This window comes from Lepisosteus oculatus, chromosome 16 (genome assembly GCF_040954835.1).
Source record: "Lepisosteus oculatus isolate fLepOcu1 chromosome 16, fLepOcu1.hap2, whole genome shotgun sequence".
NCBI classification, from domain to species: Eukaryota; Metazoa; Chordata; class Actinopteri; order Semionotiformes; family Lepisosteidae; genus Lepisosteus; species Lepisosteus oculatus.
Genome location: NC_090711.1, coordinates 46,818 through 118,906, shown reverse-complemented (window position 1 = coordinate 118,906; position 72,089 = coordinate 46,818). Strand labels below are relative to the sequence as shown.

At 38.8% G+C, this 72,089-nt stretch overlaps 2 protein-coding genes and 1 long non-coding RNA gene across 3 annotated transcripts; 2 read left to right on the top strand and 1 right to left on the bottom strand.

Moving 5' to 3' along the window:
- Window positions 1–14,546: 14,546 nt before the first annotated feature.
- On the top strand, window positions 14,547–46,913 carry mmp24 (matrix metallopeptidase 24). The gene is made up of 9 exons (XM_006639676.3): window positions 14,547–15,059; window positions 30,403–30,551; window positions 31,038–31,154; window positions 32,290–32,594; window positions 33,135–33,296; window positions 34,282–34,499; window positions 37,156–37,294; window positions 39,324–39,590; window positions 40,524–46,913. The coding sequence occupies exons 1-9, from the start codon at window positions 14,934–14,936 to the stop codon at window positions 40,859–40,861; spliced, it is 1,821 nt and encodes a 606-aa protein (XP_006639739.2). The 5' UTR covers window positions 14,547–14,933; the 3' UTR covers window positions 40,862–46,913.
- Window positions 46,914–48,300: 1,387 nt separating this feature from the next.
- Window positions 48,301–50,674, bottom strand: LOC107079620 (uncharacterized). Its single transcript, XR_001480572.2, has 3 exons — window positions 50,372–50,674; window positions 49,710–50,057; window positions 48,301–48,642 (listed from the first exon to the last, which is right to left on the bottom strand). It is a non-coding gene; the product is annotated as an uncharacterized lncRNA (long non-coding RNA).
- A 65-nt stretch (window positions 50,675–50,739) lies between these two features.
- Window positions 50,740–58,689, top strand: eif6 (eukaryotic translation initiation factor 6). Its single transcript, XM_006639767.3, has 7 exons — window positions 50,740–50,843; window positions 51,262–51,402; window positions 52,303–52,388; window positions 53,857–54,032; window positions 56,289–56,465; window positions 57,170–57,351; window positions 58,294–58,689. The coding sequence occupies exons 2-7, from the start codon at window positions 51,296–51,298 to the stop codon at window positions 58,301–58,303; spliced, it is 738 nt and encodes a 245-aa protein (XP_006639830.2). The 5' UTR covers window positions 50,740–50,843; window positions 51,262–51,295; the 3' UTR covers window positions 58,304–58,689.
- The last annotated feature ends 13,400 nt before the right edge of the window (window positions 58,690–72,089 follow it).

Genomic DNA, 72,089 nt, shown 5'->3' with positions numbered 1-72,089 from the left:
TTAATCATGTTAATCCCAGCCTCAGAAGTGTAATGTTTTAGAATTTTAATTCCCATGATTACAAAAGAGTCATCTTAAACTGTTGTGCTATTAAATGCACCTAGTAATGCTGGTTAAATGCTACCTCTAATATTCCAATTAAATTTATAAGGTTGTCTGACACCAGGTCTGTTTTGGGTTTTTGACACCAGTTCATTTGGCCAAAGGCAGCATTGATTGGGATAGGATTGTGAAATGGTTGAATGAAGATTTATTTTAATTTATTTTTAATAATTCTGCATAATTAACTATCCTCCCACATACAGGTGGTTTCTCATACTCAGAAAATATTGCAGAATGTGGTACAAATTGTCATTATGAACACATTTTTCCAAATAATCAAAAGGTTTATCTAGAAATACGAAATGCACAATGAGTCTTGAGTCTTTACAATGTAAAATGCATAGTTTTACAGTCTGGAGTTTTAAGATTAAAATATTTTTTAAAACAATTCAGGAATATAATTATAGTAGAAAAATTAGACATTGTAAATTACAGTTAAGAGCTTTTTTTCCCACTCAATATCATCATACCTTCAGAATGGGATTTTTGTACAACACCGCATTCCTGAAGTATTATTTTATTGATGAATAATGTCTATGAAACTACAGTGTTGTCATTGTACTATTGCATTTGTAGGAGGAAATGCCAATTATTGCGATGATGCCACCTAATGATTTTTTATTTTTGCATCAAGATTCAACTTTAATTAATTGAATCATGAAAATTCTCTCTGTGCAAAATGAGATCATACTGTTGTATGTCATCTCTCAGGGGACTTGAAATCAGAACTAGCGGTTTTAATGACTATACTCAATTAATATTAACGTACTGTGTACTTCAGCATAATTGTTGATGTTCCCTCCAGAAAATAAGGAGATGCTCTACACCGAAAGAAAGCGTGGGATAATAATAATATATTTTTATAAGGAAGTTTCACACGTCTGCCATTTACTTAGTAATTGCGTAGCAATGCAGCAACGATATAAAATTAACAATTATTCTAGATTTTGTTGTAGGAGTTTCTGACTTTACTAAGAGGGATTACAACCAAAGTATAGTATGATGAGTCTGGGCTTTCCTCAGTCTGTGGGAGACTGGACTGTGGACAAGTGTCCATTAATTAACAATTCCAAATTATGAACAAAAAGCTGTCCCTTATATTTTCAACCACAGAGCTATTGAAAATAATTTTGAATGTATGTTAAATGATTAAAATTAATATCAGTCTCTTAGAACCGGTTACTGTAGCTTCATATATAACCGTTTGATCCATATTCAAAAGACCTCTTTACACTCTTCTTGCATGACTTGAAGGATTTTGGTACCTTTTGTAGCTGTTTTGGAAGCAAAGTTTATTCAGTTCACTGTAACGTCTACGTAGAAATATTTCTATTTGATCCATTATAAATGCAGTAATATAGTTCAGTAGAATGAATATTTCACCTGAGTAGACTTATGAACTGTTCTTTAAAACCCCATAAACCACCAATGGCCTTCATTGATTCAAGTAATTTCAAATAGAAATGGCATAGGAGAGCTGTTCAGCTTATTTACTGCAGTGTCCTAACAGAGGGAATTATGGGTTGAAGGCCAGGATGAGGTGAGTCCTTCCTGGTTGAATATTCATGGATGGGCCTGGTGACATGGTACAGCTGTCAGCTCCTTGTTATTGCAGTCTGTCTGGGGTACAGTTTGTGAGAAGTCTCTCTGTGTTTTTAGACACAGTGTTTACCTGTTTAAACTATGTGTGTGCATAAGAAAAGGTATATTGAATTTTTAAAATGGAAAAAACAGACGTCTCATTGGAAAGCAGCATTGTATGTAGTTGTCAGAAACCTGTCTTTTTCCAGGTTTCAGGCAGAAGTCACAGTCACATTTACCAGTAGTTTAATGTCTGAACTAGATTGTTTAAAAGTAAAACAGCTTTTTTTAGCACACACAAAAAAGGTTTAATTTTTTATATGTTCTTAAAAGTGTACTTTTTGCACCAAATGCTGATTATGCTTTTATCACTACAGACTTCTATGGCTTTGCATTTATCTGAACAAATTACATTAAAAAAATTAACAATACGTTGTGCAAATGTGAATGACAGATCATTATGTTTCCAGTTTTATTAAATTGCTTGCATTTGTATAGAGCTTTCATCCCAAAGTATCCCAAAGTGCTTAACGAATGCTTACAACATATTTTTTTCTGCTTCCTACATGCTACTTGAGCCAGAAAACTGCATATGCAGTTTAATATGATTATCTCCGCCCACACATTCCACCACCATCCCACAGCCCAAAAGAGAAGTGCAGACAGAACATCACAGAGAAGCAGGAGAACAGATCACTCTTCGAAAGAACCAAGACAGACAATGTCCGGCTGTATTAACAGTATTCAGGCTTCATCAGCATCACAACATGATGACTCACCACACTGTAGGTAGATGGAAATAAAAGAAACATGTGGGAAAGTGTGAAATAGAATAGAAATACTTTTTATATACACAATGTTTTGCAACAACAGTTGTGCACATTGTGCTGCAGAGGTCTTTACCTAAAAAAATAGAGAAGTGCAAAAATAAGAGAAGTTTCTACAATTAAATGTGTACATCAGATGTGCAGTTTTCCTCTGCATTAATTTCAGCTTTTATGTACTGGTCTGTAATACTCAAACAGTATTCAAAAGACTATATGCAGTAGTTCTAGTATATGCTGCAGATATTGCTTCTGGAACTTGCTTCAGACTACACTCATTTCTGTGTTTTTCAATTTCATTTTTGTGAAGCTTTGTCACATTATTTAAGCATCTCTGCCATTGACCATGGTCTTCCAGTGCTGGGGGCCATGGCAGTGTCAGCTCATCATTAGTGAGAAATGAATCAGAAACATGCCACTGCATATTAAAATACATAGGATTTTGCAATAAGAGATATTGTCTTAGGTTACTTTAGTGAGTGTATATTAAGTGATTGCCAGGTAAAACCATGGACAAATCTGTACACATCTCACTAGGGAAAAGGTTTTAACTCACCTGTAAAGCACCATTCAAGGAATTTAATATGTACTACAGTATATACAGTACATGAGAGGTATTCTCACCGACTGAAGTTTTGAACTGAAGACCTCTGAGCCAAGGACTTACAGACATTTTAACACAGAGACAAATATTGTTACCTTGCTTGTATATATCTATTAAACCTCTGCATTGTCAATGGATTGGAGTGCTAATTAGATATATTTGAGCTACAGTAATATACCTAGATGTGAAATAGAGGAGTAACATGAAGGCCAGAGGAATACGCATGCAGCAGACAGTGTTCAGAGTAAATTGATGACTCACTCCCACTGATTGCCTTTCAAGTTCAGGGGATTTGCTTCTGCTTAGAAAGGGCTTTGGGTTCTTAACGCAGAGAGACATTTTTCTTCATCATACTTCAGGCCAGTGACCTTTCTTCAAATAAAAGACAAAAAGAATATGAAATTGGCTTTTCATTTTGATTAAAGACAACATTTAATTAGTGTAAATCTGTGTGTTGTTCTTATAGAAAAGATGACTCACATTGTTTGACAAGCTTGACGTTTAATGAACCAGATCGCTGACCCCCACTTTTGAGTCCCCAGCCTACACCAGATCAGATGTTTTCTAAATCAATTCATCAGCCCTTTTCATTTCATTTCATTCATTTTTTCCCTTATTCAGACCAGTCCAATTTTGAACTTACTACTATATTGTGCATATCTTGTGTATTTTTATTTTGGTTCTTGTTCTGTAAAGTGCTTTGAGAAGCCACCTTTAAAGGTTCTATATAAAATAATGTTTATTATTGTTATTACAACTCCATTCAAATGTACAGACCTCCAGACGTTACAATCTATATTTCAACAGTATTTTAGCAGAAAGAAGAAAGCATCACTGAAACAGTACCAGACATATTAAAAGCTCATATTAAGAAGTCTAGATTCCACTTAATTGATAAGCTAAACCACTAACACTAATGTTTTATAGATCTCAAGGTTTCTTCCAGCCAGCCGGATGATCTCTGTGAGCGAGGCAGTTCTCGGATTATTTGTATGATTATGTAGTGTATTTAAATTTGTTCTCATGTTATTTTCTGTGAGCAGTAGGCAAAGCCACTTCATTTAGCTGTAATGAGCTCATTTGAGGTAGCATGATACCTTCTCTTCAGCACGATAGCTCATTAATTGTTGTGGCATTTGAATCTTCATAGTTTAAGGATATTGTTGATTCTTGCCTGTTTGAGTATGATAACTTATAAATGACTTTAATAAGGAGATCTTTGAGCCTGCTGAACATAATAATAATAATAATAATAATAATAATAATAATAATAATAATAATAATAATAATAATAATAATAATAATAATAATAATAATAATAATAATAATAATAATAATTGTTTACACTTATATGGTGCTTTTCTGGACACTCCACTCAAAGTGCTTTACAGGTAATGGGGATCCCTTTCACCACCACCAATGTGCAGCCCCACGTGGATGATGTGACGGCAGCCATAGTGCGCCAGAACGCTCACCACACATCAGCCATCAGTGGGGAGGAGAGCAGAGTGACGAAGCCAATTCATAGAGGGAGATTATTAGGAGGCCATGATTGGTAAGGGCCAATGGGAAATTTGGCCAGGAAGCCGGTGTTACACCCCTACTCTTTTCGAGAAACACCCTGGGATTTTTAATGACCACAGAGAGTCAGGACCTCGGTTTTATGTCTCATCCGAAGGACGGCGCCTGTTTACAGTATAGTGTCCCCGTCACTATACTGGGGCATTAGGACCCACACAGACCGCAGGGTGAGTGCCCCCTGCTGGCCCCACTAACACCTCTTCCAGCAGCAACCTTAGTTTTTCCCAGAAGGTCTCCCAACTTCGAACACAATGCTGGGAGGTGAAAATGAAAAAGTTTAAACACAGATAGTTTGAACATTGGAATTTCTGATGGAATCACACTATCACGATTACATGTGCACTTTGTAAATTGACTGCAATACACTGAAAGTTGCACACCAGTGAAATTATTTTAATTAGTCTGTATAATGTGGCTTCAGAACATATTACACACAAAAAAAGCTGAATTTAAAAATGTGCTTTGAATTTTTAGAAATGTTCTGCAGGGAATGTAGAAAACCTATATCCAGAAAGAAGAAGGATTGTTCCATTCTTTTTCACCACTGAAAACATGGATAAAGTGATCTATAAGGCAAAAAGATTAGAAACTGGGACATGACCTAAAACTGGAAGCAGGATGGGCTAGACTGAAAGAGAGACAAGTGAACACAAGAATAGACAGAAGGAGGGTGACTGGCCTTTTCTTCTCAGATGCTGTTTTCTAACACAGATTGAGTGTCTGCTGTGTGGGTTTTCTGTGCAATAGCACCTCTGAGTCTCAGCCAAGCAATATGTGCAGAACATTGTGTTTCTAAAAAGGTAGTACAGACAGAGATTCAGCTTAGGAACAGACATACTGGGAGAGCTCTGTGTGCTGTGCCATCCATGGACAGAAAGGGGACCTGATCCATGGTGTCTCACACCTTTGATGCTTTTAGCCAAGATAAAGTACAGGACATGGATAATTAATTTTGCTTAGTTATATTAGATTGTTATTATTTTTATAGCCCTTTACAGAAGATTTCATCATTTGAAATCTATTAAAAGCAAGAAGCAGTAATTGGGAATAACTTGTTCAATGGATCCTTGAATTTGTTTATTTACTGTAATTATAACTATAATCACCAAACATATGAATCTTTATACAAAACACAACCTGAGTATGAACTTTCTGGACCATCTAATGGCTCATAGTCTGTTCCTGTTGTATTTGATTAAGGTTTACACTTTGGTGAAGAACAAAATCCAACTGTGAATAGCTTAGAGCAATTCTGGCATTATTCTGAAAGCTCAGTTGTGAGAAGGAGATGACATTTTCTCTGAGGGAGAGACATCTGAATGATTTTATTTTCCTTCTGGTCTATGTCATGCTTTTCAGTTGTAAAAGTCCTTGAAAACTTAACTATGGTCTTCTGAGACACCAGAGGTTTCTGAGATATCTCCTGTGAGCTTGTTAACTGGGCCATGTTCAGAGTATAGGAGAAGGCTCTCCCATGGTAGGCTGGCTGACTTGAAGGGACCGAATAACAAGATACTTTACTGACTAATGCTCTCACTGAGATGTAGGGTTTTTAGTAATACTCAAGATACAGAGAAGAGCATCAGAGCATGTGTTGTGACATAGAAAACGAACATACATGAAACATAAGTAAGCATAAGTAAGTCACTTAAAGTGAACAATGTCTTCCCTTGTAAGACAACATTCTCTTTTAAAGCTGTCTCTACAGCCGTAGCCTGGAAAAGACCTATAGCAATTGCATGAACTAGAAGAATCTAAATGTAAATCTAAAATGTACAGCTGTTGCTCCATCAAACCTAAAGAAGAATCCACCAGGTCACAGAGATACAAAAATAGCACCATTCTCCATCTTGCAAGTTCTAGCCATATTCTTCTATATCTTCATTCATTTTGAGTGTTATATGAAAGTTGTTTGACGTTGCAATACATACTGGATTTTAGCACTGGACTGTAAAGAACTAAAGTCTTCCTATATGTCAGGTATTTGGTATTGCCGTTAGTCATATTGCACATGAAGAGAACCTTATTTTAATTTGAGATGAGGTAAAGAAATATAAATTACAGGTAGACCAAATCTGCTGCAAAATCACCTTCAGTGCCTGTAAATTGATATATAAGTTAGGGATATATATTTTGAAAGTCATACTTGTTTTATTAACCTTTGTAGATACGTTTCACTTGACTATTAACATGATTCTGCAGTATCACAATGCGGTGAACTGGTAACCTGCTGTGTTAATACTGTGGTATTTAAAGACTCATGTCTTCGCTATTTGAGCATTGTAGTGAAAATTTTGCATGAGCTGAAAGTCTGTATTTCTTACTGTTTTACATTACTTCAGAGAATAGTTTTTTATTTATGAATGTGATATTTGTTAGTGTTGGACTAGTGTTGATGGATCATCAGTTTGAATTCCATTCTCGTACTGAATAATTCTACTCTGAAGCTTTTAAAGACAAGTCAACAGGCTTGGTCTTCTCATTGCTCATTGGCCCTTTTTATAGGCCTCCTCATTAAGAACACCGTCTGCATCCTCTACCCAGCTGGGTCTTACATGAACAGGAACCTAACACAGACTCCTTGAATAACTCTGCTTTCAAGGTTAGGTTTGCTGAATCAGTTCATTATTCTTCTCCCCTTTACAGACAGTAAATAAAGTTTTTGGTCTGAAGAACAGCTCACCCCTTTTCAGCATAGCTGAATGCAGCACCAAAAGAAACAATTTGTAAAACACAATCCTCTGTTTGTAAGGGGGGTTTGCAAAAATCTCTAGTCCTGCCAGCTTTCAGTTTAAACACATGAAAGACTTTCTTTCTTTGTGTTTCTATAGCGGCTAACCTAAAGGAACTGCGGTACGCACACCACATTCTATGTCTCCCAGCTTATAAAGGATCAAATGAAAGCATTCTGTTCCTAATTAAAAAATTATTGAATGTTATTGAAAAACTGAGAACTTACCTTTGATTAAAGAGTGCCTAAACTCTGATTCTGTTTATTTTTTACTAGAATGAAAGACCTCTGACAGTCAACTTTGTGAATTACAGTCTAATACATAACTGTCATACTTTCTATCACTGCTGAGTAAAAAAGAGAAAAAAATATAGATGGGTAATTGGCTAGATTGAATCTGAAAGCATCAAGCAGAGATGGTCCATACTGTCCATCAGCAAGGGTCTACAGGTTATTGGAACATTTCAATTGATAACTATAAATACCTACAGTTTAAGTTACCATCTGCTTCTGCATGACCTGAGGCCCAAGGTTCCATGCCACTGCCTTACAGGCAAGGAGGGGGAATAGGGAGAGCAAGACCCAGGCTGTGGCTCCAGATGGAGGGGTGTGATTTAATTTATTCCCTGCTGCTCTCCTGGAAGTGATCAAAAATTCCCGCAGCCACCACAGTGTGCAGTAGAATTATGTACCTCCCACTGAGGAGAATGGTGCAGATTGTGACCCAGATACACAAGCTTCCCCGCATGTGGCTGGGGCTCAGTCTCTCCACCTTCACCATTTCCAGTCCTTTCACTTCATCTCTCTTGATTGCTGGAAATAAGATTTTATAGCTGTGTATGCTATTAATAGCAACAAGATATACAGTATGATAACATGATTTTTAATTTCTCAGACGTTTTCATGTATAATGATACTTTTACAGCTTTATTAAGTATTAAGGGGAAAATCATTTAAATTTTGGGACTGTCTGTAAGGCTGGGTCTGGTCATGGTCAGTTTCTTGTCTCTTGCTTGAGAAGGGAAACTACAAATATTTTGCAGTTTTGAAACACTAATAAAAGCATTTGTGTGAATGTACCCATGCTCACTGTGAAAAACTTCTAAGTAAGAAGCCAGAGAAGCTGTGCCATCTGTGTGCAGAGATAAAGACTGTGGGATCCCTGTACCTGTGAGACACCCCACTGAATTCCCAGCTGCCACTTTCCTCCAAGATGAGAGTTTGCTGACTGAACACAGCCTGTCAGGGAGTGTGTTGAAGAACAGTGTGCCAGTGAGTGCCTGTACAGTGCCAGCAGTGCAGGGCATAGCTGCCAAACAGAGTCAGGTGGAGGACTGGACAGAGGCAGGCGGAACAGTGGCCTTGTCTCCTCTGGTTTTTAGACTGCAGTGACAGTCTGAAACAGATGGAATAAAGCTCTTTCCCATGTAGCGTAACACACAGCTGTAAAGTTTCTGAATGCACTGTGCATCAAATCATGCTTTTTACTAAATTAAAAACAGATTTGCTACAGCTTATTTTGCATGCTTACATTATGTTTATTTACTTAAACTACATCAATACAATGGTTCAAACACTAAAAATAAAAATGACTGACACACCCTACTATCCATTTTTTTAATTGAACAGGTATGTCAATTGATAAATTCTTATTTACAGTAATTATCTAGAGACCCATGTGTACAACTGGACATATACTAGACAAGCTACACCACTGCCCTATCTCTGCATCTGTGAGAAAAACAAGGACCTGAATGAGATTCTGATGTTTAAGAATACATTTAGTGTAAATTAACACAGAATAGTTAAAGACAGTAGTGTCTGCTTCTACTGAGAATTAATTTTAAACTTTTCACAGCTCTACTGAAATATGTCAGTGCATAAATTAGATAACACTCTTGTTCAGAAATTAGAGATTTCATTGTTGAATTCATTGTAAATATAATGTGTAATAAATATGATGACATTCTATTCATAATTTAAGATTACACACATGTGCATCTTACATTAGCTAATATCTGTAATCTGAAATTACATTTCTTCATTTTATTCTCATAAAGCAAACATTTGAAAACAGGTTAAGCAGATATTTTGACAACAGCTTATTTTTTCTGATTTTTGCCTTAAGAAGGTGAATATATCTTAACCGGTTCTAAGATAGAAGTGAAGGGAAGAGTCCAGTCCTGTCAAAATGCATTACTGAATTACCTTGCAGTCCCTTACAACATCTTTCAGCTGCTTTCAAGATTAATTTGAGTTAACCAGCTGTACGGAGATTCTGGCGTGTTTGCTTCTGGTACTCATGCTTAATGATAGCTGTTGCTTGGTCTGTCTCTGTACATTAATTTCTCACTTGCAGGCTAGATGGTCTGTCATTATGGATTCATAGCACACTCCCCTGGGCTGCAATGGAAACTTCTCTGTAACTTTGCTGTCCAGTGGTAATCCATAGTTTCCCGTGTGTGCACTGTACTTAAATAGCTTAATTAACCTTAAAGCCTTTCATATTTATTCAAATTTCTATTTTATATTTCTTGGTATGATGGTGTGATTCTGTTACACACATCTATTTATGGTTATTATACATTGTCTCTAAAGGTATTTATACCACCAATACAAAATAACTGAATTGGTTTCAGCAAAAAAAAAATATTGCATATTTATTGCATTATTGCATAAAAAATGATGAAACGATCAATGCTGAATGAAACAAAAACAATCTGTGTAAAATATTTGCGGATTTAATTCTATACATGTATACAAATAAGTATATGCAATATGTACTGTAACTGTATACTAATTGGTATGTGTTGATCATTTTTATTTTTCTAGCAGTCTTAATTTTGTTGATCTTCCTCTGGCTTTGATAACATAGAGGAGGCTACTGATGCCTTTTAATATTCTCATTTAGGGTTATGTGACCAGTCTTCCATTTAGAATGTATCCAGCTCCTGAAGACTAACTGGTCTGTGATGGAGAGCTGCTGCTGGACTGAGGTCTGGAGATTGTGGTGGCCAATCAAGAATGCAGATGTCACGCTGCCTGGGCAATTAGATTTAGAAGTATAACTTGTATTGTTATTCTGCTGCAAAGTTCATTTGCATCCAGGATTACGTTTCGTGGCAGATAAACCATTTATTTGAATAAAAGATCCTGACTTGCTCTGGAATCCATCAGTAACGGAATTCTAACAAAGACATCAAGACCAAAAGATGCAGAGCATAGCAGAAGCAGATCCATTTATTTTCCTTACAAAAGAAATGATGGTCATTTTTCAATGTAAGCTTCACGTTTCGGTGCTAGTAATATTCCTGGGACTATTGTCCTTAATCTGACTTTGTGTTTCAGCCAGCATCATCATTCAATTGCATTTTAGTGAGTCAGTTAGTTTCTGTCTGGCATCTTTCTTATTTTATCTTCCTGGTGGAATAGCTATTCTGTCTTATTAGCCTTGAACGTATTGGCAATGCATAGTCAAAACTGGGTTTTCTTATGGATTTTACGGATTATGCTTTTTCTAAAGTCATCATTAACTTCTTGATGCTCATTCGTGATTTTTAACTCTAGCTTTTCCTAAAATGAAGTAGTATGGTATTTTCCATCTGTGTTCAGCCTTCTTTAACAACCTGTGACAGTCAATTATTTTGAATCATCTATAAAAATTCTAATGCTTGTAAACTACCAGCTCACTTAAAAGTATTAGAGGATAATACTGTTTAATGTTTTCAATTTCAGGGAATTAATAAATTTGAAAATGGCATATATAGAAAATTATGTTTTTATTATAATATTTTGTTTCATCCCATACTGTTAGTCCTGCCATTGCTAATGTTTTCATGTATTTAAGCAACAAATATTGAATGTACACTCACTATTGTTTCTGCTAAAACAAGCTTTGCTGCTGTGCCTTGTAAAAGTGTTCAGCTCTCCCCATAAAAAACCAACATCCAGCCATCCATGTTTATTTACATCTGCACTGTCTGAGGCTGCAATAATGACACATTTCTGATCTATTATTTAATATTCTCTTTTCGTATAAAGTGCCTTGCAAAAGTATTCTTTCCCCTACAGTTTCGGAATTTTGTGGTCGTCTAAGTTTGCATTCATAAAACTTTCAAACGGGACTTTATATATTTACAATCTACAGTCTACTCCACAGTAATAAAGTAAAAAAATGCTGGTAGCTAGATTTTTAAATGAAAATGAGGAGATTCTAAAGTGCGTAAGTATTCAATGCATATGATCTGTTTCTAAATCAGTTAGGGTGCAACACAATAGTTTGAAAGGTCAGACAATTAGTTTGATAGTGTAATATAAATGCCTTTTGATGTCAGATTAATGCATCTATCTCTGTAAGTTCACAGCTCACATAGTGATACAACAAATCAACAATGAAGACCAAGAAGTTTTCTGATCTAGTCAGTGGTAGTAGCAGAGAGGAATATATCAGGAAAAGGTTACTTTTCCCTTTCAGTTTGGTGAACTCCATGTATTAAGAAGCGTAATGATCATAATAACACCCACACACTCAAAGATCAGGTCAGCCTTCCCACCTGGGCAGCTGTGCAAGCAGGAGACTGCTTAGAGATGCCGCTGTGAAGCCAGCAGTGAAATGTTCTCTGTGTGAGAAGGGAGTCACTGCTCCTACATCAAGAGTTCAGCTCCTTACACACAGTTGGTCTTTATTTGTGAGGCTAGAAGCTACTGTAGTTTGGCTAAACCTGATGTAAATAACTGTGCTTTGTGCAGTTCTCTGATTTGTTTTTTGAGTATAACAAAGGTAACTTCCCAGGATATAAACAAATTAAGGATCACTGTGCAACATTATATGACATTGTACTAGTAGATAATTTCTCTGTAAGTACAGAAAGTGTAATTTAATTTAGAGAAACAGTATGGTAGGGAAAATTGACATTTTTATTTTGTGATGATTAGTTAAATATTTCCCACTCAAAACAGCTAAGGCAATTGTGTGAGGTTTGTATTAGTTCAGAGCTTCAAGCTCACAATCCCCTGGCACGCTAAACATTCTGTCACCTGGCTGTGTGATGTCAAAGTGGAAGTGAAGGGCCTTTTTGTTGAGATATTAAGTAATATGAGCTTATCATTAATTCAGGAATCTGACTGTAACTGAGTGAATATAATACAACAAGATACAAATGTAACAATTTAAAACAGAGACAGAATATTTATCAATTCTAAACTGATACAATTATAAAATGGATAAAGGTAGATAATCTAACAGGGTCAGGTTGAATTGAGTTCCCACATGCAGAATAAAGGACCATGCTAAACAATATGATAAACTCTTATTAGAAGTATAGCTGAAAATCAGAAACTGAAAGTGGGGTGAAAGGTGAGCAGGATGAACTGTACTCACGCCAATCAACCTTACAGTTAAAGAACAGAAATGGGGAAGGTTTAGTGGGTGGGTACAGCGTGAGGTTGACGAAGCAAGAGCAAGTGTATTGAATGCATATTTCTCACAGGCTTTCAGTAGGGCAGCTGGTCCTAGACCTGGCCCTGTCAGTATGTTGTCTGCTGCTTTTTCCAGCTGAGTTCTTAATAGGTTTCAGAGATTTTTTATTTGGGGTTAATTTGTAATTTTGGTGTAATCTTTTAAAAGGTCAAATGAGAACTGTAATTGGTATCAGTGCTGTACCTGATTCTGAGTTTCAACACTGTACTCATTCATTTGTGCTGACTGAAATGTAACCTCATTCTGGGAGAGTCTGTCACACACATGGCAAACTAGTTGAATAGAGGCTGCATAAAGTTCTAGGTGCTGGAATTCTTGGAAACAGTATTCATGAATATTTTTGACATTTTTAAGATAAATATACATTAAAATACAAAAAGGGTGGTACTCAGCTTGAGAAAGCAACAGTGAAAAAAGTTGGGTGTTTCTGTGGACTTCTCAAAGACAATGTGGTGACACTATAAAAAGACCAATAAAATGCTACATTGAACTGTGAAGTGTAGAATTAAATTTAAGGGAATTTTTTTAAATTAAACTAAGCAAGATCTTGACACATTTCAAAAGGGACTTTGCCTTTATAGTATCCAATAAACGTTAGGTAACAAGGTTGATTAATATCCAGTGGTAACTAAAGGGAATGCTTGTAAGACTGAGAATAGGAGACCATCTTTAAACAAAGGGCTGTGAGAGTCAGAATGAAGCAACCAAGCCTTATTGTTGAAATCAATACCATGGGTGCCTTCAAGAAGCAGCAGGATGATTTCCTTACATTGAGATCTCCATACTGTGAGCAGTAGATTGTGGAAGAGTATCACTGGGATCGTCCTGTGATTCACTGGTTTATCTGTTGTTCCTGTGCAGATGTTTTATGAATTACAGTGAGCACCTAGCCTTTTCCCCAATTTACATAACAAATAACTTCAATTAACCCTGAGGTGATATTATTGTTTCTGCACTTTCAAATATAAACTTTTTTATACACAGTCATAAACTGCTGAAGTACAGAAAGTATTATCTCAAAATATTTGACAAAGACTTGTTATTGTACTTGAATTGAGAAAAGGAGATGCATAAACTTCTTTATTTTCTCTCAATTTCATCCATTATTTTTAATGACGACGATGAGAGGAGCATACATTTATTGTGTACTTGTATTTTTAACATATTAAATATTTTTACCAAGTGTTCTAAATACATCTTTTTAATGTTTTCTAGCATAAAACACATATTTAATTATTGCTGTAACTGTTCACCCCAAACTACCTTGTGCAAACAACAGGCAAACAGGCAAAGTGACTCCAAACTTTATATATTTATTTTTGTCCATTTAACACTGGGATATTGATGTTTAGATACAGACTTTCTGAATAAACATTTATGTAAAATAAAGATAGAATAAGTGTTTAATGCATCTGGAGATTTTGGGTATATTGACCTCTATATTTTGTATCACCAGTAAAAAAAAAAAACAGCATTAAAACAATAAGTTCTGCACCAGAATAAACCCTCAATTATCCTCGATATGCAATATCACCCTTGGACACCACTAACTGTGAGCATCAGCCATAGAGATTGTTTTTTTTTCTTCTCTGCAACAAAAGGCAAACAAAAAACAGGAAATTAGGATTGGCTTTAACGGCGCGATAGACAGTATGCACTCCGAAAGCGGTTACTCATAAAGCAATGCAATCTCATTCTATAATTAAGTATTTAGCTGTGGAGCTTAATGTTTGCCTGTGGCGAGGCAACTGATGTGGCATCTCGGAGATGCGCGTCCCCAGTCAGGCTGCCAAAGCTTACGCTGCAGAAGAGCTCAGTCAAGAAAGCTTTGCCAGTTCAGTACTGTACTTCAGCAAGGCGTTCGGCTTTAAGAATAGAGTCTGCGCAATGGGGGCCCGAGTTTAGTGCCTGGTCTGCGGTGAAAATAAACCTGAAAAGGGAATAAAGGAGCTTCAGTCCACTAAGGAATAAAGCCGGGATCTAAGACTGGAAACCCAAAAAACAGACCGAGGGGGATATCAGGGGTTAGCCATGACGGGAATGGGAGTAAAGCGGAGGAAAGCTGGGCTTCCCGGTTTCTGTTGGAAAACCTGCTATTTTCATATTTTATTCTGGGTAGTCTCAGTCTGTGGAGAAGAGAAGACCTTCATCGTAGAGGTAGGTCAGAAGAACCGAAACGACGAGTGGAATTTCTTTCAAAGCATCGCTTTGCATGTACAAGCATTTTATTCTCCGTTTGAACCAATTCGATACTACCACTGTTGGCTAGAAATCGCACTGAAACGTGTAATTTGTGAAATAGGTTATTTACACGCAGATTTTACAGGAATCGAATACAGATTTAGCTATGAGGATATCAATGTTACAGCAAAGCAGTATTTGAGTGGAATAACAGTCGTCACATTAGTTACCATGGCTATAATTGTTAGAAGACGGAAATATATAACAATAAAAGACTGAGGTACATCATAAAATCTGTATGTGGCTGTATTTCTACAGATACAATTAAAAATGTATAGATGTACCTTTATATATTGTAAACCAGCTTATAGAACAATGGGGAACATAGGGTGTTGATTTTACTGCCGATTGTTTTTATTCAAAGATGCGTTTGTCTTGATGTATTGCTGAAAACGTTTGCCATGTCAATTGATTTGTAGTAATGAACGAAATAATGGGTCTAAATAAGTTCTTTTCACTTGATACACATTTAGTTTCGCGCATTATTCACTGTATTATTTTGATTGCATACAGTAATATTCACTTCTAAAATAAAGGATATTAATAACATCAAGATTCGGCTCTGGCGTTTGGCTCTGAAGTCTGTCTTGATGTGGTTGAATAATATACAAAAACTATACTGGCCTGGCCTTTTATTTCCTTAGAAATAGTAAAACGCGTGCTACGATTTGTGTTACTGTTTAGAATTCACCCACCTATACGAAACACGATTCACAATAACCTCCATCATTCGAGATAAATTTAACATCTCTCACCCGCCCTTCTCCCTGTGCTGTTGAATTAATTATATACATAATATTCTGAATCGTTTTTATTTTTGCAATGACAGAACACAAAATAGACAATGCCAGTGAAACACGACGACACCTGCGCCTGCTTTCATGTGTGCAGCGCAAAAATCAGAATTCTCCTGGATTCCAAATATAGCTTCTTTCATAATTTATCAAAACAGCAAAGAGACGCATGAGAGCAGAAGGGGGCACTGGTGACATGTAGCGTTAAAAGCAGAATGTACCGTATATATTGTATTAAATAGGATTACTAATTATGTTCGATTGAACTCTTCATATGTAATGTGTTAAGAGAGTCAGTTGTTTAAAATGGCACCGAAAGGACGTTTCAACAAGATAGAAAGAAACAGGAATACACTATTATTCTTGTGGAAATATGCACTTCTTTTATCCTGAAAATTCCTTACAAAAGATAAAACAAACAAAGTATGCAGTTATTACATGCATATCTTTATCACATTTGAAATTGGAGTCCATGTCTGCATTGTTCTTCATGTTAACACAGATGATTAAACGCGGGAACTGTAGGGATTACTTTGAAGTCATTGTAGAAACGATGGCTTGTGGTTGGGGGTGAGAGGTATAAACTGTGGCTTTTCAGTTTCGTATTTACTGTATGTCTGTAATTGGCTGCCACGATTAATAGATTTTTTGCTGTAGAATAAAAAGTACTATGAAGTTACAAAAATGCTGACTGATCAATTTCGTGTAAAAAAATAGTCCTAATTACGTACAGTAATTACGTCCAGGATTTTCTCCAGTGAGGTAAGAAAGCAGTTTTAGATTTTAGAATTCGTTCCACCATAGCATTCCAGCTCGTCTCGGGCAGAAACGAAGCGTGGTAGCCCTGATCATTTTAGGGAAGTCTAAGAAGTACGAGTCATTTCAAAGGATGCATGCACTGTATGCACTGTAAAAAATAACAACACTTCCTCTGATAGTGAATGATTACTTTGCTTTAAAGCTAACCAGTGCAGTAGGCTGAAACAGAAAGATCTAAATATTCTAAATCTTCCATTCCTGATTATTTTAACCTCACCCCTCTACAATGAACCATGAAGAAAGTGGCTTTTTCCTATTTGTCTTTAATCCTGCATCTCTTGGTAGAGGCGAACTGCAAAGCAATGTATGGTCTCCTAGGGTGTCCAGTCTGTTGAAATATTCAACCTTAGGAAGCTGAGTTTAGCAGGACTGCTGTGTCCCAGACCTCATTGGGAATTGTTTACAAGGGTCACGGTGGTAGGGGAAATACTGTTTTACTGCTGCTAGTTCAATTTGTTGCTGAAGTGGGAAGAGAAGGTTAAAGTGCTCAAGGTGTACTTCATACAGATGTATTTACTCAGTCAACACTTTTTTAATTTACCACATTCATGTGTAGAATTTTAATAACTAGGTGTCAGAGTGATATCCCTATTTCTTTAATTGTATTATTAAAAAAATAAATGTGTATATTTTTGTTCAAACTTTGCTTCACTTGTAAGGCAAATTTGTATATCACTGCAAGAAAACTCTGCACACTCCATTAACTTTAGTAATAATCTTGATAAGTGGATTTCTTCCAGAAACATTTGTAGAACATCATAAATTATAGATGAGACATTTTTTGTTTAGAAAGGTAATCCACAGTTCTTTTCAATTGGCAAAGCATTCAGATGATTAAAACATAAATTACTGAACTCTGAAGTGGTATTAAAACCACATGAAAAATTAGATTTTAGTCCTTTTTGTCTTTTCCTCGATATTCAAATAATGATTGATTGTATTTTGAATGCCTACAGTATGTATTTCTGTTCCATTATTTAATTTTGTTTCTTCGTATAGAGTGCCTTGCATTCAGTATTCTCTCCTCTGCATGGCTTCTAAACTTTTTACTGTCAGCTTTGCAAACTTGACACATTCAAACAGGGCTTTATATTTATCAATGAAGACTAGATCATGCTGATTTTAAAATTAGAAAAACATTTTAACATATATTACATTAAATTGTAAAGGAAGATTCTGAGTTACATAAGTATTCTACACATTTGGTGCTGCAACCCTAAATCAGTTCAGGTGCACAAAAATAGTTTGAAAGGTCACAACATTGGTTTAATGGTGTCTGTCTGTGTGTAACCAAATTGGTATAACTTAACTTCAGAATAAATATGTTTGTCTCTGTAATTTCCCTATGATAGATATTACATTTCAAGCCACAGCCCACACTCATGACAAATTGAAAGTGGAGACAAAGACTAAGGAGCTTTTGAAACAAATTAGAGATAAAGTTGTAGAAGGACATATCAGGATCACATTCCTATTAGAGTGCTGTGATGTCTATCATTAAGAAGTGGAATGTGCATCAGAACTCCCAGACACTTCACAGATAAGGCCACCCTTCCAAAATGAGCAACTGGCCAAACAGGAGACCGGTTAGGGATGCCACTGTGAAGCCATCTGTTACTTTGAAAGATTTGCAGAGTTCTGTGTGTGAGTTGGAAGTCATTGAATCTAGAGTGTAATGACTGTTGCAAGCCCCAACACAGCGCATCACCCAGTCATCACCATGCCAACCGTCAGGCAATGGCGATGGCAGCTTCGTGGGATAGGGTGCTTGTCAATAGGGACTGGAAAGCCTGTCAGGGAAAAATGGAACGTGCAAAGTACAGTATAAATACATTTACACAAGAATCAAAAGCTGTGGTGCTTTAAGTACTCAGTGAGTTTAAATGTGACCACAACTGCTTATACTTATTATGAAACCTTGAACCCTTTGCAAATGAAAAGATACTTATCAAGTTTACCAATCTTCTTTCAAAAACAATTAGCAAGAGTACAGAGTGATGAGTGAGCAGCAGTTTGAAATAATTGTTGCAGCTCTCAATACGTAACGGGGGGATTGCATGTTCAAAAGGTAGGGACATGGCTCCAATAGCCTTAAGCAAGTTTAAGCAATTTATCCAGATTTTTCCAACATATTCAGCTGTATACATGGTCACAAAATGAGTGTATTGAAGATACAATTAACCTCTAAATCTGAAGAAATGCATTGCATATATCATTAGCTTTTTAAGCTGGAACCCTTTTACATTAAGGCAAGTAATAGGATTGTGCTACTGTACCTCCTGTATTTGGCTGAGATTAAATTAATACAGTTGTTCCCATTTGTATGTATCCAACAAAGATAATCATTGTAACCTGTCTGTATAAGAACAGTAGTGCCTGATGCTCTCTGGGGAGTGAGAATTTTTTTTAGCCCTTTTCAATTGTGAAAGAGTACCTTCCTATGAGGACGGACAGTTCACTTTTAAACAATTGCCTGTATAATCAACATGTAAATCTGTCTAAACAGTATTCACACCCTTCCTATAGTGTCCCATTTTGTTAAATCCCAAAATGATTAATATATATTTTTACTATACATACAGCTTAATATTTTACTCAAAACCTGAATGTTCAACATGAAGATTTCTAGGTTTCAGACAAATTACATTAATGTCTGTGAAAACTAAAGAGAAAAAAATAAAATATGTTAATTGCATAAGAATTCAGATATTGGAATTCAGTGTTTACTGAAGCACCTTTGGCAGCAATTAAAGTCTCTGGATAAGTCTCTACAAAGTTTTCACACCAGTTTGATACAGTTTTCACCCATTCTTCTCTGCAGATTCTTTCATCAAGCTCTCTGAAGTTGCCAGGGGCTTGCTTAAAAACAGCAGTTTCCATGTCTTTCACTTTCTTTTTCTTAAGCAACTACAGTGTATCTTTTGCCTTATGCTTTGGATCATTACCATACTGAAAAATGATTTTTCACTGTAGCCCTAAGTCCTTAGCAGACTGATACAGGTTTTCTTCTAATATTCTGCTGCAACAATACTGGACTGTATGGATGGTGCTGACTGGATGATTTGCTGTGTTGGTTTTACGCCAGATAAAATGTTTGTATTGACATAAAAAAGTTATTTTCACTCTGTATTTGTGCTTCTCCTTAGGAAGATGTTACTTCAAAGAGAATACTGTGTCTCTTGCAAAATGCTTGCATGAGGTTAAATTTATTCATGTTCAAAACATGGATTATAAAAGCATCCTATCCCATGCAGACTTCTATCTTGTTCAAGGAGCTCTTGTGTAAGAAACTGTTTTGACTGGTTTATCTCCTTAGGCATATATTGTGAATAAGACAGATAATTCTATTACATTTAGGTTCAATGATAATGGACTGTGTCATTTAGTGAAGTTACTATATTCTTTTTCAAAGTTTGCCTTTACTCTTCCACATAAAGGTTCGTGAGGTTTGTGTGTTGAGTCAATTGACAGCTTTTAATTCATTTGCAGTTTTCTATTTCCAGGGATGATTGATTGGCTGCCTTGCATGAAACCTTTTTATGTTGATAATGAGGCTCCAAAGCAGAATAATTAAAGATTAGCAGTCAGCCATTTTAAGTCAGACTTACAAATGTTTGCTTAGTTCACAGATCACAGGAGCTTGGAGAAGTAATACAATATTTCTGTAGGGCTCAAAGTGTTTTTGGTCTTGTTTTGAGTTGCAAGACTGAGTAGTGGATAGCCCAAGAAAGTATCACAGTAACTTATGACCCAAATCTAAAGTTACAAACAGAAGATATTTTTTTCATGTTTTGAGTGTTATTCACGTGTATTATTAGTTTGAGAAACTGTATTTTTGCCCAGTATGGTTTGGGTGATGTAGCCTCATACTGTATACCCTGGGAAACAGGACATTTGGCTTATGTAGACAAATCAGACACTCAGATAAAGTAGTTTTTTCAGGTAAACTATGTTGTTGTAGGATTTCTGCGACTGCTGAGGAATTAATGTAAAATACAAGCTTTAGCATGGATTCTTAAAGGGCAATTTGGTGACAAATTGCATGAATGCATATTTTTCTGAGTGGCAGATAGAATTATGAACTAAAAATTTAGAATAGATCCAATGTGACATGTTTTGCACTGCATTAGCTTAAAAGAAATACTGAGAATAAGATTACAACATAACAGAGATCTAAATGTCAGAATGTGCTAAGATTGGTATGATTCAGAATTTACATTCTACAATTAAATATATTACTAAACATAAGACTTTTTTTAAATAATCATATTGATTCCAAGCTGAAAAGTGAAGAGTAAAACAAACTAATGTTTCAGCTACAGCATCCTCCTTATCTGTATCAATATTGTTTTTTTAAATTAAATGCTTTAAATGGGTAACTAAATAATTAAGAATACATTTGTATATACAATGAGGACCTGGACCTTTATCTATAAAACAAGGTATTTACTGAAGTAATCTGAGTGAATACCTTTTTAAACAGTGTAACAGCTACAAATTCCCTCCTGGGATTTGAACACATTACCCTCTAGGGTGGAATCGTGTGATTTAATGTAAAATGTTGATTATTCCATTTCTGGAATTTTCTTTCTCACAAATGCAAGTATAACAAAGCATGCATCATATTTTTTTATCAGTAGTGTTTCATTATGTTGTGATCACGTATTGGCTCAGGTGAACTGATCTAAGGGTCTTCTAAAGTTTAAGACATCAGTGAGCTGAGGTTAATGGTTCAATGTCATTTCAACTGAACAAAAGACTGTCTGAGGACAAGTCAGACAATTCTTACCACCAAAATGGAGCATCTGTATCACTGAGAGCTGGTGTGTGGTGAGCGTTCTGGTGCACTATGGCTGCCATCGCATCATCCAGGTGGATGCTGCACATTGGTGGTGGCGGAGGAGATCCCCATTACCTGTAAAGTGCTTTGAGTGGAGTGTCCAGAAAAGCGCTATATAAGTGTAAGCAATAATAATTATTATTATTATTATATATTTTCACATTCCATCCCTGCCTCTTAGTTCCCTCAGCCCTCTGTGAGTTATGGAAAATCTCAGGTGGATTATTACTTAACTCAGACACGACCCAGTAAAGATCCTGGTTCAGTCACCTGGAGGTCCTGATATTTGTATACTTAAAGAAAAATATAAGTCTTTTAATAAAATATGATTTCAAGATCTTTAACACACAGGATTATTATTTTATTGATGTGATTTGTAAAAATAATCATTATTAAATGAATGAAAATTTAATACAGTATTACAGTTTTATCGTTTTATAGTGTACAAATGTTCACATTTGTTATCTTATAGGACAGCACAGTTGCTTTGTGGTTACAGCTGTTGGCACATAGCCTGGCTGGAAAGCTTTTCCATACTCCCACAACCCTTTGAATTAAGAAGTACCTACAGTTATCAGATTTAAATGCACTTCTATGAAGTTACTACTTGTAACCTCTGGTTTGTGTTTCACTATTCATCCTGAGGTCCTGGGAATGTTGAATTATTATATTAGGTCCCATATAAGTCTTCAGCATAATTTGTTGTCTCTCCTGGCATCTAATCTTTTATGAAAGATTATATGACAATTCTGCATTTATTATTAAGATTTCAGTACTACTTGGATCTGGAAGAGTCAGGTTTAATTTCATGTTTCATCAGAGGAAGCATAAAATCAAGGATAATGGCAATTGAAGCCTTCACTGGTCTTGTACAACCAGTTTAAATATTAGCTCAAAAGCCTTGGTAGTTTGTTGCCTCAGTCATGCACATTCATTACTGATTCAACTGCATTATTCAGTCTTATCCTCAGAGAAGAACAGTTTTGGTTTGTTACTGCTGAACTGCATTCCTCCCTTATCCCCAGATGACTCTTAACCTCCCCTCCCCCCTTCCTCTTCTCTCCCTCTCTCTTTCTCTGTCCTCCTTTTCCTTGAGCATCTTACTGTATTCCTTGTCGTTCATGGGTAAGTCCACTATGTTGAGAAGTGAGTCTTCGGTGTCATTGCCAGCATGTCAGTGCTTATCTCAACCATATCCTGCAATGTTTTACTCCGATTGTGTTTGAATACACTGTGTAATCTTATTTAGTGTGAAATAAAAGATGCTTGACATAACATCATGGAGTAATGGAGATCAATTTGGGTAATTCTGTGTTTTACTCTATTTGCCCCAATCTAGGTCACAATGTATTATGAACAAAAATAACTTTTCTCAGACCCTGTGTAGTGTCAGAATGGTCTTGGTCTATGTAATGTTTTTGTTAATGAATTAGTTTAATTCAGTGTTTAAATTAAACACTGGAATTTGGGTAAAAAGTGTCCATTAATTCCATATTTTTAGTTCAGAGTTCTTCTGTTTCAAAACCTTTCTGTCTGATTTGGAATTAAGTAATTACATTATCTGGAAAGTCTGTATGAGACAGCTGGATATGCTGTCACAACATTACAGCCAAAAGGATAGTCCAAGATTTGCAGGGAATATAATTCCAAACACATGTAAAGTTTTGGCTAGAACAGGTTGAGGAGACAGGTGTCAGCAGAGAGAGGAAGGTGTCCTACACACCGTCCGACTCAGCACTAGAGGGCTGTAGATGGAGCAGTGGAGTCATACTGTACTAACACTGTATTGCATGTTCCTTAATTCCAGCAGAGTTTTTTAACCAGATTACTGAAAGGTTCAACCATGTTATACTTCACGATTGAATAAAAACACAGTAATGCAATGCAGACCACCACAGTCTACTTTAAAACCTTGTTTTAGCTTAAGATCTGTTAAGCTTCTAGAGCAGATGTGAATTCATTGGTCAAGCCTTGATACAATTCACAACAGAGTCTAACAGATTTTAAATCGTCAGGCATTTTCTTAACGGCCATGGCCTCGCAGTGGATGCTGCAGTTATTATCTGGAGCAACTTCTCTAATTAGTGAAACACCACTGTTTCGGGTTGTCGTCGCTCTAGCACCGTCTGTACAAACTGCGACGCATTGTATCCAGTCGATGCCATTCTCTTCGATAAATTCATTCAGAAGCTGAAATATGTGCTCTCCTGTAGTTCCTGTTGGTAGCGGCTTACAAAACAGAAAGTCCTCATGGAACATGCCCTCAAACTCGTATCAAATGTAAACGTGCAAATTGGCCAAATCAACGACATTTATAAACTCATCTAATTGCAGTGAAAAGCAACTGCTCATCTTAACGTGCTCTATCAGTGTACTTTTGACATCATCTGCCATATCAATAATCCTGTGAGTGACTGTCTTTTGGAGGGGGCAACAGGTTGAGCTGTTCAGCAGCTTTTTCTCCACACATAATACGTGTCAGCTCTTTTGCCAACGGTAAACAAAGTTCTTCACAAGTAGTGTGCGGCTTACCTGCTTTAGCAATCCGCAAGCTTGCATTTTTCCCCTTCACCATTTCAGGAGTTTGTCTCAGAAGTTTAAATAAGTTTTTATTTCATGCGCATGGGAGCGAAACGCAGAGACGCTCAGTGTATTTTTCCTCAAATTAACCTAGAACAGTTCTTAAATATATTTATATCTATCACGCTTTCCTGTGCTCATAAGACTGCCAGCGTTCGTAGTACGCATTTCTATGCTTTCCTGTGCTCACAACATTGGCGGTGTTCCAAAATCATGCACATTCTCATACCTCCCTATTTGCTGGAGATAACTTTTTTAGATACAGTTGGTCACTTGCGTTCGTAGGCTATGACATAGAATTATACAGTAGCTGTTGTGTCCACTCAAGTATTAGCGCGCGTAGTATGTTGGCTGCGTATTCGACACAAACTAATTTTATTAAAATAGAAAATATGAAAACCCGTCCCAATTTTTCAGTGTACACAACAAAGTTCTGGGGTCATATGGCATGGCGGCGGTACGCGTACCACAGTTTGAGAACCACTGATTCAAGGAATGAAGGGACATTCTAATGGGGCCAAATGCCCAAGCAAGAGAAGCAAAGGATTAGTTAAAATATAACATAATATAACACGTGATCTCTAGAAGCACCAGAGGTGTACCTATTGGTGTTGTGCTGGTTAATTATAGTGTTACTGTTTATATGGAAATAAAAAAATATATCAGGTATTAACTGATGCTGTTTAGAAGAAATAGATTTTAATTTCTCTCTCACTGTTATTTTTGCTTATTAGATAAGATCACTTTATTAGCCATATACAATTTCTTGCATTAGAAACTTGTCTTTTCACATACCCCAGCTTGCTCTCCATGAGACATAGACAGGGAGAGATGCTTGGGGTCAGAGCACAGGGTCACCCATTGTATAGTATGCCTGGAGCAGTTAGGGTTAAGGGCCTTGCTTAGGGTCCCAGCAGAAGTAGGATTCCTTTGCCAGCTGTGGGATTTGAACTAGCAACCTTACAGCCACAGGCCCTTAGCCACAGTGCCACTGCTCCAGCCTTTTAAGTAAAGTTATTATTAAGTAAAGAAACAGAAAGGAGCAGTAATATGTGCCCCAGAGTATTTTAACAGGTTGGAGGTCTGGTTCTGGTAAATAGTATGGTATATAGTTTTTTTGTGACAGCTGTGATGGGATACTAGAATACATACTGCTAAGATTGCTAACGAAGGGGGTATTTTCATGAGAATCTGACAGTACAGTCTAAAGTCAATTCCAGACGTGCCTATTCATGTTGCTTTTTTGGTGTTGAATTGTGTATTTCAACAGGGATCTGTATGGCAACCACAGCTCTTAATAATGAGACTTTCCTCAGATACAATAGACTAGGAAAAGCCTACAAGCACATGAGCAGCAGGAACTGAAACCATACACATGGTTAATGGTTACTTAGTTCATCAGAGATACAAGAGGGAATGCCGGTATTGAACTACATCTATTGAGCAAAAATGTCAAACACCCAAGACACAGTCAGGAAAACAGAGAAGAGATAATATTTAGGTTCTGGGATCCCAAGCTGTGATCACAATATGGTAGGAAACTGTACAGGTAGTGTCTAAAACATCCATCCATTTTCTAGACAGTTCTTTTAATTCAGGGTCACAGAGGAGCCGGAGCCTATCCTGGCAAGCAAGAGGCACAATGCAGGATTCCCCTAGGACAGAAGCCCAGTTCATCACAGGGCACAGACACAAACATCCTTACACTGGGGCCAGTGTCCCCAGAAGCCAGTCAACTTACCAGTGTTGTCTTTGGACTACAAGGGAAACCAGAGCACCCAGAGGAAAAAAACACAACACATACCTGGGTAAACTCCACACCCAGGTATGGAATTGAACCTATGGCCCAAGAACTGTACAATTGTTCATCCTGTCACCTGAATCTAAGTCTAAGGTTTACAATTTTAGGAAAGTAGACCATGAAGGCACAGCTTAAGGAAGTTGAATGAGATAGAATAAATAGTCTAGTATATTGTCACTGAGAAACCATGGTAAATATCATATGTTGATTTTAACCCAGGTCAGTTCCATTTCCTTATTTAGTCTCATCAGAATACAACATAAAAGAAATGGCAGAGAAGAATGTCGTATGGAATCATAGAGCTTCATGTTAAAGAGAAAACCGAGTACCTCTTCAGTGCCGATACCATCTGGTTTTCCTAAACTCCAAATATGGCTTTCATTAGTTGGGTTTGTGGTGGTTTTATGAATGCAAATCCACTCTTGTTTGGTGCTTTAATGATGTTCTAGTAATTGTAATATAAAAGCATTAGTGAATTATTTAATTTTAATTATTTCCCCTGAGCTGTGAGATGCAGCTTCAGTTGGCACGACTACATTAGCTTGTTCTACTAATCTTAAGCAACAATTGTTTATTGTCAGGTATTACAATCTGGGTCTTGTACTTATGTTAATGTTGTTCTGCCTATGAGATTATGATATAAAATTCAGCTTAGTAGCTGTTTCAAACTCATTTAATGGAGTCTGGAGGTGGTCAGTGTGCTGAAGTCACAGGCTCCTGTATGTCAACCATGCCCTTGTTCTTCACCATGCTGTTGCTTTGTACCTCTGCATTACACTTGAGATGTACAGTATAGTTCTGATCTGGTGTGTTTTGAATGGGCCTGAGGAGAGGTTTGAGTAACAATTAAAAATATTTATTTTCACTGATAAAACAGGAATTTTAGCTGTATATTTATGTTTTACAAAAATACCATCAAGCAAAGTGCATCTGTATACAAATGTGTAGAAATGTACCCTTTTCTTAACTCTTTGGTGAATCAGCCATAAAATAAAATTAATATAAACGGGTCATTTATCAAATTGTCTCTCATTTAGGAACAAGTAAAGGTCAAGTGCATTCTGAAAAGTAGAAAGAAGAAACAACATTTTGGCTGTTGAGCCTTTTTCAGATATCAATGTTGTGTTTGTTCTTTCTACTTTCAGCTTGGAATTAACCTCTACTTGTTCCTTTGCAGTGAGACTTTACTGTTTCATTTGTTTCTGGAATTGCACTATAATTACATTCAACCTTTTATAGTATATTATAAAATTTTTAACATTAAAACTGAAGCCTTTTGTTCACTGGAAAATGTAAAAAATACTCTGATGCAGCTCCTCACTCATCTTTCATTTATGTTCTCCTGAAGAGGGGTAAAACTGCTGGAAAAGAGGTTTGATGGAGTTGGCAAATTGCATGAAGACTCCTGCATGGACTGACATGATTTCTCACACCGAAAAAAGACACTGTGGGTTATATGTACAAAACAAACTCTTGATTCAAATGTGTACAGTTTGTACAGATTGTAAAAACCAATCCTCCAAACTTTTTTGATTACAAAATGTTGCTCTATCTAAATGAAAAAATTATGGTCATGCTTCCAAGCAGTGGACACCTGTAGTGATTGGAGGGATTATTAACTGCTCATGTTCAAAGAGCATGAAGTAATTTCATGCTAGACAGGTGTACTGGGACAGATAAGACATTACATTTGCAACAAAAAACTGTGGTTTGGCATCAACCAAGATGCCCTGACCCACATATTCAAAATATATTTAATTGACAGTAAATGGAACAAATTTCATTACAAGGCAAAACGTTTTCAAGTTCATTTCACAATCTTTTTTATGTCCACAATGGGTTTTGAGGCAATATTTTTTTTCTGCAATGCACTTTCATTTTAGATTTATGGTAAAATTATTTACGAAATTATTTAAATTAATTAAATTTTGTGATATTTCTTCCTTACATTCTTTGTCCAAATTTATGTTCAGTGTTGATGTCTATGTGTTATCCCACAGTTCTGTTTATTGAAAGGAGTGTTCTCTAATCACTCTAATTCAAACCTCACTTTAAACTGAGCCATCTTACATGACTAGAGTAAGCTTATACTGTTCTTCGTTGCAGATTACTATTATTTCTGTAATGTTCTGTTTGAAAAGAAAGTAGCAACAATAGACCTACAAGTAAGTTTAGGCTGCTCTAACTGATCCCTATTGAATAAACCACAGGTTTTAAAAATTCATTTTCTTATTAAAATATTTATAAAGAAAATCGACCCACTGAAGCAGCTCACTTATGGAGGGGTCTTTTGTCTGAGTTTGTGTTGAATATAAAGTTGAATATCTTCTACTTCTTTGTGCGGTAGGGCTATAAATTGTAAGGTGGTGATACCTTGTGTGAAGGAGGTTTTATGATAAGCACAGCCTAAGATAACCAAGCAATCTTGTGAGGAGGTGCCTTTTTACCAAATGCAATAGATGTGCCAGATTGCCTACTCTCATTTCTTATCATTATTATGAGATGGTCTACAGAGTAATTTTTAAAGTTTTTTTCTCCATAACAAAATTTGCTTCCCATTTATTTCACTGTATCTTGTCTAATACAATTCATCTCGGGCATCCAGTGTTTATACCCACAAGAAGAAATGTGGTAATTTAATCTGTTGTAAGATGGCACACTTCATTATAATTATCATCTGCTTCATGCAGACACACCTAGACACAACAGCAGTGATGATTTCTACAATCATCTGCGTTGTTATTGTTGACAATTCCATATAACAGGCTTTTAGTTCAATACATTTATTTTGATCCCATTTACAATTCAATGTGCAATTTACAGACATTCTAATAGCTACTAGTGTCTGCTGATTATGATGAACTATTTCAGTTTTGCAAACACAAAAGTGCAAAGTCAGTACTACATTCATAGGCACAACCACACCACAAATGTCACAAACAGTAGATCAATGAGCAGTTAGCAGCAGTTATCAGGTACTGTACATGCATGCACTGAAGCAACTGAAAATGTTCACAATTGTATCTAATGTTAAAATCTGAATTTAAACCACATTTTTAAAAAAATAGCTACATATCATAATTGGTTTTGAGGCACCAAGGGCTTTCTGCAGTGCTATTTAAACTTTCAAACATGTGGACAAAAAGCTTTTAAGTATTTCCTGCCTGTCAGGGTTTTCATAACTTCTTTTCCTAGATGATGTCAGCATGCTCAGCAAAGTCTTATCTATCTGAAATGTTACAGTATGGTGGGCTGACATTCCAAATAGCATAATAGAGAGACTCAATAGTGTTAAAAAGTAGGAACAAAGTATAAAAGGTACAAATATTTTTCTAAATTTGGTGACTTGTATTTGGAGTCAGAGTTTATTTTTTCTCTCCAGTTCTGGGATCTTTAACTGCATGCTAAAATGAAAAAAGCTCATGGATTATTATTTAACATAGCAGAATGTTGTATAAAACAAAAATATTTGGTTGATTTGTTTTTTAAAATGTTTTCCTCATTTTATTTATATGGTCAATTAGATCATTTAGAGGTCTTGTTTCAGGAATACTGTAAGGTTTTTCTTCATCATAGCTATTTCTTATAATCTGTTTATTAATCCTTATCTAAAGCAAATGACCAAATTTCAGTTGTAATAATACAGTAGAACGTTTTACTGAATCATTAGCATTCTTGCTTGAGATTACAATAGAAGTATTGAATCTAGAATGTGTTCACACAGTCTTCTGGATGTACGTCCATATTTCTTGTGATAGTGTAACAGTAAATAACAAAAAGGGCTGTGATTAAAATTGGTAATACACAACTTTACAAATGAGATACTAGGATTATACTTTTTTTGTATTTTTACTATTTTCTGTAATAATCATGGCTCTCTGTTATGAATATATAAAACCTTGGAAACCAAGGTGTAAGCATGTACTGTATACCAAGGTGGGGTATATCTTTGGAGTGAAAAGACTGATAGCAATTAGACCCTTGATGTGTTTTACAGAACAACCTCTTTTGAAGAATTGCATATACAGTGTATCAGTAAGCCCATTTTACTTTAATCTTTTGGAGTATTGGGAGTATTATGTATCCTTTATTTACAAACAAAGGAAAGCAGAAACACTCCTTTTAAGATGAACTATTTGAAATGACATGCATGTGCTTAACATGCATGTTTTAAACTCAGTAATGTGCTGAAATACAGGATATCACCATGCACATTTTCTTCTGTCCTCTTTGCCTCAGGCTCAGACATGATCACATTATGGTGCCTCTCACAAATGAAATGATCTATTTGTCAGCAGTTTTGCTTTTTATGCTTTTTTATGAATTCTTCTCATAAGTGTTCTCTAAAAGTAATGTATTTATTTGACACTTCTGAAATGCCATGTATGTATACCAGCATCTTCACTCTGCTGCTTTGATTTTCAGACATGGCTGAAAAACTATGGTTATCTTCTGCCCCATGACATTCGGACATCAGACCTCAGGTCGGAGAAAGCCATGCAGTCGGCTGTCGCTGCCATGCAGCGGTTTTATGGCATACCTGTGACAGGAGTGCTGGACCAGACCACAATAGAGTGAGTGATGACAAGCTTTTCTAAGCCTTTCACTAGAGGGGACAGGCTTATCAACTTATTTTCAATCATTGTTAAGGAACAAAGTTTTAAAGTAGCTTAAATAAGTGAAGACTGTAGCCAAAAGAAAACTATAGCATGCTGTAATAACAAATGCAGTACTGTGAAGAATAACAAAGTTTTAAGTCACGTATTTGTACACACGCTCAGGTAAGAAAATGCCTGGCTATTAATGAGTTTTTTTTTTCCATTGTGTATTTTTACCCACTTTATGCCATGAGGAAAATCACACCTCCATCCTGGTATCCTTTTTTTCTTCATATTTCATATTTTTCTCTGACAAAATATGATAAACAACTAGGATAATGAATGGTGTTGAACATCTGAGTATTTTGTAATTCTCAGCAGTTCCCCTGTTCAGGGGACTTCAGATCCCTAGAAGAGCATCTTCAGTCCTGTCTCAGCTCAGACCTCTGTTGTTGTGTGCAGGTGGATGAGGAAGCCTCGTTGTGGGGTCCCTGATCACCCACGGATCAGCCGCAGGAGGCGAAATAAACGCTACGCGCTGACAGGCCAGAAGTGGAGGCAGAAACACATCACCTATAGGTAGGACAGCTCCTTCTTTCTGAAAGAACCATAACGCCTTAGGTATAAAAATATCAAAATCTTAATGGACATAAAGTTGATTCCTTCATGTTTTCGTAATTTGTCCATGCATCTGATTGGTGTAGAACTTATCAAAGCTGAAGTTAGTTTTAGGAACTTTCATGCTGTACCCACTTCAGAATGTAAGAAGATGAGGAATTTAAACAGCCCTGTGAACTCCTTCTGTAAATTACTTGCTTTCCTAGAACACATTTTTCCCCTTTTTGCCTTCCTTTAGCACAATTGTGGTATTTTCAATGGTCTCAATTATTAATGCTTTGCATCACTCTTTTTATCATGGGATGCCATTGCAAGCTGATCCTAGGGTCAGTGGCCCAGAGCTAGAATTCCCGCAATAGAGCTCTTAGCTCCATCACATTACAGCTGGTATTGATTCTCCAGAGCTCTCCATCTACTTTCTGTTTGGCTCATTTCCAGGATTTTGTTTTGATGTTTTTTCACATACAAGTGTGTGAATTTTTACACAGTATAGAATTTTTTTCTGCCTTAGTTTGATCATTCAGCTATCACAGTTTCAGTAGTGCGCAGGCACATATTGTACAGTTTTGACAATGAGGAGAAAACAAAAATTGTTTTCCTAAGATAAAATCACTTAGAATTGCACTATGTTTAGAACAGTCTTAAAGAATGAGCATTGCCTTCTCTTTAAGTGCTGTCAAAATGCATAATTGTCAGAACTACAAAGAAGCCAGAATGTTTTAGGTGTCCTTACAGCAGTGCTTGTTTCTGGGGAGAAATACATTTGTAAAATTTGCAGTTTTCAGAGCCCTTTTAATTTTGTGGATTCCTTTAAACAGTTTGCTGTTTATAATTACGGTGTGAGGGATTGCTGTTTAGTGTTTTCAACATAGTGTATACTTCCTTACATACAATAAGTAAAAATGAAAAAAAAAAAAGGGAATTAATAAAAATGTCAGATGAGTGCCTATTCGAATGAAGCTATATTATCTGGAGGAGTGAGTTTATCATTCCATAGACAATAGTTTTTGCTGTACATTTAATATGCTTGTCGTCTTCTGACAGGGTAGTGATATTGACAACACCTGTGACCAGTTGTTTTGTATCTTTTTTTCAGCATACACAACTTTACACCAAAAGTGGGGGAAAAAGACACGCAAAAGGCTATCCGACAGGCCTTTGACGTGTGGGAGACAGTGACGCCACTGACATTTGAGGAAATCCCTTACTCTGAGATCAAGAATGAGAGGAAAGAAGCTGACATCATGATTTTCTTTGCCTCTGGTTTCCATGGAGATAGCTCCCCATTTGATGGTGAGGGGGGTTTCCTGGCTCATGCGTATTTCCCTGGCCCTGGCATTGGGGGGGACACCCACTTCGACTCTGACGAACCCTGGACTCTGGGCAATGCCAATCATGATGGTAAGAAAGGTGATGAATTAAGATATGGTCACATCTTGCAGTTTAGCAGACAATTTAGCCACAACCTCTGTATCACAGTTGACCTATTAGTGTTGTTCACTAATAAAACTGCAGGTTGTAAAAAATAAGTAAATTAAATTTGGACAGTCTAAATCTGAGGCTTAATCCACTATGTGTTAAGACACATTATACTGTAATTACTAGTTTTAGGGGAGAGAGGCACCAGAGCAACTTTTTAATGGGCAAAAAATGCAAGGTGGAGCCCAGCCATACTCTTTATGGAAGAGGACAATTTAGCAAAAGTAACATGTATGTGTTTTGGAGGTGGGAGAAAGTTGAGAAAGCTTTCCTTTGACATTGATTCTAACTACAGTTTTCATCTCCTTTCAATAAAACCATGTTACATTTCACAATTGGCTGAAAAAGCTGTGTTTAAGTATATAGCAACTCCTGACAAAATAATAAAATCCTCTGAGGTATAGCCTTGTCCTGTAGCTGTGCACCTCTGTGCTGTAACTGTCTCCCTGCATTGTGTCTCAGGGAATGATCTGTTCCTAGTGGCAGTCCATGAACTAGGCCATGCCCTAGGACTGGAGCACTCCAATGATCCCAGCGCTATAATGGCCCCCTTCTACCAGTACATGGAAACACACAACTTCAAATTACCTTTGGATGACCTTCAGGGCATTCAGAAAATCTATGGTATGTGTCATCTGTACTGTAAGCTATGATATTCCAAACTTTAGTCTGTACTGAAATGAAATGTTTTGAGAAGTAATATATGCTGAACATGCTGTGTCCAATGTTTAAAACAAATATTCTGTGGAACATTAAAGGTGTATGAATGTTTCAGGTTCAATTGCATCTCACTCATACAAAAAAAAACACTAACATTCAGTGGGACCATCTCAGAGTATTTGTTTTGCTCCCTATATGCATAGAACATACTGAACTCTTCCTGTTATATGTCTTTACTAAATTGTTATTAAGCTATGTACAATGCCTTGTACAAATTCAACACATTTTTACAGACCTCATTAGTCTGGAAAGGGAAGGTTATAAAATCCACAGACATCCTAAACTCAAATGCTCACTCTAAACTTAGATCCACATGCCTCCTTCATTAAAGCAGCAAGATATTAAAGATTTAGGCAAATGCAATATTGACTCTGTTATAACATTGGGCAGAATGGGAGGTCATTCTACAGCGATGGCTTTGAAACCATGAATACCTGTTAATGGTATCTATAAAGATAAGTTTGTTACCAGTTTGATATTTTAAAAAAACTAAAAGCTGTTCATTGATTTATAGCACAGGCATAGTGATATCTTTCAACCTACTTGATTTATGTGCATACAAATATATAAATACAGACTTTATTCATGTCAGCTGAAAATAAACCAAATTCACTTTTGAGGTATTATGAACAAATATTCACTAATTCTTTTTGCTTTAAAAGCATAAAGCAAAAGAAGCCATTGTAAAAAGTCATGTAAAATAATGATTCAAATAATTAGACATAAATATACATAAATTATGGTGTGCATGACTAGTGAATTAAAATGTATTGTTTCAAAATTTTATTTGAATATTTTGAAATATTGAATATTGAAATATTTTATTTTAAATTGCCATGTGGATGCAGTCCATTTGCAGTCTGTGAAGTTCTGTGTGCTTGGGTTGCAGGCATACCAACAGCGATGCTTGAGCCCACCAGGCCCTTGCCCACTCTGCCAGCTCGCCGGACCCACTCCACCTCTGAAAGGAAGCACGACCGACAGTCACGGCCACCTCGACCCCCCTCTGGAGACAAGCCAGCCTCCCCTGGAACTGCAAAGCCCAACATCTGTGATGGAAACTTCAACACTGTGGCCTTCTTCAGGAGAGAGATGTTTGTGTTCAAGGTGGGAAGTTCCTGAAGTGGCAAAAATGTGTTTAATCAAGGGATGCTGCCTATCTGTGTAAATGCTGTTTAATTAAACATCTTGTCTAGTCATTATCAGAACCCATTTCTCCCGGTGATGTGTGTGGCAAATCAGTTTGTCCCAGCAGCGCAGTGTAATGCTGCTGTACTCACAATTGTGCAGTGGTCTGAGGCAGGAGACTGGATTCATGTGCAGTTTCAGAAAACAAGCAAACGTGCAAAATGTAATCCAAATCCTAGTCTGTAAAATGTGGAGCTCATATTCCAGGAAGCCTAGGAGTGAAGTATTGTAGGGAAATGCAGAAGCAACGTAGAAGCTAAGACTATGTCTGAGTGCAGGTGGATGAAAAGGTGGATCTTAAAATCGGGATGGGATTAGAGTCTGACAGGTGGCATGGGACTGAGAGCACAAGACAGCTCTTGTGCTGGATAAGGGACAGACTTATCCCATGGCAAAGGGCCAATTCAGTCTTTTGGAAGTGTGAGGAAACCGGGGCACCCAGATAGATCCTATGCGAACACATGGAAAATGTGCAAAACCCATACAGGAACTGCCCAACTCAAAACTGAACACTTTGGACCCATCTAGCCCATGTGGTAGTTAATTGATCCAGGGATCACCTTGAGCAGTCTCTTGAAAGACCCCAGATATTTCAGCAATATTGGTGGATAGCAGTAAGCATAACCAATTCTCAACACAAGCACTAGTGCTGCCCCTTCCCGAATGCCTGGCACATTCATGCACAATGACACAAGAGCTATGCTCCAGCTGCAATAACCACCACACCATCTTCAATTAAAATTCAAGATAAATATGAAAAATATAACTGTGAAAAGTTTAAATGTTTGACTGTATATTATGGAAAAACCTTTATTGCAATGTAGCATATAATCGTATGCCCAAAGTGATCCCAAAGTGATCAGATGAACCCTATCTTTCTGTGTGGATTTCACAGACCAAAATCAATTAATAAAGAATAGAAATGAAATTAACCTTTTGGTTTTCTAGTTAGAGAAAAACCTTTTGGTTTTACAGCTGTTAGAGTGGAATGTGTAGGTTAGAATACAGGTACTGTAAAGTTATCATTTTTCTTGTAAGTGTTTTTTACAACAAGGTAAGATAAATTTAATATTTTATGTACTGCATTAGTATCTTTTTCTGAGGCTTTATTTTGTGCATTGAATTAATGGAAACAAACAAATGAACAGTTGAATAAAACAGATTTAACAGCTGTTAGCTTGTGTATTTACAGCATATTCCAAAACAGAACACAATAATAGAAAGAATATACTTGCTAGTTCTATTCTGTTAATATTAAATAATATTTAATTTTATTTCTGATCATTTTATTATATTTAATTTAATCTTATTCACAGCAAGGATTTCTCATTCCCCATAAGGGTATGCTCCTTATGAAAAAGAAAAAAGCATATAAGTTTTTGTAGTGCCATGATTCAATTGAGCTATGTTGATTTCCAGCTCTGGCTCATAGACCATCTCTCTGTATGTCCACATTTCATATTGATTTCTGACTCACCTAATGAGACCTGCATTAAAACAAATGGGAGTCTGCTATAATCTGTCTTTTTCACACTCCCATTTGTACTGGAATTATTCCTTAAAACCTTTGTCTGCAGTCAGTATGTAGTCATTTCTCAAATTTGCATTTCTAAATTTAATGTAATTAAATGTTGGGTATGTATAAAGTATTCCAAGTGCTAGGGATCTTTCATTGGCACTATGTATTTAGAATTGTGTAAAATGTTATTGTTTTTCTACAGCACACTTGCCATATATTTAAAAAATGTTTTTTCTGCTTCTGTGCAGCAGTGGATTTAATTAATTAGTGTTATTTACTGGAATTGTTATCTTGAAATCTTGCTTTGGCTTAACTCAAAATAGTATATACAGGACAGAGCTTACAACATGCTAACAAGTTGGATAGCACTTCAGGTCAATAAAGAGAACATTCATCAGGCTAAGTAAGGCATATTACGAATGTTACAATGCTTTATGGTTTCATGTTTCAGAGGAACTTACGTATTCAAAGAGATGTGGGTGTTATTTACCAATTGCATTAAAAGTAAAAAAGCTTTTAAACATCATTTTAAGCCATTCTTTCTGTGTCTGACTGTCCTTCTACAGATGCATTTCACTTAGGTCATTTTTTTCCTGTTCTACATTTCTGGGACTCCCTTACATTTAGTTAATACAGTATAAATGATTTCACTTCTGTTACATTTTATGGTGCCTTAAGGCTGTGGAATGTTCCTGCATTCATGTTTTGTATAGCACTTGAAATAAAATACAAATCTGACTTGTTTGCACAAAGTAAATACAAATATTTTGCTGTTGTCATTTCAAAGAATTTTGTAATTAATATTTTTCTCCAAAGTGAGGAATATTTTAAGGATATACTAAGGGCACCATGTTGCTCAACACTTGAGTAAACTACTGTTTGATTCTTTTAAGTGAATTTCAAAGTGCGAGTGGACATATCTGTTAAAGAAACTAGGTATTTTTTACTGGTGCTGTAACTGTTAATGCCTTCTTACTGTAAGAAATGCAGGACTGCATCATGGCGTCCTTGTTGCTTTGGAGCCATTTGATATTGAGTCGTGGGTATTTGTTTTAGGACCGCTGGTTTTGGCGACTGCGCAACAACAAAGTACAGGAAGGATATCCCATGCAGATTGATCAGTTCTGGAAAGGCCTCCCTCCCAGGATTGATGCTGCGTATGAGAGGTCAGATGGGAAGTTTGTCTTTTTTAAAGGTATGTATTAATTCTTCATGTTTTATTTCTTTTGAAGTATCTAAAATTCACAATGATGAGTGCTTGAGACAATTAAAAGCATTGTTGTAATGCAGGCAGAGAAGTCATTGTTCACATGCATTCTGATTTAGGAAGAGACTATAAATCCATGGAACAAACCTGATGTGACAATAACAAGCAAACTGATTCCAAGTAACTGAGCTTTCAGTGAAGTCTGTGCAATTCAGCTTTTGACGATCCCTTACAGAAATGATTCTGCCTTAAAAGATCAATGCAGAATAAAAGCAATTCAAATAACTAATCTTTAACAATTAAATCTGTGGGATTCTCCTTGCTTAGTACAGTGTTTCAAAAGAAGGGTGGCATGGTGGTGCAGAGGTTATCATTGCTGCCTTGCAGTGCTGTGGACCTGGTCCAATTCTGGACCTTTGGTGTTTCTGTGTTGGTGGGGGTTTCCTCTTACTGCCCAAAAATATACTGGTAAATTGGCTTCTGGGAAAATTGGCTTTAGTGTGTGTCTGTGTGTGCTTTGTGATAGACTGGCACCTTGTCCAGGGTGTGCACTGGCTTGTGTCTGTTGCTTTTTGATCTAGGCTCTGGCTTCCCTGTAATCCTGAGTCGGTTAGAAGATTGATGGATTATTTTTTTTCCTGTACTGCATGTTGTTTTTTTTACATTTTGAGTAAAAATATGTTAATATTCATGTTAAAATATAATGGGTTAACTGTAAAGCATTTAACATTTTTTTTCAAGGCCAATTTCAAGGTTTTCAAGCTTTCAAAGCTTGTTGCTACAGCAGCTGATTGTTATGTCATTGTGATTAAGGTGCTGCATCACTGTAGAGATTTGATTAACATTGTTTAATCAAGTTCCATAACTCCAGTTCTCCTTCTTGCAATGTTCCTTTGCCCATCTTGCTTAATTTGGCTATTGACTTGATTGTCTCTTGACATCTCTAAGAGTCAGCAAGTGTCTGGGTGAGATATTAATAACCTCAGCACAGAACACAGAAATGCATTACAAGCAAAGCTGTGGGGTTTCTCAGAATTATTCCTCCCTTCATAAAAAAAACTTGTGCTCTAGAACTCGTCTCCTAGTCCTAGTTCCTGGAAAATTGGGTTTCTTGCTTCTGCATATTTCTTTGTCTTATAGAGAGAGAGGTGAGAAAAAGTTTGCGAACATTTTGGAATTTTCTGTAGCTTTTACCTGTTACCCTAGGGTTCTCTGTCACCTCCTTAAGCATTGTATGGCTATCTCGTGCAGTGATTTTTGTTGGGTGACCACTCCTAAGCAATGGTACTGTGTTTCTTCTATTTGAACCCTATCTGCCTGACTGTGGATTGATGGAGGCCAAAGTCTTTAGAAATGCATTGTAACCCTTTCCACCATAATAAGTATCAACAACTCTTCTGAGGTCTGCTGAAACCAGACTGTTTGGAGCATGTTTCACTTAAAAAACATATTGTGAAGAGCATGCTCTACCGGTACCTAGCCTTGGTGTTTTTTATAGGACAGAGCTCCTCAAACTCACACCTGAATGTCATCTCATTGGCTGGAAGTCCTGACTCCAATTACCCCCCTTTAATTATCCTAGAGATTTCTAGCAGAGACAGCAAATGTTTAAACAATGTGTTAAAAATAGATAAGACAAAAGTACAATTGTTTGTGTGTTACAATGCCAAAGAGTTCACAAACTTTTTCACAACTGTATGTCTTTATGCAATTACAAAATCCCTTTCTCTATCTAGCCATTTCTTCAAGACAACAATGCATCAGCTTTGAGAACAAGGCTAAACAGCAAGTTCCAGACTGCCTCAACACATTATGTGAAGTGTTCCTCCTGCTCCCAGTTTTATTTATTTTTCATTTTTTTCTTATTTGGACTGGTATGGATAACTGATTATGTATTTCTTTGTAGAAGATTATTGCCGACCAAATGAGTAAGCATGGGAGCTGCTGTTCTCACCTTGTTCTCAGTTTTAAATGCACTTTTGTTCTGCTACAGAAGTGTAGTGTCTTCTCTTGTCAGGTGACAAATATTGGGTATTTAAGGAAGTCACAGCAGAGCCAGGTTATCCACACAGCCTGGTTGATCTGGGCAACTGTCTGCCTCGTGAGGGCATTGACACTGCACTGCGCTGGGAACCTGTGGGCAAGACGTACTTCTTCAAAGGAGACCAGTATTGGAGGTACAATGAGGAAAAGAGGACAGCCGATCCAGGGTACCCCAAACCCATCACTGTCTGGAAGGGTATCCCAGAGTCCCCACAAGGAGCATTTGTCAGCAAGGAAGGCTGTAAGTATCCTGTCACGGCACAGGACTTACAGGACACAATATTAAGTTCTTTGGGCAGAGTTCTTCACATGACATTATTCTTTGAAACAAAAAGTAAAATCTTGTTTTACAATTCCACAGTGCTTTGGCCCACGTCTATATTATGGTAACTGTATATCATGGCATATATGAATCTGTCACAGCCACTACACATCCTTAATGGTGTCCATTCAGGGTCAGCAACTTGTGCCCTGGAGGTGTGGAACAGACCTTTATAAAAACATATAACTAGTATGTTCCAAGCACCGTGTATGGTGATGTACTTAATGAATCAGAAGAAACTGAGGTCATTGGGGTTACTGCGCTAGCACAGCTCTGGACTTTTTTCTGCTGGTAATGGAGTCTGCATGAAACAGCGATTAACATTTTAGCCACAAATGTCACAACCTACTGCTCTATATACCACAGAAGAGTTAGGAAGTTAACCTCCATGTAGATCAAAATCTCTGTTCCTCAGCAGGCAGATGTACTGTATGTGCCTAGAAATCTGCATAGTTGCTTGTACTTGTTCCATTATGCTTGACAGGATAATCATTATTCACAAATTCCCCCTTATTATCTGTGTACTTAATTTAAATATTTTGTTTGTGGACGTATCCATCTTTATCCATAATTAGATCTTACATTTTCATAATGCTATATAGTAAAATGTCTAAATATATGTCTACTTCTAATCCACATTGTGCATATAAAATTTGCCACAGATAGCTATTTTGTCCACATTAAGTTTCACCGGGGGACACTGACCAATGAAATAGGAGCATATATTTCTTGTTCCTTAAAAAGAAAGACTTTCGGTACTCTGGTATTTTAAAAAGTGATCACTTGTCATGATCTCTGAAATTAATATTAATTTATCTATTTCACTGTTGTTCTTCTCCTGTTTCCTTCTAGTCTACACCTATTTCTACAAAGGCAAAGAATACTGGAAATTTGACAACCAGAAGCTGAATGTTGAACCTGGCTACCCCAAATCTATTCTAAAGGACTGGATGGGATGCCACCAGTCAGATGTGGAGAAAAGCAAAGAAAGGCATCTTCCTCATGATGATGTAGACATCATGGTGACCATCAATGATGTGCCAAGCACAGTCAATGCCATTGCTGTGGTGATCCCCTGCATCCTCTCCTTCTGCATCCTGGTGCTGGTTTACACCATCTTCCAGTTCAAGAACAAAGGTGTGCAGCAGAACGTCACCTATTACAAACGCCCGGTTCAAGAGTGGGTATGACAGGCTGGGAGCCACTAAGAAACATTGTTAAGAGGGCTACAAGAAAATGAAGCGCCATCTGATGAGTGGCTGCCTTGCACAAAATGGGGAATGGGGGGTGGGGGGTATTAGGTTTAATTAAACCTCCAAGAACAAGAGATCATTAACAAATGGCCACATTAATGTTTTAGCATGAGAAGATGCACAAAGGCAGGGAGGCCCTTGACTTAGAGAGAGCAGACCTGCCTCCTCTCCTGCCTTTTGAGCTATGTGTCCTTTATTTCTGGGTGTGCCATTTTATATGTTATCCAGTTCCCAAGACTCCCATCCAACCTTCCGCGCAGGAGGGCTAGGGAGCCCTGTGTAAGTGTCCATAGCCAGATACCAGCAATCTCCTGTGCACCCGCCATCTCTTCCTTTAGTATGAACGTTTACATGGAGATAAGCAAACAAAGCAATGAAGGTAGAAAGGCCACAGAAAAGGAAACCAAGGATTGCTCCATAGATCATTTGAAGTTTATCATTTAAAAATTCTTCATGTCTCATGAATCAAAACGAACAGTTCTCTGGTGAACTCCTGTGACTCCCAGGTAGCCTCAAACTCTCAGCACTTTCCACATTTACTAACGGGGCTCTTGGATGGAGACAGCATACTGGATTGACTGGACTGGTTTTGCTTGGACCTACAGTAGCAGCCTGATGAAATAACATTTGGTTATTGAACTGAATAAGTTAAAAATTCTTTTTGTATGGAAAAAGGTGAAATGGATGTTAATATTACAGTCACTCACTAGTGTTTAATGGCTGCTGAGGAAATGATTTTTTCATATTTCCATAATATAGAGAAACACACAGCAATGTTCTCTATAATCCTCAGTGACAGTTTATACTTGTCTGGCATGTTGTCAACAGGAATGGCTGGGGGCCAAATGAACTGCTATAATGAAGCAGCCTTAATTATTTTTTATATATCTGTTGTCTATAAGTGTTTTCATTACTGTCGTTGTATCACAGGTCTGTTCTACAGCAGAAATCTAACAGTCTGCTTAGCTGGGTGAAAATGTAGCTACAGTGCTCTCAGAATTTCACTAGAAGAGTGGTAGGGCTAGAGTTTGCCACTGAGGATGTGATTTATAAGAAGATATTTCTGAGTCAGCCTGATTCCATATTCTTTTGTAAAGTGCCAGTAAACAAATTTAAACAGCTGTTAAAATCCAGGAGACACTTGATTCCAGTCTAAATAGAGCAGACTCAGTGTTTCCTAAAATGATCTAGTATAGGGGCTTAGCAGACCATGATGGAATTGAATACAGCCTTGGAAAAGAAAAACAACAGCAACCCATAGGAAGAACTTTCAATCAACAGTTTTAGATGAATTCCCTTTGTTTCATACCACTAACATAGTCTCATATTGAAAAAAAAAACGTTATTCCATTATACTACTGACTTCATTAAGGAATGTTTTACATTACCTGTTATTACTTATATATGGGATGTATCAAAAATTGTTCCAGCACTTCCCTAGGTCAAATAATTACTATCAAAGGAAGGATCTAATCTTGACCCCAGAAGGGTTATGCTAAATGGTGTTTATAAAAATCTCGACTTCTCCTTCTTGTGATATAACATTATCATATAGACCATATGGACAGTGATACTGTACTGTACATGAAACATGGAGACATTTCAGATGTTATTGACCTTTAATAAGATCTGAACGGAAGATTAGAACTTAGCTTTGCATTATTTATTCTGTATTAAACTCCCGACTTTGATCCCTTCAGTTCTAACACAAGACTGCTATACTTTTTAAGTCTCATTTTAAGTGAATGAAATTTCTGTTAATTTCAATAATGTTATCAATTTGTATTTTAATATACTGTTTATATTAATCTTATTAGTTTCCAAATGTTACACCTAATAATTATGAAAGAAGGCTGCATGATTTTGTGGCTGAACTTTAATGAAGGAGTCAAACTTGAGGGATTCTTAAGTATTCTTAAAATCCCCAAGCCTAGGGCCTAAGGTCAGAAATGCAGTTTGGATCATGACCATGACATGTGTTTTGTGTGCAAGGAAGGGTCACATTTGACCTCATTTTGAAGGTGTTTGACCATTATGCAAATTAATACAGAACTATATTAGAATTAATATTATATTTTAGCTTTGTAGTTCCATCTACCTTAAAAACATAATTATCCTTAAGTAAATGGAACATTCAATGCACCTCAAAGATGTTAAAAAAACAAAATTTTGTAGTACACTTGTGTTCTCTTGAGATGTTTCCAGCCCCTTAACATACAGTAGTTCTTATTGAAATATACATTACAGACTTGAACATTGCTAGAATTATTGTGAATAGCTGTAAACTAGTTTTTTTTCTCAGATATTGTCAATCACATTCCAATTTATAAACTGGGAAGACGTGGTCCATCTTGTGGTGTTGATCACTGGATTGCATAAGCCCCAGAAAGTGATATAATAAATGATCTTTTCATCACTGATGAGTGATGCTGTGTGGAAAATAATCCATGAAATTGGACAGTGCCTTGCACACTGTAGAACACATGTACAGCCCTGCCAAGTGGGCTTGCATAAATATATAATATGTCTAGAGAACAGAGGCTTACATACCTCCCTAGACTTGGAGCTACAAATTTGAAGCTAGGTGTAAGAAAACAACATACAGTATATACTGTAGGTAATGCTTGTGTGATGCTTTTCTGAACAAACTTAAATTTTGAGAAGACCACTGCTCAAAGTTTTTGTTATGGCTGTTAAACTATTAGATACAGCTTAATAGTCATCAATGAAAAAAGTTTAATTTCTGTTGTTTACATATAGACTCAATATTAATAGAACATTGTAGTTTCGTACATGACATTTTATAGTCTCACTTAGGCCGACTACATTTAGAAAACAAAGGAAAGAGTTGTGTGGACTCTGACATTTTTGCACTATTTTATTTCTGAGACATGGTGTGAATTGGATTTCTAATACAGTATGTGTAACTGAATGAATCAATCTTTTATTTTAGCTCCAGAACCAAACTGTCAGCAGATAGTTAGCATCTAATGATTGCATTTCTGGTGCATTTTTTTCTATATCTATAATTTACAAATAAGGTGGGATTATCCACACATTTTTAAAAGAAATGTTGTGTATATATATACTGTACTTCTGGTAAGAATGACATAGAGGGGAAATGCTAAATGCATTTCACATGCAAATCTTCTCCATTATAATCAATAAACAACAACTCTAGACATTCTGTAGATCAAAGAGGCCTGTTACTGTCCTAATTATCTCAGAATATGTTTATGAGTTACAGTTTTATTTTTCCTATGTTTGTCAAGGTCATTCTACAGTTTTTCAGTAACATTATGCTTCTGGCAACATCAATTTTAAAATATGTTGTTCTTCCTCTTACAAGTAATGCAGATTTTGTCTTGCAGTATACCCAGGGTCAATGCTGTTGTGAAAAATAAAATCCAACTGGTTGCCTTCATGAGGATAATACATTACATTACATTAAATTAAATAATAATAATGATACACTTATAATAATGAAATGATAATTTATATGATTGCTATAAAGCTGACCTCTGGTGTATATATATACTGTATGTATATACTACAGAGATATCGTGGGTCAGTCCTTCATTTGTTAGCAAACATGTTCCAAGAATTGAATCTGAACTTTCTTAGGGGTATTCCAGTTAGAATTTTGAAAATTGAATCTATTTTCTTTGCTCCTTGGTGTAAAGCATTGATAAGTTTTGTGACCATACTGAATAAGCAAACTATGCTATAGGGGTGAAAAGATGACTATTTGGTGAGCTCAGACAAAACATTGTACTTTATACTATTTATCCAGTATACACTGCCTAGTATAGTATAATTGTCTAGGTTATTGTACAATACATCACTGTTAGTCTTTTGTTTCATTTGACAGAATGAATTTCCCTTTCCATATTTTTCTGATATGCTTTTTATTGACAATGAAGAGCAGTCTTTGAAGAAAGCTAGTTTAACAGGGTTCATGATAAACATAAGAACAAATTGTAACAGGATTTCTTAAAATATGACTTTGAAGTGATCATCTTTAGTCTTCTTCAGGGGAAAATAATTAAAAGTAGTTCTTGTAGAATATAAAAAGAAGCTCCAAACTTATTAAGGGCAATAAATATGGATTCATACATTGAGTAAAACAAAGGCGCTTGAAACTGATTAAACATGTTTGAAATAAATGTGTCATTCACAAATATGTAAAACACACATCTTTAAAAATAATTTATCATGTTTTTTGTGTTTCAAACCCCTATTATCGGAAAGCTACTTATTCCGGGTCATGGCAACAAATAGTATGTCTGTAGTCACACCCTGGATGTCGGACCAGGGTGTGACAGGGTGATGTCAAGACATCAAGACAATTTAGAGACATGTTAAACAATTCAGCTTGCCTTTGAAATAATGGATAAAACAACAGTATCATAAACATGGCAAATAGCTTCGAAAGTAATTGCAATAGTACTGTCATTTGGCTAGAAAAAGTTTTCTGAGAAGGATGTGGTAAACACTTAGTGAATGGTACCCATTTCTTCTCATTCTCAGATTAACTGACAATAAAACAAAAGGAATAAAATAACTGATTTTAATACCCAAATACAGAGAAATCCCAGAGAAAATCCTACAGTATATATGCATGTTTTACTTAGAGCTACAAGGACATTTGAACTTTACAGTAACCAACAATAACCAACAAAAGCCCCAAAACTTTGGGCCTTCATTGTCTAACTTTCTTTTTCATCAATATCACAAAACAATAACTATAATAATAGGTTGAGCTGCCCAAATGACTAGATGCTAATAAAAAAAAATATGTTTTTAACTGAAACCTGTTCTAGTAGAAAGTTTTAGTAGAAGTCAGGGTATTTTAACAAAAAAAAAGACTTTGCTTTAGAAAACAAATCAAAATTTCACTTGAAAGTTCTTTGCTACCAGGTGTAATGTTATTTATTTTACAAATAGAAAAATGTATTTTAAGATTTTCATGTTCTTTGAAAAAAAATCATTTTATTCAAAATTTACATATTCAAAATTACAGGTTTTATTAAAACATTTAAATTGTTAAAACTAGTACTAAAAAAATGCAATTTTATACACCATAAAAAAACAGATACAGCGAAATTAAGAAGTCATCAGATTTGACAAATTGTTACACTGTATTTAATTCTTCATCTTTTAAAGCAGTCTATAGTACCATATAAAATAAAAGTGTATTTTATTTCAAAGGAGCTAGGCAAGCTTAATTCTTGCAAATGTATTAAATTGCTAGGTAAGTGATAAAGAAAACAAAAACTGTAATTTTAAACAGCCAAAGTAGGCAACAATACTCTGATAAAGTCTGTGAAAATGTCTTTATAAAAATAAAATAGTACTAATATACTCCGAAATGTTTCAATTATGATGGCCCAACACTGGACATTGACTCCTTGTCCCACTTGCCTTTCTGTGTAGTCAAGCCCTAAGCACAACCACTCCTTGGATCAAATAATTAATACCATTGTAAGAAAATTGTCATAAAGGTGCAAGCGCCTGTTGCTGAGAATTTCCAAAACCCTGTTTATGTTCTGCCAATACATGTGCTGAGCTGATGTTTATTATGAGGTATGGCACTGGTAATCCACTTCAAAACGCTAACAACCTCAACAAATCCAGCCCACATCAAAGCAGAACTCTGATGTTCCCCATTACAAAACTGTGAAAAATGTAAATAATTCATTAAATCTACTCACACTGGAAAATAGCTACTTTTTCTATTGCTGTTGCTTAAACATTTCTAATTTAACACTGCATTTTTCTCTTATTGCCTTTGCTACAAAAAAAAGTTTTACCTCATTTTATGTTGAGTTACAAGCTTTATAAGCAAACATTTTTCTTATGTTAATCATAAATGATTGGAGCAAGGTACTTTGTTTTATTCTTTAATAATTTCACACTGTGTATCAAAGAACAGCTCACCGTGTTGTATTTCAGATAAATTTGTCAATAAAAAAAGGAACCAACATGACAATCTGTTTTTGCTTTTGCACATACTGTATCAATATTCCTGTCCTATTCAATTACTGCCTTTTCAATTCAGTCTTAAATATATAAGTATGAAAACATCATTTTCTATTGCTACACATCTGTTGAAAATGGTGTTGGCTTACAAAATCATTAAGAACTGCAAATGAGAGAATGCCAGTTGGCTCATCCACCCCATTTTTAGTTTTAATTACACCACTGCCATGACCTTCAAAACCTTCTCCAGCTCCAGGCCTGACAGTGCCCACAGGAAAGTTAGCAATATAGAACTGCCGCTCCAACAACACAGGAAGCTCACAGGCACCCGGGAAGCCACCTGGTTTGCTGCTGTATGGCCAGTAATGGATACTCTAACTGAATGAAACACACGCAACCTAAGCAGTGCTTAGTCAACAGTATATCGCTGCTTTCAGGAATCCTAGTCGCTGACACCTAAACGCTTAAACGTTTTGAAAATATTTTTGGAAATTGCCAGCACCCCTTGTCATCCTGCAACCTACAACTGATATCTCACTGAAACTAAGCAGGTGCGAGTCTGGTCAGTAGCTGGATGAGAAACCTCCTGGGTAAAACTAAGGGTGCAGCTTGAAGGGGTCTTAGAAGGGCCAGTAGGGGGCCCTCACTCTGCAGCCTGTGGTGGTACTTATGCCCCAGTATAGTGATGGGGACACTGTACTGCAAAATGGCGCTGTCCTTTGGATGAGATGTAAAACCGAGGTCCTAACTCTCTGTAGTCATTAATAATCCCAGGGTGTCTCTCGAAAATAGAAGGGGTGTTACCCCGACATCCTGGCCAAATTTCCCCGTCCTTTACCAATCATGGCTACCTAATAATCCTCATCTCTGAACTGGCTTAATCAATCTAATCTCCACACTTCTATCTGATATGTTGTGAGTGTACTGGTGCACTTTGGCTGCCGTTGTTATCCAGGTGGATGCTGTACATTGGTGATGGTGGAGGAGAGTCCCCATTATCGGTAAAGCACTTTGAGTGGAGTGTCCAGGAAAGTGGTATGTATGGAATTGTTATTATATTAATAAATTATTATTATAAATCAGCATGATTCCACCAGCTGCACTGGCTGCTGTGCTATAAATATGGTTCTGACATCATCACAATGAGGGAATCCTGTTCATTAAATAAGTGTCAAGAATCAGACCACTGTCTTAAAGTTTGTCACAGTGACTTGAATTTTCAATACTTTTTTCAATTTGCAGTCACAAATACACATAGACACTCAGAACACACATTTAAGATAATCAATGGCTTTCTACTGTGGAAAAGATATTTTTCTGCAACAATTTGCTCTTTTATGGTGAACGGTGCACGTGTGACATTCTAACCTACAGACAAACAAAAAGTTAAATAGTTTTACTTTCGAAAACTGCATATTTAATAATTTTACAAAGATATGTCAGAACGGATCAACTCATCATAAAAACATATTCCTCAAAATTCAACTTCATAACGTCAAGGACTTCAGTCTGTGGTGTAGTGTCTAATACCAGTTGGTGCATGTGATCATAAAACACATGTCATCTACTTTCTTATTCCCTATTTGACACTGTGGTAGGTCTGCTTCTGGTCTCTGGGTGGTCTCTGATGGTGTTGGGCTTGAAGGTGGTCCTGTGAATACTTTTGAATCCTGGAGTGATGAACAGGCATCCTCTGAGACAGAAATCTTCTCTCTGCTCTGCCCTTCTCCCATTTTCTGAAAAACAACAGAAATATCGGTGTACAGAACAAGATTGCTGTCACCTATCTATAAGATAACCCTGACAGAGAGCTGTTTGAGAGCATCTGTTTACACAATAAAGCAGCTGATTTAGCTGAAGACTAAATGGGACTTGAGCACTTGTTTCAAGGCATTTACTGGTGAGTAAACACGAAATGCAGTCTAAACCTATGATGCAACATGTTATTAAGAAATACACTTTCTTGGGAGTATGGGATCACCAGTTTCTGTCGTGGCAAATCACTTCAAATGCAAATCATAAGATAAACTGACCTCTTTTGGACATCTAAGGGATGACAAGGGACACTAAACCAAAAGTGCAGTGCAGATGCAGTACAGTGATGCATCTCAAAATCTATCAAAGAAATTGCATTACATAGTTTCCCAGTTCCTTATAATTAACACATGAATTCTACATCTGAATTACATGTAGTTATATTCTTTGGTCCTGTTGACTTGTATTAACTAGACCCTATCATCTTTAAGCTTTGTTTAAACTAAATTAAATATGGTACCTTGTACAAATAGGTGGAAAATCTTTGATTTTCTTATTTAAATGACTAAATTTACAAAATGTGATTAATATTAACACCGTGATGCTTCAGTTTAATGTTTCATTTTAGAAAAGAAGACCAACTGGATCAACTGAGAAAATATTTATAAATATCTGCTTGGTAACAAGTTTCCTGATACTTGAGTTTGTAAGATCTTCAGTAAGTGCAGAAGAAGAAAAGTGAGTTTAATATATCTATCTCCTGCTAAATCAGATAATATATTAAACAGGAGTGCACTATTTTTAATCGGCTTTATCTGCTATTACGCCCTTTGCAACACTTTACAGATCACAATCAAGCTTTTAATACTGTTACAATACCATTTAACCTCGTGACGTTACTAACTGAAAACACTTTAAAACAAATAACAGACAGCGTACAAAACAGAGCTCATTACATTTAAAATACCTAATCATATTCAGTAAACAACACCTTAACAGGCTAACTGGTCAAAATAAATCTGGAACCTCCACCATTTCAAATGCTTACATAAAGCAGCAGATATGCAGGAGATCACGTAATTAACAAGAAGCCAGATTGTGCTTAATGACAAGTCTGTCTACGTCCTTTGCGGCCATTCGGCGACCCTGCCCGGCTGGTGAGCTCGCAGTTTCCAGGCAGAAGTCGCTGCAGCAGTGACGTCACACCGGGCTGCATCTCGCGCGGGGCACACGCCTGACCAGGCTCGCCGCGTGGTGGGGCACGTGCGCTTGGAGCTGCTGCGCAGATGACGTTGCGGACGAGGAGCAATATTGCTGTAAAATTGTGAATTCCTCTGGCTGTGAAGTGTCTATTTCTGTATCTACTTCATTCTTCTGTCTCCTTTTTTCTGTATTTCTGGTATTTAAATAAAAACTTATTTTAAAAAAGTAAAACAAATATTGCTGTAAAAAGCTCCACTATAATAATAATAATAATAATAATAATAATTGAATTCAAATAAGAAACGTGCTTTATCTGACACAGTATTCTCTTGTTTAATAAAGTATTTTTAGACGCCTCGCATCCTTTTGCTGTATACTAGTGTTAACAAATTAGCATCCTATCATAAAACCTCCAAGGTACATGCTGTGCTGTCTGAAGCTACTTGAGCAGAATTGTATATGTACAGTGCCTGCCAGTGGCTTTGGACAGGAAAGGAAGGAACTTACCATTTCCGAATAATGATATGGCTACCAGCTGAAAAGCTTGAATTGATACTACAGAAAGTCCGAGATTTCCACATAAAATTTCTTCAGATTTATATAATTAAAGTAAGATCCCAAAAAATTAATTGTAAAAAATAATGTAATTTAATGTAGCTTGCTCACTTTATGCTGTTTTGACTTAAAGTCAAATTGTGAATTACGAGTATATACGTTTAATATTTGATATTATGATATCTAGCATGGACCCGTACAGACTAACCTGGATGTAAACAGAGCACAAAAGGAAGTACTTCCTGTGAGGAAAATGGCGAGTGTGGAAAAGCTCTATCTGATACGAAGGAGCCCGTGACATCACAGCAATCCCAGAAGCAGAAGAAGACACGTGGGTGTGGGCCATGCCGTGTTTGAGTGCAGGAGGCCTGGTTGTACGGGTGTAGTGTAGGCAGCGATACAGAAACATTTAGAGCTTTCACAGGTACTGTGATTATTGTAAACGGTTTCATATCAGTCATTCAAATGACAATATTGTTTTAAATTACTAAATTTGTCCCTATGGAATTTATATTGTTTTGCTGTGAGAGAAAATCGAGTAAACAGCGAAGAGGAACATGAGTTTATATGTTTTTTGTGCTGTCATTATCTCTTAATGATTTACGTTTTTGATTTTGTAAACAGTTATATTTAGTTTCATTTACATTTCTAACCAATTCGAATATAGGGAACGCTGTAATGGTGAGATCCGTATTTTCTCATTTTTGTAAATGGTTCAGCTACTTCGATTTAAAAGTACAGCGGGCAAAGCTGCCGGTGAATTTCCGAAGGGAGTTCAGGTAAATTCTTTAAAAAAAAAAGTGAACTTGCATTTGCTTTAATGGAATTATGTGTCGTTCTAGTTTGCGGGCCGCTGGTGTGATCACCTCTATAGGCATGGCAGTCCGGGCGTCTTTTGAGAATAACAATGAAATAGGCTGTTTCGCCAAACTTACAAACAGATACTGTCTAGTAGCCATAGGGGGCTCGGAGAACTTTTACAGGTAAGTCAACATTTTTCTCTTAGTTTAAAAATGCACGTGTTGAGTTATCGTTATCTTCAGATATCATATTAGAGGTTTAGGTGTTCTACATCTGTATTCTGAATCACTGAAACTGCTGAATACGGTCTCTTCAGAACAAGTTTGTTTTCTGACGCTACACCCCTATTTTATAAAAATAATAATAATTGCTTAAACTTATATAGCGCTTTTCTGGACACTCCACTCAAAGCGCTTTACAGGTAATAGGGTCTCCCCTCCACCACCACCAGTGTGCAGCCCCACCTGGATGATGTGACGGCAGCCATAGTGCCCCAGAGCGCTCACCACACATCAGCTATCAGTGGGGAGGAGAGCAGAGTAATGAAGCCAGTTCATAGAGGGGGATTATTAGGAGGCCATGATTGGTAAAGGGCCAATGGGAAATTTGGCCAGGACGCTGGGGTTACACCCCTACTCTTTACGAGAGACGCCCTGGGATTTTTAATGACCACAGAGAGTCAGGACATCGGTTTTACGTCTCATCCGAAGGACGGCGCCTGTTTACAGTACAATGTCCCCGTCACTATACTGGGGCATTAGGACCCACACAGACCGCAGGGTGAGTGCCCCCTGCTGGCCCCACTAACACCTCTTCCAGCAGCAACCTTAGTTTTTCCCAGAAGGTCTCCTATCCAGGTACTGACCAGGCTCACACCTGCTGAGCTTCAGTGGGTTGCCTGTTGTGAGTTGCAGGATGATAACTATTTTGTAATTTTAAAGACAGAAAGTTTACAGTTTAGCAACTGTTCTGGAATTTAAATCCTGAAATGCTAATGACTTTTGAAATGTTAATGGATTACGTGGTAAAAGTTTTGATTGTGGATCAGAGTAATCTCTTTTAAATTGTTCTCATGGTTGCAGTGTCTTTGAAGGTGAGCTGTCAGAAACCATTCCTGTGGTGCATGCATCCATAGCTGGCTGTCGAATCATAGGAAGGATGTGTGTAGGTAAGTACCGCAGTGTCATGAATTTGACATCCATTATCCACTCTGCCTTCATCTGAAGAACAAAATATAGAGTGGAAAGATGTGTAATTTGCCAATAAACTAATCAAAGGGGTCTAGGACATAGTTGCAACAGAACTCCACTTGAAGTAAATTATGGCAGCTTGGCAACACAGCACTGCCTTGAATAGGTTCTTGGATCTCGCTTACGTCCCTTCCTGTGGGTTTTTCTTTTGTGTAAACATTTCAGCAGGACAAAATGTATCCTTGTGCTACTTATGTAACAGTGGGGTTCCTGATGGATAAGAAAGTGCTGGTTATAAAATTAGGGATTTTCTCACTAGACTTGAGCTTCATCGTTATTTACATTGAGAGTTATAGTGCATAGGGGATCAAAGGTTTCTTGTGTCAATCACTGTTGCACCTGGGAACATGGGTATCTCCCAGATGGGAGTAGTGTAAATTCAGTGGAGGGGATGTGCCACACACCCCTAAAAGAGGAACTGCAATGATATTTTTACATTTTGGAGTTATAAGGAATTGGCACTGATGATTTCAAACCATAATGAAAGAAAGTACACAGTAATATGTAAAAACCTTTAATTTCCATCACAAAATAGACAATTTGCAGGTATGCGTAGCACCATATTGCTCTCATTGCCTGCAACTCCAAACGAGGCAACAAATGTCTGGAAATGTGAAGCAGCTTTATTACATTGTAAACAAGCAGGCTTGTGAATGCATCTCTTTGATAGAAATATTGCTCCTAGTTGTAAAACCATATTTAATGCACATCTTAACTTAGGTTAAATCATGAGTTTTTCTAATTTCCTGTCAAGCACTGATGTCACCCTCTTGCTGCTTTTTCTTTTAATTGGTTGGTTTTGTCAGCAGAAATGATAGGAATGATACCTAGTTTGAGCACAAGTTATGGTTCATTATCTGAAATGAAAATATATTTAATATTATGAACTGTTAGACTTCATAATGATGTAAACTCCAAAGCAGAATACGTTTTTAGGTACTTGAACAAGACTGCTGATTTGAATAACTACACTTGAATTGAATTCAGTGCATCAACTTCAAGATGGTTTTACTGACAAATACTACTTGTAAACTGTGCATGCTGATCATGTTGGAACATTTCTGCAGTGAAAAGTCCACTGCACAACCTGTGCTTATGCACTCATACAGCACAGTAAATTAGTCATTATAGTGACTAGTGAGCAGGAAGGGCTGTTTCATGTTGCTATTCGTGCTAACTCGCTATTTGTGCTTAATTTGGAATTTGTAAAATTTTGTGAAATTGTCAATTAATTTATTCTGTTACAGAGATTTAATAACCAGTCTGAGAAATTGGAACTTTAATGCTCTTAGCCTTTCTCACTACCCTCTGTTTATAGAGGAACATTAATTGTGATATACAAGGTACCTTTAGGTTCTTACCCTTCTCTCTGCTGCTTACTATTAGGGAATCGTCATGGACTTCTAGTGCCCAATAATACTACAGACCAGGAGCTGCAGCACATCAGGAACTGCCTACCAGATGAAGTTCAGATCCAGCGTGTGGAGGAGCGTCTGTCAGCTCTTGGCAATGTCATTGCTTGCAATGACTATGTGGCACTGGTACACCCTGACTTGGACAGGGTAAGAGTATGAGGGCAGGGCACAAGCTGTATGTGCTTTTAACCTCTATCTTTTTTTGAAGGATACTTAGTACCCAGTGAACGTAAAAGAGGCAAGATTGGGATAGACTTTTTTATTGCTTGGTAGAGAGAAGAGTTCTGTGCTCAGGGTTGTACTGAAGTTGGATCAGTACAATTAGTACAACGGTGGCTCTGTGGTTAAGGATCTTTGCCTGTGGCTTGAAAGTTGCCAGTTCAAATCCCATGGCCGACAGAGTCCTACTGTGTTGGGCTCCTGAGCAAGGCCCTAAACCCCAGCTGCTCCAGGGGCGCTGTACAATGGCTGACCCTGTGCTCTGACTCCAAGCTTCTCTCCCTGTCTGCGTGTCTCATGGAAAGCAAGCTGGGGTATGCGAAAAGACGAATTCCTAATGGAAGAAATTGTAGATGGCTAATAAAGTGATCTTAACTTACTGACATGGTTGCAAGTGAGCCTTAGATGGGGAGAGAGTTATGGATTCTGCTTAGTCTGTATGTTGTTGTTGCTACTTTGAAATTTGTATTGATATTAGGTGGTGTCAAAAAGTGTTGCTTTCTTTTTTGTGACCAGTTGAAATTACCAAAGGGAGTCACAACTGTCTGAGTTATGTACGTTTCTAAGCCCCAAAATTACTGAAACAATATTTGTTTTCGTTGAGGTTCAGACATCAGTAGTCAGTCATTAGCATGGTGTCAGGTTGCTAGGAGCAGCAGCTTTTAAGAAGCTTTTAGGTTTTGTGATGTAATCGGGTGCAGTGGCATCTCCGTGTGGGACATTCCTCATTGGTGGATCACTCCAGGTGTCTTAGGGGATTTATGGTGGGTGACCCACAGCTGGGAGTCCAGGTGTGCCTCCCTCTTGGAGCTGTGGACTGGGAAGCATTGATCAAGTTCAAGTTTATTTGTCATTCAAGCCATATACAAGTATAAAGAGGAGCAAGATATCGTTCTCCAGGTCTACGGTGGGAATTCAGACAAGACAATGCTATAGACAATGCTGACATAGACATTTTCCAGTATACCACGATACCTTTAACCAGATGGTTGGTAAGAGGTTGTGGGAGGGATTGTCCACAATACTGGAGGCTTTGTGTGTGCAGCATTTGTGGTAGATGTCCTGAATGGACGGAAGGGAGGCTCCAATGATGTTTTCTGCTATATTGACAATTCGTTGCAGGGACTTTCGGTCTGAGATCTTACAATTCCAAAACCAAACAATGATACAGTTTGTCAGGATGCTCTCAATGTAACCTTAATAGAATGTGTATAGCATGGGGGAGGGAAGGTTTGCCTTCTCAGTTGCCGCAGGAAGTGGAGATGTTGTGCTTTTTTAGTTAGGGAGGTGGTGTTGATGGTCCAAGTGAGGTCATCTGTGATATGCGCACCAAGAAACAGTACTTCTAGCTGTTTCCACAGGGCAGCACGGGCCCTCCTGAAGTAAATTATCCATCTCTTTTGTCTTACCTACATTCAGAGACATATTCTTGTTTAAGCACCAGTTCGTTAGCTATATTGGCTAATACTGTGTGCTGAAGGAGCCACTGACATGCAAAGTGTCCGGGCAAGCAGGAAACTCTTTTTAAATGACACAAGAAGAAAATCTTGATGCTGATTGTGAATAATGCATTGTGATCTGCCTCTTGACTGAAGAGCAGGCAGCTGTGACTTGGAGCAGACTTTGGTTAGGAGGCAGCCCTCATTAGTCCAACTGCAATTTGATAAATTAAATTTGTTCATATGTACCTTTTACAACTAACGAGAGAATTTAAAGAAAACCATAGAGTAACAACTTTATATAGATTTAGTGTGCTGTACTGATTTCTGTAGTTGGTCTTGGGTTCGTCACAGTTTTTGTACAAAAAAAAAGTGTAACTGGGTTTGCCGGTTGGAGCACATTGGGTGCCGATGTGGAGATCCTGGAATGCTGTCTGAGGATGATCTACACCCCTAGTGTGAACCATGAGGATTCTCTTATTGAAGGAGTTGGGTTCTGGGAGGTGTAGTTAACGCTTTTAGCAGTAAGTAAATTTATGTCTCTGCTAATGCTTTCCATAAATGAATAACAGTTCTTGAAGTTTTTAAATTTTTATTTCCATTTAAAGAAATGAATTTTTCCTGAAGAGCTTAATTGGAAGTGTCTGATTTTATTAACTTATAGCCAGTGTGTATTTGTCTGAAATGAGAATGCACTGATTGCCTTTGGTATTTTTTTACAGCCCTTTATGTCTTTTTTTATTAGGAAACAGAGGAAATCTTGGCAGATTGCCTGAAGGTAGAAGTATTCCGGCAGACTGTGGCAGAGCAGGTGCTCGTGGGCAGCTACTGCACATTTAGTAACCAGGGCGGTCTGGTGCACCCCAAGACGTCTATTGAAGATCAGGATGAGCTCTCTTCCTTGCTGCAGGTGCCCCTGGTGGTAAGAATAGCTGCTCTTATGTCTTCATGGTCACTCTTGTATCAGAAGAGAACCACAGCAACAATGCCATGTTTTATTCGGTTTGTATTTTCCTTTTTGTAGAAATCTAAAATACTCTTTTAAAGACTTCTACCTGACACCACGTAGTATTCCAAGACAAATGGAATTGGTTTTAGTTTTAACTTTTTTATTTAATATTAAAAAAGGGTGGAAGTTTGTCTTTGGCACCACCATACAAAACATTACATTTATCAGTAAATTCAACAATGTAAGTTAAGATTTAGAAATAAGAAATAGAAATAAGATCATTAAGCTGTCATCAGGAGGCGAGGTCAAGTTTACTGGCTGTTTGGGACACTGCCAACTCGGTGTAATCAGGTCTGAATTGTGCCTATTTTAGATCTCTCTCTGTGCTTAACATGGCTGACCATATCCTGTCTGGGAACTATGTACACCAGCAAATAGTAATAGAGCTGTCATTATCTTTCTGAAGGTAGACTAGCAGTGGCGCTGAGGACTTGAGACATATTTTTGCAATTTCATGTTTCCAAAAATGAGGTGTTCAGAAAGCTTTTTACCAGATACTATACAGTTTTCTAGGCAGTTGGATTCAACTTAAAGGAGTATCTCATGCAATGAGTTGTTTTCAAATTATTTTAACTGTTTTTCACACTTCTTTCTTCTCTTTTTTTTTTTCCATGTAGGCAGGCACGGTAAACCGTGGAAGTGAGGTGATAGCAGCAGGAATGGTAGTCAATGACTGGTGTGCATTCTGTGGATTGGACACCACCAGCACAGAACTGTCTGTCATTGAAAGCGTTTTCAGATTGAGTGATGCTCAACCCAGTGCTATAGCCACCTCCATGAGGGACTCTCTTATTGACAGGTCAGTTTCTCATGAAAACAAAACAACTGAAGGAGATGGACACCATTCAGCTTGTGTCAAGGATTTACAGAGAAATTTAAAACATGTTACCTAGATTGGAAGGGGGGTTGTAAAAAAGGTCATCTGAAGGAGAGATGCAGAGGCAGTAGGGCCAAAAAAGAGAATGAAAAGGGTGAAATAAATAGATCCTTATACCTAAATTGTAGGAGTGTTAAGGACAAAACCCAGAAAGTGCACTTAATAAACCAATAATTTATTAACAGGTGTTTATGATTGGAAATCGTAAAGAATGCTTAAGAGATAGATGGTTAAAATATACAACATTAATGGATGTCAGTCTTCCAAAGAGAAATTAACAGTGGTTAAGAGATGGAGGTGTATCATTGTCCTACGTCAAAAAGAACATTCAGTCACAGGATATTAATCTGGATAATTCAGGTTTTTTACTGATTTGTTTCTCTAACTTTTTTGGTATTGAAAAGAGACTAGGGACCTCATTTAAAATGCTCAAAGACAAATGGTCACAGATAACTTAGTCTTTATAGTTTTAAATTTTCAGTAAAGGAGTTTCTATGGTTATGCACGAGGTATTTGCACAACATTTCTAGCGTCACCTACATAATTAATGCAGACCTCCTTCAGTAACCATAGCTTATACATTTTTCAGTGGAAAATTACCAATGTGTTTAAGAGCTAATAGACTATGTAAATGTGTGTTTGCTTTTTTACTTCTCTAGCAAGTTTTTTTTTTAATAAAGTGATTCAGAACTAAAAAATTAAAAATGTCAAAAATTAAAAGTTTTTTGAGGAAATGATTTTAAGTGAAGGTGTTTAGTTAGGTCATCATTGATTACTAAATTCTGAAATGCAGTTGTTTCATTAAGATCTATTCATTTTGTGAGTATTCAATTTTAAATTAATTTTTAAACCTTTGTTTTTCAGCCTCACATAAAGACCTGCTCAGCTGGAGCTACTACTGGAAAACATGTGAACTCAGAAACCTGTGTTACAAATTCAGAAATGCATTTCTATTTTTTCATTTTATTACAACACACATGTAATCAATCTACATTTTCATGCTTGCCCAGGAGATTAGCTAAGTAATTTTCATATAAGCATTGTTTCCTGGGCTCTTGAAGGGAAGTCTCGGAGGGTTCTGTGTCTGTATCACTGTTGCCTTTGTAGCTTTGTATATTTGAAGGTCATTGTATTAGGAAAAAGTACCAGTTTCCTAAAGATCTCCTGGAAATAAATTAAGAACATCAAATTACGTATTTACTCATTTGTTTGTAACATTAAAAACTATTTGAGTTTATAATAAAGTTCAGTTTAACAGAATTCAGTGCTTACAGTGGTTTTTTATTATCATTTCTGACCTTAGGATTGGAGTTTTCATGCACACCATTGCCTTGAGACTTGAGACATTCATCAATGTGCTGTCCTTCACACACCTAGTGGTTGTTCAAAGATCATTGGTGTTCTTTTGAGATCAAGTTCAAGATTGTTGGAGATCTCTTAAGGTTGTTGGTAATTGTTTAATTTATGGTGATCGCTAGAGGTCATTGGTGATCAATCGAGATATTTGGTGATCATTTGAGATCGATCGTTGGTGATATCTTGGCGGAGCGGTGGCTAAGGATCTGCGCCTGTGGCTGGAGGGTTGCCAGTTCAGATTCTGCGGCCAGCAGAGGAATCCTACTCCATTGGGCCCTTGAGCAAGAGCCTTAACTCCAGCTGCTCCAGGGGCGCTGTATAAATGGCGGACCCTGCGCTCTGACCCCCGGCTTCTCTCCCTGTCTGTGTGTCTGTGCGTCTCATGGAGAGCAAGCTGGGGTATGCAAAAAGTCAAATTCCTAATACGGGAAATTGTATATGGCTAATAAAGTGATCTTATCTTATTGGTGTAGCGACGTGGCCTATTTTAGTTAGAATTAAGTGTTATTAATGATTTCTAATAAAATTTGTCTACCTTGACCAAGCAGCAATGTTTAGTTCACAGAAGTAAATGCATATTTACCCGTCTGTGATTATAAATTTGAATTAGTTATATATGACTGTTAGAACCTATGGGCTAAACTGTAAAACATTAACAGAAATGCATAACAAGAAACAAATGTATTAATAGAGTATATATTGGTTATATCAATAATTTGTATATTGTGTGTGTTACAAATGGGGGGTTATGAAACTGGTGAAAATCAGGATTTGACCGAGCGGTTTAGTCAAGCAGTGAAATAATTATTCATAACCCCAAATTTGTACGTGATTTCTAACCATATACTCGAGCAGCTTGTATAACTAGAGACATGTGAAATCTTTGTTCTCTGGTACAGCTTTGTTGAGAGGAATAATAATCCAGGCACACTTGGTTAAAACATATTTATTACAATAAACTACACAACAAAGTTACATTATATACGGGAACAAGTAATACGTTTATTCCATGGTGAAAAAAAGAAGAAAGAAAATGTTTCGGCCGTGGAGCCTTCTTCAGGCATTACACATAAAAATGTGGTCTGATCTTCAACTAAGTCACAATATTAGACAAACACAATCTCATTATACAAATAACACACAAACAATTGTACTTATTGTGAATATTGAAAACATCATTAAAACATTCACAGTCCAAGCTGAAAAAGTATGTGAACCTTGTATTTGGTGACTGGTAGAAACTTCTTTAGCAGTAATAAAAGCAGCCATATCACCCTGCAACTTACAACAGGCAACCCACTGAAGCTAAGCAGGTGTGAGCCTGGTCAGTACCTGGATGGGAGACCTCCTGGGAAAAACTAAGGTTGCTGCTGGAAGAGGTGTTAGTGGTGCCAGCAGGGGGCGCTCACCCTGCGGCTCATGTGGGTCCTAATGCCCCAGTGTAGCGTCCTTCGGATGAGACGTAAAAAAACCGAGGTCCTGACTCTCTGTGGTCATTAAAAATCCCAGGGTGTTTCTCAAAAAGAGTAGGGGTGTAACCCCGGCGTCCTGGCCAAATTTCCCATCGGCCTTTATCAATCAGGGCCTCCTAACAATCCACTTCTATAAATTGGCTTCATTACTCTGCTCTCCTCCCCACTGGTCGCTGATGTGTGGTGAGCGTTCTGGCACTCTATGGCTGCCGTCGCATCGCATCATCCAGGTGCACATTGGTGGTGGTGGAGGGGAGTCCCCATTACCTGTAAAGCGCTTTGAGTGGAGTGTCCAGAAAAGATGCTTATAAGACTTGCACAACGGTTAGGAGGAATTTTAGACCATTCCTCCTTACAGAACTGTTTCAGTTCATCAATATTTCTGGGATTCCTTGTGTTAACAGGTAGAGTAAAACCCAGAGTGGATCAGACTTCCGTGGGATCTGGACTGTTAGAGGAAAACCCGGTGTAGATCACACTTCCATGGAATCCGGAATGGTAGAGCAAAACCTGGACTGGATCAGATATCCATGGTATCCAGACTGGTAGAGCAAAACCTGGACTGGATCAGATATCCATGGGATCCGGAGTTGTAGAATAAACCTGGATTGTAACAGACTTCCATGGGATCCAGAATGGTAGGGCAAAACCCGGACAGGATAAGACTTCCAAGGGATCGGGACTAGAAGAGTAAAACCCAGACCGGATCACACTTCCATAGAATTCGGACTGGTAGAGCAAAACCTGGACTGGATCAGACATCCATGGAATCCGGATTTGTAGAATAATCCCAGACCGGATCAGACTTCCATGGAATTCGGACTGGAAGAGCAAATCTTGGACTGGATCAGACAACAATGGAATCCGGATTTGTAGAATAATCCCAGATCAAATCAGACTTCCGTGGAAACCAGACTGGTAGAGTAAAACCTGGAGCAGATTAGACTTCCATGGGATCCGGACTGGTAGAATAAACCCGGACTGGATCAGACTTTCATGGAATTCGAACTAGTAGAGCAAAACCCAGACTGAATTAGACTTCCAGGGGATCCAGTCAGGTTAAGTGAAAGATGAAGAAGATCAGATTTCCACGGGATCCGGACTAGTAAAGCAACACGTGGACTGGATCAGACATCCATGAGATACGAATTGAGAGAATAAACCCAGACCGGATCATACTCCCAGGGTATCCGTTTTGTTAGAATAAAACCAGATCGGATCGGACTTCTATGGTATCCGGACTTTTACAGTAAAACCCAGAGCGGCTCAGACTTCCAAAGAGTTCGGACTGGTAGAGTAAAACCCAGACTGGATCAGTTTTTCATGGGATCCTGACTGGTAGAATAAAACCCAGAGCGGATCAGACTTCAATGTGATCCAGATTGGTATAGACAAACCTAGACTGGATCAGACTTCCATGGGATCCGGATTGTTAGAGTAAAACCTGGAGCGCATCAGACTTCCAAAGGATCCGGAAAGGTAGAGTTAAACCTGGACCAGATGAGAGTTCCGTGGAAACCAGACTGGTAGAGTAAAACCCGGAGCGGATTAGATTTCCATGGGATCCAGACTGGTAGAATAAGCCCGCACTGGATCAGACATCCATGCGATCCAGATTTGTATAGAAAAACCTAGACTGGATCAGACATCCATGAGATTGGGACTGGTAGAATAAACCCTGATCGGAACAGACATCCAAGGGATCCAGAATGGTGGAGCAAAATCCAGACCGGATCAGTTTTCCATGGGATCCGGACTGGGAGAATAAACCTGGACCAAATCATACTTCCAGGGTATCCGGTTTGTTAGAATAAAACCGGATCAGATCGGACTTCCATGGGATCTGGATTGGTAGAGTAAAACCCAGAGTGGATCACTCTTCCATGGGATCTGGACTGGTAGAATAACCCCAGATAGGATCAGACTTCCATGGGATCCGGAATGGTAGAGTAAAACTCGGGCTGGATCAGACTTCAATGGGATAGGGATTGTAAGAGTAAAATCCGAGCGGATCAGACTTCCAAGGGATCCGGACTGGTAGCGCAAAACCTGGACTGCAACAGACTTCAAGGGCATCCGGACAGGTAAAATGAAACACGGAGCAGATCAGATTTCCATGGGATCTGGACTGTTAGAGTAAAACTCTGAACGGATCAGAGTTCCATGGTATCCAAAATATTACAGTAAAACCCGGAGTGGATCAGACTTCCATGGGATCCAGACTGGTAGAGCAAAACCAAAACCTGAACTGGATTAGACATCAATTGAATCAGGACTGTTAAAGTAAAACCAGGAGTGGATCAGACTTCTATGCGATCTAGATTGGTATAGAAAAACCTGGATGGGATCAGACATCCATGAGATTGGGACTGGTAGAATAAACCCAGATCGGAACAGCCATCCAAGGGATCCAGAATGGTAGAGCAAAACCCAGTCTGGATCAGACTTCCAGGATATCCGGACAGGTAAAGTGAAACACAGAGCGGATCAGACATCCATGAGATCCGGACTGGGAAAATAAACCTGGACCAGATCATACTTCCACGGTTTGTTTTAATAAAACCGGATCGGATCGGACTTCAATGTGATCCAGACTTTTACAGTAAAACCTGGACTGGATTTGACATCCATGGGATCTGCACTGTTAGAGTAAAACCCATGCGAGTCGGATTGGAATAGAAGAACCCGGACCGATCACTCTTCCATGGGATATGGACTAGTATAGCAAAACCTAGACAGGTACAGACATCCACAGGATCCGGATTGTTAGAGTAAAATCCGGAGTGGCTCAGACTTCCATGCGTTCGGGATTGGTATGGAAAAACCCAGATCGGATCAGACATCCATGGGATCTGAACTGGTAGATTAAAACCCGGAAGGGAACAGAATTCCATGCAATCTAAACTAGAGCATAATCCAGATTGGATCAGACTTCCACAGGCTCCAGACTGGTAGAAGAAAACCTGGACTGGATCAGACATCCATGGGATCCGGACTTGTGTAATAAACCCCGATTGGATCACACTTACATGGAATTCGGACTGGTAGCGCAAGACCCGGACTGGATCCGACTTCAATGGGATCCGGACTGGTAGAGTAAGACCTGGACTAAATAAGACATCCGTGGGATGCGGACTGGAAGAGTACAACTCAGAACGGATCAGACTTCCATGGGATCCGAACAGGTTGAGCAAAACCTGGATTTGATCTGACTTCCATGGAAACCGGACTGGTAGAATAAACCCGAACTGGATCAGACATCCATGGGATCCGGACAGGGAGAATAAACCCGGACGAGATCATACTTCCAGGGGATCCAGTTTGTTAGAATAAAACCAGATCGGACTGGACTTCCATAGGATCCGGGGTGGTAGAGAAAAACCCGGTGCAGATCACACTTCTATGGGATTTGGAATGGTAGTGCAAAACCTGGACTGATTCAGACTTCCATTGGATCAGGATTGTTAGAGTAAAACCCGGAGCGCATCAGACTTCCAAAGGATCCTGAAAGGTAGAATAAAACCTGGACCAGATGAGAGTTCCTTGGAAACCAGACTGGTAGAGTAAAACCTGGAGTGGATTAGACTTCCATGGGATCCTGACTGGTAGAATAAACCCGGACTGGATCAGACTTCCATGCGCTCCAGATTGGTATAGAAACACCTGGACAGGATCAGACATCCATGAGATCGGGACTGGTAGAATGAGCACGGATCGGAACACATATCCAAGGGATCCAGAATGGTAGAGCTAAACCCAGTCCGGATCAGACTTCCAGGGGATCCGGACTGTTAGAGTACAAACCTGGTCTGGATCAGACTTCCATGCAATCCGGATTGGTATAGAAAAACCCACACAGGATTAGAATTCCATTGTTTTCGGACTGGTAGAGCAAGACTTGGACTGGATTAGACATCCATGGGATCAAGACTGTTAGAGTAAGACCCGGATCGGATCAGACTTCCATGCGAGTCGGATTGGTATAGAAGAACCCAGACCGATCACTCTTCCAAGGGACCTGGACTAGTATAGCAAAACCTGGACTGGATCAGACATCAATAGGATCCGGACTGGTAGAATAAACCCAGATCAGATCAGACATCCATGGGATCCGGAGAGGTAGAGTTAAACCCGGACTGGATCAGACTTCCATTTGATCTGGACAGGTAGAATAAACCTGGAACAGATCATACTCCCAGGGGTAGAATAAACCCAGACCGGATCAGATGTTTATGGGATCCGGACTAGTAGAGCAACACCTGGACTGGATCAGATATCTGTGGGATCCAGACTGGGGAATAAACCTGGACCGGATCATACTTCCAGGGGATCCGGTTTGTTAGAACAAAACCTGATCGGACTTCCCTGGGATCCGGACTGTTAGAGAAAAACCCAGTGCGGATCACACTTCCATGGGATCTGGAATGGTAGAGCAAAACCTAGACTGGTACAGACATCTATAGGATCCGGACTGTTCCGGACTTGTGGAATAAACCCAGATCGGATCACACTTTAATGTAATTTGGACTGGTAGAGCAAGACCCGGATCAGATCAGATTTCCATCGGATCTTGAATGGTAGAGCAAAACCCGGACTGGATCTGACTACAATGGGACCCGGATCCTGGTAGAGTAAAACCTGGACTAAATAAGACATCCATGGGATCCGGACTGGTAGAGTACAACTCAGAACGGATCAGACTTCTATGGGATCCGAACAGGTAGAGCAAAACCCAGATTTGATCTGACTTCCATGGGATCCAGACTGGAAGAATAAACCCGGACTGGATCAGATTTCCATGGGATATGGATTGTAAGAGTAAAACCCAGAGCGGATTAGACTTCCAAGGGATCCGGATTGTTAGAGTAAAAACTAGACCGGATCACATTTCCATTGAATTCGGACTGGGTTAGGGATCATACTTCCAGGGGATCCAGTTTGTTAGAATAAAACCAGATTGGATTGGACTTCCATAGGATCTGGAGTGGTAGAGAAAAACCCGGTGCGGATCACACTTCCATGGGTCCGGAATGGTAGTGAAAAACCTGGACTGGATCAGAATTCCATGGGATCCGGATTGGTAGAATAAACCTATCCAGGGATCCAAACTGGTAGAGTAGAACAGGACAGGATCAGACTTCCATGGGATCTGGACTAGTATAGCAAAACCTGGACTGGATCAGACATCAATAGGATACGGAGTGGAAGAGTTAAACCCGGACTGGATCAGACTTCCATGGGATCTGGACTGTTAGAGTAAATCCCGGAGTGGATCAGAAATCCATTTGATCTGGACTGGTAGAATTAACCTGGACCAGATCATACTCCCAGGGGTTGGGGACTGGTAGAGTAAAAACCGGAACAGATAAGACTTCTGAGGGTTCAGAACTGTTAGAGTAAAACCCGGAGTGGATCAGACATCCATGGGATACGGACTGGTAGAATAAATCCAGACCGGATCAGATTTTTATGGGATCCGGACTAGTAGAGCAACACCTGGACTGGATCAGACATCTGTGTGATCCAGACTGGGGAATAAACCTGGACCGGATCATACTTCCAGGGGATCCGGTTTGTTAGAACAAAACCTGAGCGGACTTCCCTGGGATAATAATAATAATAATAATAATAATAATTGCTTACACTTATAAATCACTTTTCTGGACACTCCACTCAAAGCGCTTTACAGGCAATGGGGACTCCCCTCCACCACCACCACCAATGTGCAGCATCCACCTGGATGATGCGACGGCAGCCATAGGGCGCCAGAATGCTCACCACACATCAGCTATCAGTGGGGAGGAGAGCAGAGTAATGTAGCCAATTCATAGAGGGGGAGTATTAGGAGGCAATGATTGGTAAGGGCCAATTGGAAATTTAGCCAGGACACGGGGGTTACACCCCTACACTTTTCGAGAGGCACCCTGGGATTTTTAATGACCACAGAGAGTCAGGACCTCGGTTTTACATCTCATCCGAAGGACGGCGCCTATTTACAGTATAGTGTCCCCGTCACTACACTGGGGCATTAGGACCCACATGAGCCACAGGGTGAGCGCCCCCTGCTGGCCCCACTAACGCCTCTTCCAGCAGCAACCTTAGTTTTTCCCAGGTCTCCCATCCAGGTACTGACCAGGCTCACACCTGCTTAGCTTCAGTGGGTTGCCAGTTGTGAGTTGCAGGGTGATATGGCTGCTATCTGGATACTAGTGTTTAGTCTACTAGTCCGGATCCCTGGGGAGTATGATCCGCTCCGGGTTTAACTCTACCATTCTGGATCTGATGGAAGTCTGATCCTGTCCGGGTTTCGATCGACCAGTCCAGATTGCTTGGATGTCTGACCCGGTTCGGGTTTTACTCTACCATTCCGGATCCCTTGGATGTCTGATCCTCTCCAGGTTTCACTCTAGCCGTCTGGATCCCATGGGAGTCTGATCCGTTCCGGGTTTCATTCCACCGGTCCAGATTGCTTGGAAGTCTGATCCAGTTCGGGTTTTTCTCTAACAGTCCGGTTCCCTGGGATTTCTGATCCGCTCCGGGATTTACTCTACCAGTCTGGATCATATGGGTGTCTGATCCGCTCCAGGATTCGCTCTACCAGTCCGGATACAATGGGAGTCTGATCCGGTATGGGTTTTACACAACCAAACCAGATCCCACGGAAGTATGATCAGTTCCGGGTTTTGCTCTAACAGTCCGGATCCCTGTGGAGTCTGTTCCGGTTTGGGGTTTTTCTCTAACAATCCGGATCCCTGGGCAGTTTGATCTGTACCAGATTTAGCTCTACCAGCCCGGATTGCTTGTTAGTCTGATCCGCTCCGGGTTTAACTCTACCAGTCCGAATCCCATGGCAGTCCGATCAGCTCCGGGTTTTACTCTACCAGTCCAAATCCCATGGTAGTCCGATCCGCTCTGGGTTTTCCTCTACCAGACCAGACCCCATAGAAGTCTTAAAATGTCTTGGATTTGCTTTTACAATCCGGATCCCTTGGGATTCCGATCCGTTCCGAGATTTGCTCTGCCAGTCCAGATCCCATGGGAGTCTGATCCGGTCCAGGTTTTACACTACTATACTGGATCCCACGGAAGTATGATTCGTTCTGGGTTTTACTAAACCAGTCCGGATCCCCAGGAAGTCTGATCCAGTCCTGGATTTAGTCTACCTGACCGAATCCGATGGAAATCTGATCCACTCCGTGTTTCGATCTACCAGTTCGGATACTAGTCTATCCGCATACTAGACTTTAGTCTACGAGTCCGGATCCTATGTGAGTCTGATCCGCTCCGGGTTTTAATCCACTAGTCCGGATTGCTTGGAATTTTGATCCGGTTCAGGTTTTACTCTACCATTCCTGATCCCATAGAAGTGTGATCCGCTCTGGGTGTAGATCTACCAGTTCGGAAAATAGTCTTTAGTCTACGAGCCCAGATCTCTGTGGGGTCTGATCTGCTCCGCGTTTTACTCTACCAGTCAGGATCTTGTGGAAATGTGATCCGGTCTGAGTTTCCCTCTATCAGTCCAGAATCCTTGGAAGTCTGATCCGGTCTGGGTTTACCTCTACCAGTCCAGATCCCATGGGAGTCTGAAAATGTTCCGGTTTTGCCCTTGGGAGTCCGAGCTGTTCCGAGATTTGCTCTACCAGTCCGGATGCCATGGGATTGTGATCCGGTCCAGGTTTTACCCTACCAGTCCGGATCCCATGGGAGTTGATCCGCTCTGGGTCTCGATCGACCAGTCTGGATTGCTTGAATGTCTGATCCAGTTCAGGGTTTACTCCACCATTACTTGGAAGTGTGATCCGGTTCGGGTCTTAATCTACCTGACCTGATCCCATAGAATTCTGATCCTCTCTGGGTTTTACTCTACCACACCAGATCCCTTGGGAGTCTTATCCGCTCCGGGTTCCGATCTACCAGTCCGGATACTAGTCTTTCCGGATACAAGACTTTAGCTTACGAGTCCGGGTCCCATGGGAGTCTGATCCGCTATGGGATCTGACCTACCCGTCTGGATACTAATCTATTTGGATACTAGTGTTTAGTCTACTAGTCCAGATCCTTGGGGAGTATGATCCGCTCCGGGTTTAACTCTACCATTCTGGATCGGATGGAAGTCTGATCCTGTCCGGGTTTCGATCGACCAGTCCGGATTTCTTGGATGTCTGACCCGGTTCTTGTTTTACTCTACCATTCCGGATCCCTTGGATGTCTGATCCGCTCCAGGTTTCACTCTACCCATCTGGATCCCATGGGAATCTGATCCGTTCCGGGTTTTATTCCACCGGTCCAGATTGCTTTGAAGTCTGATCCGGTTCGAGTTTTTCTCTACCAGTCCGGTTCCCTGGAATTTGTGATCCTCTCCGGGTTTTTCTCTACCAGTCCGGATTCCTTGCATTTCTGATCCGCTGCGGGATTCACTCTACCGGTCCGGATCACATAGATGTCTGATCCGCTCCAGGATTCGCTCTACCAGTCCGGATACAATGGGAGTCTGATCTGGTATGGGTTTTACGCAACCAAACCAGATCCCATGGAAGTATGATCAGTTCCGGCTTTTGCTCTACCAGTCCGGATCCCTGTGGAGTCTCTTCCGGTTTGGGGTTTTTCTCTAACAATCCGGATCCCTGGGCAGTCTGATCTGTTCCGGGTTTAGCTCTACCAGTCCGTATGCCATGAAAGTCTGATTCACTCTGGGTTTTACTCTACCAGCCGGATTGCTTGGAAGTCTGATCTGGTACTGGATTTACTCGACCAGTCCTGATCCTATAGAGGTGTGATCCGCTCTGAGTTTCGATCTATCATTCCGGATACTAGTCTATCTGGATAAAAGTCTTTAGTCTACTACTCCGGATCACTAAAGGTCTTTTCCGCTCCGGATTTTACTTCACCAGTTCAGATTGCTTGGAAGTGTGATCCGGTTCGGGTCTTTATCTACCTGACCGGATCCCATAGAATTCTGATCCTCTCTGGGTTTTACTCTACCACACCAGATCCCATGGGAGTCTGATCCGCTCCGGGTTCCGATCTACCAGTCCGGATACTAGTCTTTCCAGATACTAGAATTTAGCCTATGAGTCCGGATCACATGGGAGTCTGATCCGCTATGGGATCCGACCTACCCGTCTGGATACTAATCTATTTGGATACTAGTGTTTAGTCTACTAGACCGGATCCTTGGGGAGTATGATCCGCTCCGGGTTTAACTCTACCATTCTGGATCTAATGGAAGTCTGATCCTGTCCGGGTTTCGATCGACCAGTCCGGATTTCTTGGATGTCTGACCTGGTTCGGGTTTTACTCTACCATTTCGGATCCCTTGGATGTCTGATCCGCTCCAGGTTTCACTCTACCCGTCTGGATCCCATGGGAGTCTGATCTACTCCAGGTTTCGATCAACCAGTCCGTATCCCATGGGAGACTGATCCGCTCCAGGTTTTATTCCACCGGTCCAGATTGCTTGGAAGTCTGATCCGGTTCGGGTTTTTCTCTATCAGTATGGATTCCTTGGATTTCTGATCCGCTCTGGGATTTACTCTACCGGTCCGGATCACAGGGATCTCTGATCCGCTCCAGGATTCGCTCTACCAGTCCGGATACAATGGGAGTCTGTTCCGGTTTGTTTTTTTTCTCTAACAATCCGGATCCCTGGGCAGTTTGATCTGTATCGGGTTTGGCTCTAGCAGTCAGTATGCCATGAAAGTCTGATTCACTCTGGGTTTTACTCTACCAGCCCGGATTGCTTGGAAGTCTGATCCGGTTCGGGTTTTAATCTACCATTCCGGAACCCTTGGATTTCTGATCTGCACCGGGATTTACTCTAATGGTCCAGATCCCATGGATGTCTGATCCGCTCCAGGTTTCGCTCTACCAGTCTGGATACAATGTGAGTTTGAACTGCTCCGGGTTTTACTCTACCAGTCCTGACCCCATGGAATTATAATCTGCACAGTGTTTTTCTCTTCCAGTCCAGATTCCATAGAAGTGTGATCCGCTCCTGGTTTCCCTTTTAGCACTCCGGATCTCTGGGGAGTCTGATCCACTCCGAGTTTTACTTCACCAGTTCGGATTGCTTGGAAGTGTGATACGGTTCGGGTCTTAATCTACCTGTTCGGATCCCATAGAATTCTGATCCTCCCTGGGTTTCACTCTACCACACCAGATCCCATGGGAGTCTGATCCACTCCGGGTTTCGTCCTACCAGTCCGGATACTAGTCTATCCGGATACAAGACTTTAGCCTACGAGTCCGGATCCCTTGGATGTCCGATCCGCTCCAGGTTTCACTCTACCAGTCCGGATCCCATGGGAGTCTGATCCGCTCCGGGATCTGACCTACCAATCTGGATACTAATAATAATAATAATAATAATAATAATAATAATAATAATAATAATAATTATTATAATTGCTTACACTTATATAGCGCTTTTCTGGACACTCCACTCAAAACGCTTTACAGGTAATGGGGACTCCCCTCCACCACCACCAATGTGCAGCATCCACCTGGATGATGCGACGGCAGCCATAGTGCGCCAGAACGCTCACCACACATCAGCTATCAGTGGGGAGGAGAACAGAGTAATGTAGCCAATTCATAGAGGGGGATTATTAGAAGGCCATGATTGATAAGGGCCAATGGGAAATTTAGCCAAGACACCGGGGTTACACCCCTACTCTTTTCTAGAAACGCCCTGGGATTTTTAACGACCACAGAGAGTCAGGACCTCGGTTTTACGTCTCATCCGAAGGACGGCGCCTGTTTACAGTATAGTGTCCCCGTCACTATACTGGGGCATTAGGACCCACGTGGACCACAGGGTGAGCACCCCCGGTTCTGACCCGGTTCGGGTTTTACTCTACCATTCCAGGTCCCTTGGATGTCTGATCCGCTCCAGGTTTCACTCAACCCATCTCGATTCCACGGGAGTCTGATCTGCTCCAGGTTTTGATCAACCAGTGTGGATCCCATGGGAGTCTGATCCGTTCCGGGTTTTATTCCACTGGTCCGGATTGCTTGGAAGTCTGATCCGGTTCGGGTTTTTCTCTACCAGTCCGGATTCCTTGGATTTATGATCCGCTCCGGGATTTACTCTACCGGTCCAGGTCATATGGATGTCTGATCCGCTTCAGGATTCGCTCTACCAGTCCGGATACAGTGGGAGTCTGATCCTGTATGAGTTTTACGCAACCAAACCAGATCCCATGGAAGTATGATCAGTTCCGGGTTTTGCTCTAGCAGTCCGGATCCCTGTGGAGCCTGTTCCGGTTTGGGGTTTTTCTCTAACAATCCGGATCCCTGGGCAGTCTGATCTGTTCTGGGTTTAGCTCTTCCAGTCCGTATGCCATGAAAGTCTGATTCACTCTGGGTTTTACTCTACCAGCCCCGATTGCTTGGAAGTCTGATCCGGTTTCTGCATGTACTCTACCAGTCCTGATCCCATAGAGGTGTGATCCGCCCTGAGTTTCGATCTATCATTCCGGATACTAGTTTTTCTGGATAATAGTCTTTAGTCTACTTTTCTGGATCACTAAGAGTCTTTTCCCCTCTGGGTTTTACTCCACCAGTCCGGATTGCTTGGAAGTATGATCCAGTTCGGGTTTAACTCTACCAGTACGGATCCCTTGGAAGTCTGATCCGCTCCAGGTTTTACTCTACCAGTCCGAATCCCATGGTAGTCCGATCCGCTCCGGGTTTTCCTCTACCAGACCAGATCCCATAGAAGTCGTAAAATGTCCTGGATTTGCTCTTACAATCCGGATCCCTTGGGATTCGGATTCCGTTCCGAGATTTGCTCTGCCAGTCTGGATCCCATGGGAGTCTGATCCGTTCCGG

Excerpts from the sequence above, each read along its gene's own strand:
- mmp24 (XM_006639676.3), top strand. The coding sequence starts at position 14,934 with ATGACGGGAATGGGAGTAAAGCGGAGGAAAGCTGGGCTTCCCGGTTTC. Across the intron at positions 30,552-31,037 it reads CTGGACCAGACCACAATAGA|GTGGATGAGGAAGCCTCGTT; the intron begins GTGAGTGATGAC and ends TGTTGTGTGCAG. Across the intron at positions 33,297-34,281 it reads GGGCATTCAGAAAATCTATG|GCATACCAACAGCGATGCTT; the intron begins GTATGTGTCATC and ends CTTGGGTTGCAG.
- eif6 (XM_006639767.3), top strand. The coding sequence starts at position 51,296 with ATGGCAGTCCGGGCGTCTTTTGAGAATAACAATGAAATAGGCTGTTTC. Across the intron at positions 51,403-52,302 it reads GGCTCGGAGAACTTTTACAG|TGTCTTTGAAGGTGAGCTGT; the intron begins GTAAGTCAACAT and ends TCATGGTTGCAG. Across the intron at positions 56,466-57,169 it reads TGCTGCAGGTGCCCCTGGTG|GCAGGCACGGTAAACCGTGG; the intron begins GTAAGAATAGCT and ends TTTTCCATGTAG.